At 40.5% G+C, this 72089-nt stretch overlaps 1 protein-coding gene across 2 annotated transcripts; it reads right to left on the bottom strand.

The window, feature by feature from the left end:
- Positions 1-18637: 18637 nt before the first annotated feature.
- Positions 18638-49897, bottom strand: CDH5 (cadherin 5). 2 transcript variants are annotated; one of them, XM_030471390.1, is made up of 12 exons: positions 49693-49897; positions 32625-32826; positions 29198-29486; positions 28992-29108; positions 28058-28222; positions 27450-27637; positions 25446-25699; positions 24726-24868; positions 23955-24079; positions 22575-22683; positions 22038-22283; positions 18638-21224 (listed from the first exon to the last, which is right to left on the bottom strand). In XM_030471390.1, exons 2-12 carry the CDS (start codon positions 32811-32813, stop codon positions 20731-20733), a joined length of 2319 nt encoding a protein of 772 aa, XP_030327250.1. In that variant the 5' UTR covers positions 32814-32826; positions 49693-49897; the 3' UTR covers positions 18638-20730. The 2 variants fall into 2 exon arrangements, with proteins under 2 accessions (XP_030327250.1, XP_030327251.1); XM_030471391.1 differs by lacking the exon at positions 49693-49897 and adding an exon at positions 38351-38443.
- Between the last annotated feature and the right edge of the window lie 22192 nt (positions 49898-72089).

The raw sequence follows: 72089 nt of genomic DNA, 5'->3' as shown, positions 1-72089 counted from the left end.
TTTGGAATGTGACCAGATATAATGTCTTATTTATTCACCTGCTTGCAGACTTTTGAGGAAAATGGTGAATATGTATGTACATGCTAGGAAATAGTTGGGTCCAAGGTTGTTATTGAAAAGCCAATAATATTTCCCCTAGCTGTCAGTCTGTGATTTCAATCTTCCTGATGCCAACTGAGTTACTGTTTAAGGATGTCAAATGGAAAATTTGATCTCAGTGTTCTTTTCCCTCTCACTCTGTGACTCCTTAATTAAATTTATAGTTAATTATGCAATTTATTTTGTGTTGACCTTTCAAGGACCTTCGAGCATCTGACAGCGAATGCAGTGTCTCCATGTTGATTTCCATGAGTCCTCGTATCAACTTATTAAAAATTCTAAAGGTACTTTTGGAATTAAAAATGGCCAATGTATTATCAAGAAATAATAACATTTGTGTTCCTGGAGATACATAATTCTAAACGTACATAAATACATAAAAAGAAATACTGAATTATGTCATACACAGCATTTAAAATTGGGTAACAACGCTACCACCAGCCATAACAGTAATTCTGCATGTCAGAATATTACAAAACATTTTAGATGCTATAGGTCCACTCTTTGATATAGATGTTGCAGTCGGTGCTTAAAGTCCCACATTTGGATGATTGGATCCACTTGTTATCCCATAAAACTGATACCTGCTTCTAAGGTGAGCGGTATCCATGGTCTTGGGGGCAACTATGCCTGAAAGCTGCATCCTTGATGCAGAGGCCACATCCTGTACAGGCAGAACTCGGTGGAGGTGCAGAGCCTGGCTCGTGTGTGTCATGTCATGGGGAAGGAGAAAAGGGAAATTAAAGGAAACTTCATGCTGCAGACTAGTCAAGACTTTCTTGACTATTTAGAAGATTGTTCATCAGTGTAACCCCTGTGGAGGTTAGGAGGTTTATGATTTATTTTTTATAGACAGACACTAAAGTGTTTGTCATTTACTATCAATCAGTAATCTTTTAAAAGAGGCTTTTGATAGACAGCTGTCAGGCGAAAAAGGCATAGCCTACACTATTGTTAGTGTAGACAAGCATATGAATCTAGCAATGAATTTGTTAGTCTAAAACAGAAGTACAAATGAGAAAAAGCCAGTATAGCAGCAAAAGAAAATATACATGTGAGCCAAAATTGATTTTATCTGTCTGAAATATTGTGTACTACCAAGAAATACATGGTGCACCTCAGTGAAGTACAAACCCTGTAATTCACTGTCCTTTGTGTTTTGCCAATGAATACACAAACCAGTATCTTTCCATTTTATTACTGTTCTATTTATGAAGTGTTTGTGAATCTGTAGGACCCCTGGAAAACGGTAAAGAATTTATAAATACCCAAAAGCACCAAGTTCCTCATTGAAACTGGGAACATTTTTTATAATAGTAAGGGGGAGATGCAGACTGGAGGTCAAAAAGCTTGGGTATGTACCCTCAGGCTCATGAAACCCTTGTGCAACTCACACCTCATTTCACTGGCACTGTGCATGCAAAAGTGAGGGTAAGATAAGACCCTGGAAGTAATGCTCAGTTTTAGATAATGATGAAGCTCCTATCTGAGAGGAGTTGCTGTGGGAAGCAGAACTTGCACAGAGGATGATTCAAATGCAGCTGGATTTTAGATGAAACTGATTAAAAAAAAATACATCAGCAACCTCCAAGTTGTGTTTCTCCTTCTATCCTGACTGGCTGGCACTACCTATGAAGTGAGACATACTGTTTTATAAACTATTAATGGTTAAAGTAAGGATGTAACATACTTTCTTTTTAATAATTCTGACCTATGGAAAATAATGTGTGGTAAGAGAATCAAACTGGGAATTAATTTAAAACTTCAACAGCAGAGAAGTTCACTTGCTAGGAAAGAGAAGCACTGTGGTAAGTGATTTGGAGAGGTAGGAAACCAGGGCAGTTAAGTGGCTTACGCAATTATTTTGCAGAGAAATGTAAGGCAGGTTTTGGGACAAAGGGAGCAGAGCAAAGAAAAACAAAAGGAATGGACCCTGAAGGGTTTACAATATTAGAATGTTGTATTGGGGTTTAGGGTACAACTTTTTTCTCTGACAGGTTGGGCAGAGTGTTTAATGCAGTGGAAAGAGCAAACAGCAGTGTGGCACAAATTGTTACTGCTAAAAAGATCTCAAAAAGAAGTCAGATGAACTGAAAGCACTTGAAAGGTTGGTGGGCGAGGCGGTGTTTAGGAGATCAGCCGCATCGGTTTCTAGTCAGCCTTTGTGTATTCTTTTGGCAAAACAAGATATTCCCAGAATTGTGGATAAAATTATAAAGGAGCAGTTGTGAATGACCACTCTAGGGTATAGGGGAACAAAAGGCAGTAGAAGTGGCTTCTCTCTGAAGAGCGTTTTATGATTAAGTATCAGTGGAGAAAGCAGAAAGGAATGAGGGGCAAAGAAGCCATTGGCTGCCTGAGTTGGTGACTTGTAATTACAAAGGACACTTGTGTGTTCTTAGTACCTGAAAAGGATAATTGACTTTTATCAAAAGCCCAGTAGAAAAAAATGAAATGGTACAAACACACACACACCTGAATTGTGTCTCTGCCACTCTTGGTCTTGTTACTTTACATTACAAACTGGACAGGTGAGATGATGGATGTTATTAACCCAAATTTGCTACAAGCTTAGCTGCAAATGTACTGACTGTGAAGCAGAGGCCAAAGAAAGGAAAGCGCAATTAGGCTTTATTGTCGGGATTTTCTTTCTCGTTTTTTTCGTTGTTAGCTTGAAAATTGACTTCTCTTGGGGGGGGAAAAAAAAAAAAGAATCCAGTATATGCATCATACCTTATTATTCGTAATGGCTTAGTATTTTAGGGACTCCATTATTGAGACTATTGAAATTTCTTATCAATGACTAGCTGTCATTAAAGGTTAAATTATACACTTGAACATGGAGTGCAGATTCCGACCTTACTGTCAAGTAGCTCTGATCTTTTGTTGCTTCAGGTTTTAACTAGAAAACAGGTCCCAAGGTAGAACAGGTCAACCAAGTGTCCCTAGATGAGCATCCGCTAAGTACTGTAAATGAAGCATTCAATTTATCCTGGTAGGCTGCAGAATTGTGATTCGTTAAAAGTTTAATTTCTGGAATATTCAGCTACATAAATCTCTTTCCTGTATGGTCCAGCAGTTAGCTTTTCAGATGTGCTACACAACAGTGTAAGCAAAACTAGGGAAAAAAAACCCCAAAAGCTGTTGTCCCAAATGCCTGTAGTTTTCCTTTCACATCATCTGGTCTCAGAAACAAGCATGTGATCCAGTGTTGACAGGGCTAGGAATGTAAGGCACCAGTAATACAGCACTTAGGTCGTGCATTTCTGTTCTGTAGCACGAATTTGATTCCGATGTCTTTCCTGGATCTCTTCCTGACTGATGAAGCTTTGCTGTAAGGAAAAGTGATGAGGGCAAATCCTGTATCGTAGGATCACAGACTGGTTTGGATTGGAAGGAACCGTAAAGATCATCCAGTTCCAACCCCCCTGCCATGGGCAGGGACACTTTCCGCTAGAGCAGGTTGCTCCAAGCCCCTGTGTCCAACCTGGCCTTGAACACTGCCAGGGATGGGGCAGCCACAGCTTCTCTGGGCACCCTGTGCCTGTGCCTCACCACCCTCACAGGGAAGAATTTTCATGCAGGATTGTTTGCATATCCAAGACTGACGAGCGTTATCCATGCCCCTGGATATTCTTCATGCTGCATTTAGAGCTCTATTAAGAACCCCCAAAACTCTATTCTAAACCCCTAAGTTTTAAAAATTTAGTAGTAGGGAAAATGAGATGAAAATATGATAAAGACAACCTAGGAAAGGTTGTACCCCAGTAGATCTAACATGAAGGCTAATGTCCAGCTTATGGCAGCAGTCAAGGTTCAACACCTATAGAACTGCATCAGCCACACTAGCCAGCAGTGACACTCTATCAGCTCCAGCCTCAGGGCTTTCTAATTAACAGTTCTTAGTGGAGTGACTTCTGTGAATTTGTCCAGACATTTTTCCTCTTTCATTTCAGGTTTTTTGCTGCCACTAATAATATTTTAGCTGTTGTATATCTAAAATGCCTTTGGTCTTGGGAGCATGAGGATGGTTTTCTCTGTAGCACAGAAACCTGAGGATGTGAGGGACATGGACCGAAACTGTGTCCCTTATTTTTTCCCTCCTAGCTGCCTCCCCTGGTGTTTCCCCAGGCGCTGTGTGTTCTGGTGGTGGCTGCAGCTGCACAGCTGAGTACAGGCTCGTGAGTGATGCCTTCAGTCAGCATCCCCAGTCAGCATTGTTGTCTTTTCCACTGGTGCTTGCCTGTGTTTAAGAATATGAGCATACAGGGGGAACAAAACTAAATAAAATCATAATATGAACTTCTGATTTCCAAGCTAATCTAAAACTACCTCACAGTGTTCCCTACCTGTGCCGAAAAACACTCAAAAGCCCATTTTAATGTTTCTGAGAGTAAGTTACCTTCACTCAGCCCATCATTACAGAGGAAAAGTACTCAACCTGTGCTGACTTTGGCTTCTCCATACTGTGTGAGACACTGTACATGAGTTTTAAACCCTGACACAGTTATTCAGGCTTTGGAATATATCGAGACGGTTGAGTCTTGCTTATTCTGGGACACTTGATACTACCCAAGTAACTGTAAGGGTTTTTACACGATACACCAAGAACTACTGCGTTTTACCAAATCAGGTTCCAAAAGTTAAGCTTGTGTGTTCATCTACGTATTGTCTGTTGGTTATTTCTTTGCATCCATGCTCACTGTGGATAATGTAAAACTCGAGGTTCAACTCCTGTTGAAAGCTGGGCTTGTAACATTCTGTGCCAGTATTTAGGGGAAATAGACAACGGTGATGTCATTTAAACTGATTTCGGTGCCATCTGCTGTATTTTAGCTGCAACTGCCACTGTCTGGTGAACGAACAAAAGTCGAGTTCAGCTGGTGCACAAGGAAATGTAAATCCTGTTGTGTTCGGAAGAAGTTATTTACACAATGGTAGACTGGTATTTTCTGTGTAATAGATTAATTGCCTGTCAATCTTCTTAAGAGTATCCATGGCCAAAATGAAGATAACACATTTATTTTAGTACTAAAGTAAGAGTAAAGACCAAAACCAAACAGCTTAAATCTATTCATTGAAAAGATTTATATATATGTATATTTATATATATATAAAATAATGGTTCTGTATGATATCTACTAGCATATTTTGAGATAATAGCTGTGGAGGAATTGTAGCAGATTGTACAACCAGAAAGATTGGTTGTGAATTTCCAAGGTTTAAGAAGGAAAGAGAACATGTGGATTTTGAAGTTCCAGATGCATTTGCTGTCCTGAGGAGGAAAATACATTTCTTCTCTTGTAAATATAACAAACATAAATAACAGAGTAAGGATAAATACACAGAGTGCAATGTGACTTTATCTAGCCAGTTTCCACAGACGACATTTTAAAATGGAAGAACGTGTCTCTAGTCTGCTCTAAAATGTCATGAAATGTCATGTTAAATTGACAAAGATATTCCCATGAAAGCTGTCCAGAAAATAGCTGGGATCCTCACTGTTACCTACTGCCTTTTGTTGTTTTACTCTTATTTTGGCAACATGACAGCCAACACCAGCTGGCACACGTGCATCTGGCATGGAAAATACCGATAGAAAATTTAGCAATGGGGCTTGATTCAAATCAAAATGAAAAAAAATATCTCTGAGTATATAGACTGTTGGTGAGAAGGAAGAAAGGTAGGAAGAGAGTTGGTGCATGCTATAAGAAGATAGGAAGCCGTTGTTTGTAGAGTCATAGAATCCCAGACTGGTTTGGGTTGGAAGGAACCGTAAAGATCATCCAGTTCCATCCCCCTGCCATGGACAAGGGACACCTTCCACTAGACCAGGTTGCTCCAAGCCCCATCCAACCTGGCCTTGAACACTGCCAGGGATGGGGCAGCCACAGCTTCTCTGGGCACCCTGTGCCAATGTCTCACCACCCAAATTTTTTCCCAATGTCTGATATAAATCTCTAATCTAAAATTTATGTTTTATGTATGTTAAGATAACATTCCTTGCAGTGACAATAGTAGCAGACTCTCCACAGTTGTTGCTTGCTCACTCTTCTTGTGTACCCACCAGAGAAGTAAGCACATGTTGCCCAGAGTCCAGTGGGGAAATCTGAAATCGTGGGGTTGGTGAGACACTGGTGGAGCATCAAGCCCGTGTTTCCCTGAATACTTCTGGTTCTTTGGGGTTTAGTTTGTCCAGGTGAAGCAGGGAGAGTACCTCTGACACACAGTGAAATTTGTGTGTATTGGTGATCAGTTCTCAGGGTGCAGATACTTCCTGTGTCACTGAAATCCTCAAAAAGTGTTTGCACATCGGCTGTGAAGCTACTAGACTGTATTATCAAAACAATAAATTTAATGTATCAAATAATAAAAGCACTAGGGAAATGCATTATTTAACACACTGCCTCATGATGGCATTTAGTCTGGAGCTAAATACAGCTTCAGTTGTAATTATATATGTGTTTTACCGGTGGGACTCCCATAAATGTGTTTCAAAGCCATGCTGAGGACAGTGTTATTACACTGATTTTCTATTACTTTCAAAATCATTTTGTTTGTGACAATGTGAACTGACAACAAAATGAAAATGTGTCCCACCTACTTAGGGTCTTTGGTACATGCTCTTTCTATTTTTTTACCTTTAGTTGCCCCATGTGAGGGATTTGATGTAGATCTTATGCTTAATAGAAACCACTATCCAGCTGCATTTAAATTACTGCAGATGTAAGCCTGTGGGGCAGGAGCTCCAAGATAAAGGAGAGTAAAGAAGAGCACTCCTTTTATTGCTGGAAAATGATTAGGGTTGCTGTGAAGCGATTTATTTACAGAGTCCATCTACCCCGAAGTGGCTCTTTAGGCAGACTGTGCATGAACTTGGATTTGGGAACTGCATGGCGCTTCCCTAGAAGGTCTTGTAATCTGCATGGATGAAATGGTTATGAGAGATCGGGAAACCCAGGGAAACTGGGCACGTCACTGCCATTAATTTGGTGGGCTTGCATGTGACTTTAGAAACTTACACAAGTAGAAGTGTACCTTTATGTTGGATATTTAATATTTCAAGTTTTATTATGTAAAACCAGTTAATTCAGACACACACACACAAAAAAGATGTAATAACAAGACCAGGTTGGATGGAGTCTTGGGTGATATGGTTTAGTGCGAGGTGTCCCTGCCCATGGCGGGGGGGTTGGAACAAGATGATCTTAAGGTCCTTTCCAACCCTAACTATTCTATGATTCTGTGATTCTATGAACAAGACACAAACCAATACAAAATTGTCATATGAATAATGTATTTTTACTAAGTTAAGAAAAAATCAAGTGATCTGACCTTACCTATTCCTTAGAGAAATCTAAGCCTACAATCATTACCTATGTTTTAGAATGCTTTATTAAAAACCATACAATTATTTGAGCAAATAATCTACCATTTTTTGACAGATCATTAAGCTGTTACATGAAAAACAGGATGAGTCATAATAAAAATCAGAATCCTCGGGAAGCTAGAGATGGGATTAAACAAAATGTCTTAATATTTAAACATGGTTTTAGAGGCTGAGGATAAATGGCAGACAATTAATAATAACTTCTGTGCAGCAATTGGCTTAGATCATGTCTTGCCATTGAAGATGAGTCAATCTGAACCTTAAAGCTGATCAACACTGAGTAGATCTGCTCTTTGTAGGTCCAATCTGTGATGTGATACTCTGGTCTTTTACAGCAGGTACTGCTGTCACTGGCATTTGTGAATTGCATGTAGACAAAGTGGGCTTGAGCTGCATCAAAAGGAGCATGACCAGCAGGTCAAAGGAGGTGATCCTGCCCCTCTACTCTGCTCTTGTGACACCCCACTTGGAGTACTGTGTGCAGTTCTGGTGTCCGCAACATAAGAAGGACATGGATCTGTTGGAGCAACTCCAGAGGAGGCCACGGGGATGATCAGAGGCTGGAGCACCTCCCGTATGAAAATAGGCTGAGAAAGTTGGGGCTGTTCAGCCCGGAGAAGAGAAGCTGCGTAGAGACCTCAGAGCAGCCTTCCAGTATCTGAAGAGGGCCTACAAGGATGCTGGAGAGGGGCTCTTCACTGGGGACGGTAGCAGTAGGAGAAGGGGTGATGGGTTTAAACTTAAAGAGGGAAAGTTCAGGTTAGATATAAGGAAGAAGTTCTTTACTGTGAGAGTGGTGAGGCACTGGAACGAGTTGCCCAAGGAAGTTGTGAATGCTCCATCCCTGGCAGTGTTCAAGGCCAGGTTGGGCAGTCTTGGGTGACATGGTCTAGTGTGAGATGTCCCTGCCCATGGCCAGGGGGGTTGGAACTAGATGATCTTAAGATCCTTTCCAACCCTAACCATTCTATGATTCTATGATTCTATGATCTTCAGCTGCAAGGCAGATAGGAGTTTATGAATTTAGATAGGAACCTCATGGTATTGTTTGTAAAGATGTGGGGAGGTGTGGTGAGAGAATAGTTTGGGTGGATAAAGGTGTGACAAGAAGGTGGGTTTGGGATCCTGTTTGGAAAATGTGGGGTTGTAAAGGAGAAGAGATGTGTGGGAGCATGGATGAAGGGAACAGTTCCTAGTTTGGGAAAGTAGGATGAAAGGAAAACAAACTTGAAGCTGAACAAGTCCAAACTGTGTTCTAAGAGGAGCTACCTCTCATTCTTTTTTTGGCATCCCACTATCTGATGTCAGGGCTGGGAAAACTGCTTCTCTATATGACCCCCCCCTCATACTGTCTTATTCCTTCGTTTGGCTACTTCTGTAGAAATATCTAGTGGATATTGCACTTCTCAGGCTTCTCAGGTGGGTAAGCGTTGCAGCTCTTCATTACCTAGCAGAAAGGAGTTAGTTGGGTGCAGTGCAATCACATGCTCAGCATTCAAACAATTCAAAACTTTGGTATCCTCAAATAAATGAGATGGGTGAAAAAGATACGCATATTTTAGATTGAGTGAAGCTCCTCTAAGCTGAATCTGAAAATCATAACTAACTGGAAATGGCAGAAAAAAGGCAATTGTGCTCTCTAGAGAAAAGGGCAACAGATAGGTGGAGCAGCAGAAAGAACCCTATTAAAATGAGTGCATTGGAAAGTATAAGATCAACTGCTATAATGTTTTCTGTGTTGCAAACCTGATATTGCAGCTTGAACCATTCCCATTACAGCAAAACATTATTGAAAGGACCTAAATAGCTTGCCTAGCAGAGCAGCATATAGTAATATCACTGTAATAAAGCTTCCAACAGCATTTCTATGATAAACGTATCTTAAGGGTCCTATAATCCAGCTTTCAAATCTTTATTTGGTGCTTGCAATATTCCATACTGTGGTCTAACATTTGTCCAAAGATTATAATGTGAAGCTGTGCTCTTATAGTGGTGGAGCCTAGTTCAGATCAGAGGTGCTTAGAGCAATGTGTATGTTCCAGAGTCCTACGGACAATGTTGACTCTTTGCAGACTGTCCTGCCTGTAGGGAAATGGGTAGCTGAACATGTGAAATCACAGCATTTGTGTTCAGCAAGAGCCTCATGCCTGCGTGCTTAAGTAGTTGTGCAGTACTTAGAAGAGGACAGGAAAATCACAGTGTATTGACAGTCACAGTCTGATTCCTGTTTCGTCTCCTCTGCTTAGGGAGGAATGTAATCAGCGCCGGTCCCTTTCTCTCGCCATGCAGTATTGGAAAGTCTCTCAGGATTAAGAATCTCTAACAGCCACTGCACGTGTGTTAGCACATGTGGGTGGGCAGAAGTTTGGATATGCATTCAAAATACCTCATGTGATAAGGGAGCTAGAGAAGATTGCTAGTTCACTGCAGTGAGGACAAGAAAGAGACTCGGTAAACTTCAGTTTCTGCACACTCTAGGTGCTTAACAATGATTCAGGCAGGCATCGTCTCTATGAATGTCCTGTCTTTTTTCTGAAAGCAAGTAAGCCTCAGGAAGACTTCAGCTTCTAAAGGCAGCACTTAACAATACTTTTCTACCCAGTGTGTGAATGCAAGGATGTTTTCCGGGGCCATTGAAGGTGCTTAGCATTGTGTGCTGTTTCTGAGAATCAGCGGATACACACTTCAGTTTTTCTTTAGGAAGTTGGTGCTGTCATCTTAGCTACCCACTTCAGTCTCTCCCATCTCCTTTGGGATTAATATAAGTATTTCAAAGTCCTAACTATAAATTAAAAAGGTATGACGTTCATTCAGGGTTTTTGCTAGTCGTAAGTCCAGAGACTTTAGTTTAAGTCTGTAGTGGTTCTGGACTAAAATTTGCTCATTACTGGGCTTCATATAATGAAGGTCTCTCCTTTCCTAGCAAAAAAGGAAAAGTTTTGAGACATTGAACTTTCAATACTGACTGCTGTAAGCAAGTCTCTGAGATGACTACCCTGTAACAGTGTTGTGTTACTGTGCATTAGGGACATGTTAAAGTGATTCTTTGTTGTAGCTTATGCAGCCACAGCTCCTGCTGCTTCAGCGATGACTAGAAGTAAGTCCTGTTTATAGTGATGCAATTCTAGGCACCTTTGACAAGCATCAAAATAAAATGCACTGCATAAACATACACAGTGTAGAACCTTGGTTGTGCGTGTTACTTTTTGTTCTCTACTTAATTGGAGTCCGGTTTAACCCCATATCATAGAATCATAAAATCCTTTCTGTTGAAAGGTACCTTAAAGCTCATCTAGTTCCAACCCCGTGCCATGGGCAGGGACACCTTCCACTAGACCAGGTTGCTCCAAGCCCTGTCCAACCTGGCCTGGAAGTGTGTCAGCTCTGAAGTTTAAATTCTACGTGCGAATGCTTCCAAGACTGATCCCTTGAATGTTAGCCCAAACAGCTGCTCTCAGGGAAAGGAAGGCTTGTCCAACTGTTCAGCTGCTCTTTGAGGTCTTCAGAACTGTCCTGGGATAAGCTTTCCATGATCAAAGGAAATATTAACTATTAACTAGAGGTGAGTGTATTTCATGAGTCCTTTCCTGTGCTGTAAAGGATTTGGTCTAGATGGCTTCTGAACCTGGTGACTAAAATTGCTACAGGTGGGTAGAAATTAAAAAAGTTAATTTTAGAGCTATGCAGGAGAAACAACTGAGTGTTGATTATTTGTGGTGGTCTAAAATAGGATTATTTGGGCAGCTGCAATAGAATTCTAATGTAAGTAGTATGAATGGCTAAAATAAACATGTTTCTTAGAGGCTGGAAAGGTGCTGAAACTTGAGTCCCTTGGCTAACTGTGGGTCTTTTTCCATCTCATGTGGAGCCACAGGAGGTATGTTGGTCATACATTTAGCATCTCTTAAAAGTAAAATCTGTGCTTGATTTCTCACCAGTGTTTTCTGCATGCAACAAATACTCTTTGTGCCTATGGCATGGAATTTAAATGCCTAACACAAGTAATTTCAACTTGCAGATATGTACCTGAGTACCTTGCTCTAACTCTCCCTCATTAACTGAGCTACCTATCACTCTTGCTCACAGTGACTTATGAAATGCACGTTCTGCTCATACAATGCTACAGGTTCTCTCTTAATTGCAATGGTAGTAATACTATGTACATCATGCGGAGCTGCAAGTATGTGGAGGGATGTGTGTTTTAATTAAAAGTCTATGTAGATTTTTTGCAAAAATCTCTTGTGCCATGAAGTGTGCATAAAATAATGAATAGTACTAAAGCTTTCATCCTTAAAATGTGTAAGCATTAGAGAATGTTACTTATTCAGAACGCTTTTATGTATATTAAGTAACCCTTGCAATGATGTGGGGAAGCGTGTATGTATGGTTGCTGTGGCGCATGAAGGGGAAGACAGTGGCCAGATAACCTTTCAGAAGGGAGTCCCATTTTGAACACTTAGTGTGTAAAAGCAAATACCTGGGCGTACGTGATGTACCTCAGATGAAAAGGGAGCTCTGTGTCACAGCTAGGATACAAGCCCAGAGTTCTGAGTTCTGCTCTTGCAGGTAGGTTTTTTTAATGCATATTGTTTCTAAGTCTCAGATTTCCTCCTGAAATATATCTCCATAGAACACAGGCAACTTTGCATAGGTCTGGTGACCATTTGATGTTCTGCCAGCTACCTTTCTCTTAGAGGGCCGAATGGTGCTTCCAGTTCACTCAGAAGTGATGTACTAGACAACAGATTAATTATGCACAGCTATGACCACAGAATGCCTTGTCAGCTTGCCAAGTACTTGCACCAACATCCAGGACAATCCAGGTGTTGTGACAAAATCCAAGAAGCCCAGTTCTGATTAGGGTTGATGCTTAATCATCCATTTATAGGAAGGAATTAACTGTGGAGATTGTTTTCCTAGAATTGAAGAGAGTCACTTAATTTTTCTAGGTAACTCAGAGCTCTTTTAGTAAAGGCAGACAAGAATGCTGGTTGTATTCTAACAGTTTTAAATGGCTCTCCAGTAAGGATATAATGCTTTTCACTTACTCAAAGCAATCGCCCTGCCTGGCTTTATGAGAAGTTTTGCCAGATCCATGCAGGTACTGAGAGACAGATCTGAGCCTGTTCAAGATGTGATTGCTCAGTCAGGTGACAAGTGGTCACTGCCAAATCAGCAGAATGAGATAATGATTTTTGTGCCAGCATGACATATAGCTCTGCTGCCTGGTACTCCTGACTGCCCTGTGTTTAGTCCTCTGCTAGCTTTCTAGGTGTATTCCTTGAAGCCAGCTCTTTTGCATGGTTGACTTCCTTGGTGGATCCCTGCTAGTCTTACCTTGTGCTTCTGCTGTTGGTTGCTGTTGAGTACTAGAAGGCAGTATGACTGGGCATGGCCATCGTGTATTTCTGACCCTAGTGCAGTCTACATTGGTCCCACAGTTGTGGTTTTGCTGCTTTGGGTCCTTACCTGGCTGCAATTGCAGAGCTTATGTCATTCTCAAGCTGTTAGGAGGGCAGTGCACTGCCTGTGTCTGTTTGTTACCCACGTGTGCAATGGCAAAATACTCCAGGTTTGGCAAACCATCGTGTACCCAAAGCTAGAGTGGTTAGCAATGACATTTGGGAAGTTTCAGTATCCATGTAGATGGCTCTTACCCAACTGAGTGATACAGAGGAGAGCTTTGTACTCTCCCCAGCTATGTTACGTACTCGTATAACCTCTGTGCAAACTATAATGTTGAAATACTGTTCAAACAGTAATTCCTCAAGCAGGAAGCCACCTACTCGACTGTACTCCCCGGCACGGTACAACTTCACAGCCATTCGTGCTGGTGGTCTGGGAAGGGCACAGAACTTCCCGTTTCTGCCTGCTGGGGAGGCCGAGGCTGCCTGCAAATGCTGCAGGACCCTCTGACCTGGGGTGGGGATCCCGGTTGTCACTTCTGCTTGCCAATCTGCCAGGACTGCAGCTTTAGGAGGAAACCTCGGCTGTTGTCAGCTGCACATGTTGGTGAAATGGGCCCTGGTTCTCTGAAGGAGGAGGCCTGGCGGATGGGACCTGTGGTCAGCGTGGGGCTTGCTCGCAGCACCCTGGTTGCTGTCTGTGTCATATAGCATGTCTGTGGGAGTGAAGAGGAGCAGGTGGCAGCAGGATGGGACCCACATGTGTCAGGGGAGCAGATGTGGGAGCTGAGCATGCCAAGGTGGCTCAGCTGCAAATGAGGAATAAGGTACCCAAGTCCCTCAGGCTAGACCCACTTACAGAGACTCTGCTACAATCTGGTACTTGTATATAACATAACTTTTTGGATCAGAGGGAGAAATAACTTATTTTTTTTTTCCCCTGAGAGAAAAAAGGCTGAGAGAGCTGGGGCTGTGCAGCCTGGAGAAGAGAAGGCTCCTGGAGACCTTATTGCAGCCTTTCAGTTCTTAAAAGGGGCCTTTAAGAAAGATGCGGAGAGACTCTTTAGCAGGGCCTGTAGCGATAGGATGAGATGTGATGGTTTTAAACTAGAAGAGGGGAGATTCAGGCTGGACATGAGGAAGAATTATTTAGAATGAGGGTGGTAGAATCCTGGCACAGCCTGCGCAGGGAGGTGATGGATGCATCATCCCTGGACACATTCAAGGCCAGGCTCGTTGTGGTTCTGGGCAACCTGAGCTACTTGAAGATGTCCCTGCTCATTGCAGGGGGGTGGAAGTGGATGACTTTTGAAGGTGCCTTCTGACCAAACTATTCTGTGATTTTATGATTAATCTCTAATTGTGCAACAGGTGATTTCTGTGAATATTTTCAACTTTTAGATGGTCACTGTGAAAGTTCCTGGTACTTCCTTTTTTACTGGTTTGTTTGTATGGGTACTTGGGAAGCTTTGCTGTGTGGTTATAACATGAAAATAATAATGACTATTGGATAATGCATGCCTTCGTACACATGCCTTTCAAGGCAAACCCCAACAGTTTTACAAGAGTCACTAAAAATAAAAATGACTTGGTATTGTTTGAGAAAATCCTGGTTTGTAGTTGAAGGTTTGTTTGGAAGGAAAAATATTCTTAAGAAGTAGGGTTGGACAAAACCGTTTTCATTAAAACCAGATTTCAGTGTTGCCACCGAAAGTCAAGATAATTAAATTCCGTAATACCAATGTAGCATTAAGAAGCAGGCGTTATTTATTACGGCACCAGGTGCACAGGGGATAGCTCTGCCTAACATGCATGCTGATTCTTACAGGTTTCTTGCCTATAAGCATTTATCTCATACATATACATTGTAATTCCCAGAAGTCTTATACGTGTTATAATTTCTTCCCAGAACTAACTAACATAGGTTACCACCCTTTGGAGCATGCAGAGTGGTCGGGTACCTGGTGGTCGTATCTTTGTTGACCTTCAGCTGAACTTCTTTTGTTGTCTTCCTTTTATGGTCCTAGGTTGGCTTCTCTTCTGCCTTTGTGAGGAATGGTTCCCAGCTCAGTGAGCTGGAGAGGCACTTTGTGAACAATGGTTCCTAGTTCAGTGGGCTGAATAGGCAAAGAACGTTCTTTACCTTTTGTCTTGTTCCTTCTTGACATATATATGCTTTTGTTTAGTTAAAGTTCAACTTGGTGGTTCGCTTCAGCTAACAATCAGTAAAACGAGTCCTCTCCTGTCAATGTCTTCTGAGAAACTTAGCATTTGACTCCTAGCAAACAGGCAAGCATGCCCCAAGTAGCACGATCTGGGCTGATGTTTGAAAAAAGGAGACATCTGGAGCTTGCATCCTTTCCCCACAGCTATTTCCATGCTCTTCATGCCCTTCAAAACTCCCGCCTGAACATCATCACTACTTTTTCCTGTATAAATTGACGCTTTGTAGCCCTCCTGACTTGTGGAAATTTCGTGAAGTTGGCATTAAAGCATGAAACCGGCTGAATTAGCTTTCTGGAGCCACTGCTTTCACCGAACACGAGTAAGATGTTTGTGTGAGCGAACCCAACAGCCAGGGGAAGCGGGAGCGCTGGGCTCGGGTGCCCCCCGGCGGCCGCTCCCGCCGCAGCGCCTCTGCCTGTGCCTCTGCCTCTGCCTCTGCCTCAGCGCAGTGTATGAGTTGGCACCCTGCCGGCAGCAGGAACTCACGATAAATTCTCTCGTGATTTCCGCTGTTGTACTAGAGTGTGTGTTGTACATCTACGCTGTGGGACATGCAGCTGCAATAAAATCTGGCGCTTCAGCTTTTTGTCATTTTTTTAAGCTCTTCAGATTTGCTCTTAAGATGGGGAGAGGGAAGCATGGACATTTGTTCAGAAAAGACATTTTAAAATTATGGCATTTGAACTCACATTTTAGTATGTTTTCTCTGTACTGCCCCACTTGCATAAAAGCAGTTTGCAGGAGCCAGACCTTGTCCCAGGAAATATCAGCAGTGCAGGAGGTTTTCTGCGGGTCAGAGCAACAGGCGGCTACAAGATGCCTCCTTCTGAACCTTTCCAGTTGAGAATGTGCTGGATTATAAAGGGCGCTGCAGGTCAGGCCTTGCGCTCCAGTGAGGCTGCCAGAAGAGCTCCTTGGACCATTTGCAGTCCAGCTGTTATCGACTCTCTGAAAAACCTTATTTTGGCTTATTTTTGAAATGTGTTTGCCTGGTGAACTCTTGCTTTGTTCTGCTTGTTTTGGTAACTTCATTCAGAGCACTAGCTTTCAAGTAGAAGTCCCTTTTAAATGAGGAATGAAAGAACTGCAGAGATTTATAATTATGTGTCATTGATGAAATGGTTAACTAGGATGAATTTAGAGAGTCTTGTGGGAAAGCAGGTGGGACAGTCCCTCACTAGGGGTAAGTGGAAGGAAACGCTGGTTTTCCCTTTGCTTTCAGGTCAGGCAGGAACAAAGTCAGGAAGCTGAGAGAGGTCAGCAAAGATCCGTGGGTTTTTATTGCTCATAAAAGAGTTTTGCTGGTGGTGTTTCCCTTTTTCTGATGCAGACTAAAAGGGTGTCTTTGCTGTTTTGTTTTCTGTCATGCTTTTTCTAGGCTAAATCATCCACTTTGATCTGATCAGTCTCTTACTCAGTTCCTGGTGAGACTTGATGACTTGTGCTACAGTAAAATTGTGATAGCTTCATAAATGGGAGAGATATCACCTTGGTGATTTCTTTCATTCCAGGAAGCATGTGAATGTAAACCCGCAAGAGTTTTATTTCTTCTCCCTCAAACTTGAAACATTTATTAAAAGGTAGGAAGGGAAAATAGGCCAGGAAAGATGGTGATTATTCTTTTTTTCTGTTCTAGCCCCACCTGAAATATAATGGAAAGAATTATCACTATTATAGCCAAATAGAATAATGTATCTGCCTACTACTTTACGTAGTTTAAACCATTTTAAACTAATTTACTACCACCATGAGCATTTCCCCTGCTTGTGACATACGCATAGGAGTGAAAACGTAAAATAAATATGTGTAGGTGGATATGTATTCTGAACTCCAAGCTCCAAGAAAGCAGTGCAGCTTTACATGACTTGCTCACTCCCGTTAGCCCTGGCTATGCTTGAGCAGGTCTGGTGGCCGGGTTGGCTGGTCCCTTCTGGTGCTATTCAAAACCCTTGTTGCTAGAAGGAGAAAAGGGAAGGACCCACTAACTGAAGAACAAGAACTCAGAACAGATTATAAGTTTTTCCTCTTATATCTAATCCTTCTGTTTTCACTGGATTTGCTGTTATGTTGTTCCAGACCGTGTATCAGTAGTGCTAGACTGTAATCAGATAATTCTTTCTTTCTCTGAACAGTGGAAACTGGTTCTGATAACGGGACCTTGGCTCACTTGACCTGTCTTCTGGGACATACATCAGTGGGCCAGGTGGTAATATTCAAACAGCTTCTCATTGCTGCTTTGATACGTATCAAGCATTCTGCTCACAAGTCATTATTTCATAAACATTTCTAACAGGGTGGGAGGAAAAAGCCTTTATTAAATGGCGTGAACTTCTGCCTCTGAATGTAATAAAATAATAATTTATGATATGTTTTTAGGGATAAGAGATTAAAATGCATATTAATTAAATGAATAATGAAAACCTTTATGAGACTTTGTGCTACAAGTTGTGAGTAGCTGTTTAATCAAATTCTTTCTATGGAAAAATGCATTTCATTCTAACATAATTAGCACATCTATTGTGTTTTTAATACAACTTGTGCTAAAGAGTGTTTGATCTGCAGTTTGCTTATGACAATTAGCAGTCAAGGAATTGAACTTTTTTTCTTTTTTCCAGGCTTTGTAAATTATATGGGTCATATCTGGGGAAAATGGATGTGATTTTTTTAAAGTGTTAGAGTAGTCTTGGGAATATACTGGTGTAGTTATTACTAGCAGTGGAAAGATATGGTAAGAAACTGTAGTATCTAAAGCTGCAAATTTAGGGGTTGTTTTTTCCTGCCACAGGTGTGTACTGTTGTTTCGTGTCCTGTCTAAATCCTGGACTGTGAGAAAGCTGAAGCTTTTTGTGTACTATAGAGTGATCCTACTTGTATATGTCTGTAGCAGCAGATGAGAGAAGATGATAGCAGGCCAGAGGCTGAGGTGTCATCCTCTTTTTCCCATTGAGGTAGATGGACCACTCAGGTGGTGGGCATATGTGTAGTTTCCCTACAGGTGGGTGCATGTACTGACCCAGTGTGTTAGTACCTCTGCTCTGCAGCTTGTCCTTTACCATTTGAGGAGTACTTTTCCAGTTGGAAAAAAGGGTGGGATCTCACTAAACATGGTGGTTCAAAATCAACCTGATGCCTTGCTGCTACATACCAAACACCTGCTTAGAAACTGAATGTGTTGTGCAGCACTGGCAGACACGAGTCCTCCAAAGTAAGAGGGTTCAACTTCACCAGCTGCTGAAACCAGGCTGCGCTGTTGGGCTGTTCTCCTCCTTGCCCTGGGAGCTTTACAGACAGATATCCTAAGAGTGGAGAATACTTCTACAGCAAGTCCTTTGATGACTGGATGTCTAGTCTGAGTTCACTTAGAGCATAGATACCAGTGGGTTCACTGTGGTACAAAGCCTGGTGTTATATTTGGTGTGAAACTCATTAATGCAGACAAAATCCAAACTTGAGATTGGCTTTTATGTAGTAAAAAAAAAAAAAAAAAAAAATACAGTACAGGAATATAAAAAGAAACTATCCAGTGCAAACATCTTTATACAAAGGAAATTGATACAGTGTTTTAAAAAAAGCTTTATAAAACAGGCTTAAAAATAGCAATTACAGGTAATACTATCTGGATGATGCATACCAAAGTACTTAATGCACTAAATAATTTCATAACTAACTTTATCTGTTGATAGCCAATACCTTAGTTACTGATGAAAACCTTAATTTGTGTAAGTATTATTAGTTAGCACTCTTTATAATAAATTACCATGTGGAACCTCAGTAGCATACACTGTTGGCTGAATTAAGCAAAACAGAAGAGAATGAACACATTAAAAATAAAACCAAGGCTGCCACCCTCAAATATACTTCTTTTATGAAGGATGTGATCCAAAGCTGATTTGTCTGATGGACAGAATTCTAGTTAGTTTTTCTTTAATTCATATTTGAAAATTTGAGTGATTACATTATTGATGATAGTAGGCATTAGTGTCCAGCTGAGTACTGTATTGGACAGCTTCTTAGAGTAGTGAGGACTGATGTGAAGCCATATTATCGTGCACTGTGATTTCCTGCCAAGAAAGCATCTTGCAGGAACGGAGTGGAAATTAAAGGTGACACGAATAAGTGAAAAGCAAAACTGTGAGGTTCCACTATACTGGTTTAGGGAAAAAAAAAAAAAGATTAGTGTTATTTGGTTAGCTACCAAATTTAAATAATCAAATCAACTAAACGAATACATATAGCTCCAGCACACATTCTGCAAAATTGAGAGTCTGTGTGGTAGGGCTCTGCTCTGTTGAAGGCAACAGGAATCTGCATTGCTGGAAGCCAGAGATAGGCCATTGTCCTAAGAGACCCGCTTTGTACAAACTGTGTTTGACTGGGTAACTTCCTGCATGGGAAGTTTTATTCTGTTCGTTCTGTGGCTCTTCATCAGGTGAGAAACTAAACACACACTTACCAGGGACATAGTAGCTGCAGCTCCAAAACCTTACATGCATTTGTGGTTCTTATGCAGACAAATGTGTGTGTGTAGCATTCTGGTTTGGAAGTCTACAATATATTCCTAGGTGGAAAATCCCCATTTTACAGTACCTGCTTAGAAAAAACCCCAAACAGTTTCACAGTAATGAGGCCCTTCATTTGTTTGTCCCTGAAAAAATACAATTGCTTTAATAATGTTGAATAAAAACTTATTCAACCTGTTTAGAGATCTAGAGAGACCTATGTTTCCATCTAGGGAGATTTACAGTATTGGACTCTGAGCATTCCCCTGATCTCCACATTTCCTGCCCTGCAGGGTATGTTTCATTGAGTAACACTGAGATCCTATTTACAGTAAGAAAAAACAATTTTGCTGCTAGCTAGAGCAAATTCTAGCATGCCAGAAAGGTGCCTGAAATCATCATCAGGCTGTTTAAAAATGACAGATGAAACCAGATTGTGCATCTAAAAACCCTGTCTAATTTAGAAACTCATGTATGTAGTAGAAGACTACAAAAGCAAGAATAATTAATATATTGGAAAGAATGAAAATCATGCCTCTCTTTGAAAGTGATGGAATAATTTCTAATATTAAGTGATGGGCCATATGTTCCTCCTCTCCTCTGCTGGGTAAGCATAAGCATGAAACATCAATAAAGATGTTACAGGAGGCTCAGGCAAACCAGCCGGATGGAGGTGCAGGAGGACATTCAAAACGTTCCTTCCCAATGCCACTGGACCTCTCTGTCACAGCGGATGGTGACCTTGAATGTTGGTTGATGAAAACTGTACAGGAGGAGAGGAATGAAGGAGAAACTGGGGATAAAACCATCTTTTAAGGAGTGGTCTCTCTGGTTAGGGAGAGGAGTTGTGTCCTAGAAGACTCGAGCAGGTCCTCGAGCAGCAATTTTTGGGAAAGAACTGCATGTTAGCAAGGATGGCAGTGCTGGGGGAAGTCAATATACATGATCTGTGTGTTTCTTTTTAACCCTAGAGCTGTCAGTTTTTGTTTCTTCATGTCTTTTGAAATTCTAGTACAGCTTGGATGAACAGCTGTGAGTTCTTCTTTGTCCATTGGCAGCCTCTTGATGTCTATCTGCAGTGGGAGGGAGAAAATTCATGGCTAATTTGAACTTAATACACAAAATCTTCATTTGGTTCTGATCCATAGAGCTCAGCTAACATTTTAAACCTGGGTCCCCAGTCATTTAGAAAGTCGTAATCAATATCTGAGTCTGAGGAGCTGGATTCCAAAGAACTGAGAGATTCTGCAATGGACTCAGCACCTTCGTAGCCATAAATGTGAAGGGTGTCGTATGGCAGCAAATCCCTGTCGTTGTCAGCTTCGTCCTTCTTAACCTCAATCATCATTTCCATTTCTCCGGCACCAGAAGTTACATTTCCAGGAGGCTTTTGGACTTGTGCATATGGAGAGGGAACTGCTTCTGGCTTTGCACCATTCTTGCGGACAGAGTTGAGTACAGACACATCATAGCTGGTGGTATCCATTTCACCGCCACCTTCTTCATCATAAGTGACGAGCTGCTCGTGAATCTCTGCCACATTCCTCCCAAGACCACTCAAATCCTTCTTGTGTCTCTTTCTTAGAAGAATTAGCAACGCGATTACTGCAAAGAAAACTTAGATGAGCATGTGTAAATAGGGAAGTAAGGAAATCAATTACATTTAAGATTCGTAATACAGTCTGAAGTGTTGGGTTTTTTTCCAGTATGATTTTGTTTTAATACATAATATTAAAAAAATAGCTTAAAATACTGTTTAATTGTAGGACTTGTATCATCTCAAAGCAGTTCAGTCTGTACAGGAACTGTACAAATGACTCTTGAGCTGGAATTACAAGTACAGATGCATAGTGTCACGAATTCATTGAATCAGCTACTGCCTCGAACTGGTAATCTTTCAGTGCCAGGTGTCAAATGCTACTTATGTGGTAATTACAGAGGAGGCCTCTTCTCAAGCAAGAAAAAATGTTGCTCCTTCTCTGACAGGTTCCAAATACAGCAAATAGGTACTGATCAGCTGATTTATTACAGATTAATTTATATATATATATGTGCTCACTGTACCATTTAAAGGGTTTCCACACTAGTTTAGCCTTTGGAAACAGGAATCCTGTTGTTATTGCCCCAGCACAAATTTCCTGTTTTATAGCTGCATGCGAGCATGGTGACAATAAATCAAGTATACTATGCATATGTGCAACAACCTTTCCAGTACTCAGCCTTTCCAATAGAATGAGCAGCTTTGTAACTGAAACTAATCTAACAGGCCAAGAGCAAGTGAGATGAATCAAATAGTTACAGTATTTCTGCCTTCATGACCATTTCATAGCCATGAAGCTTTTGTAGATCTCAGCTAAGAAAGAACAAAACAATCCCCACATTTTAAGTCAGAGAACACTACAAAAGCCAAATACTTACCAATGATTGTGAAGATACAGATAAAAATTGCCACCAGTGCTTGTATACTAACTCCAACTTGTTTAGCTCTTTCCTCACAAAATGTGAAGTTGCCTTTTTCATTACACTTGCAGACACTGATCACGAGTGTATTTGTGCTGCTCATCTCAGGATCACCGTTGTCTGAGATGATGATAGGCAGGTAGTGGATTTTGGCAAGCTCCCGATTAAACTGTCCATATTTGACAGTGATATTAGCTGTGTTATCTGGAAGAAGGAAGGACATTTAATTAAGTGATAATCTCCACCAGATTTTCCTTATAGATTATCAGTCAGTTGGTGCATCTTCCCCTTAGACAGAGACAGCCTTTGGGGAACCCAGTAAAACTTGGGTGGCAACAAGCAGCAGGATTTTCTTCCCAATAAGTTAAGCCTTTAAAAATAAATAGTTACTTAGCTCAGCTAGACCAGCCATAGGTCGTTACTACAGCTTTTCTTTCCTGTGTCCTAGTGTCTCACTTTGACTAGCTGAGAAAATACTTTGCAGGGATACGCTACCGTAGTTCTCAACCAAGGAGAAGTTGCTATCTTCTGTGGCCAGGGAGTATTTGAAGAACCCTCTAGGTGGTATTTCATCCTTGTCAGTAGCTGAAATCCTGATGACTACCTGCAAAGATGGAAGAGAGAATAATTTTCAGTATACATTGTTCCCAGTGATTTAAGTTAGAGCTGGGCTATGTATCCTGTATAATCCTTCAGTAAAGGGCAGCACAAAGGTATCTATCTTGTGATGGTACCCTTCAAACTTTTTTAAGGCAAGTAATTTCCTTGTAGGTCTTCAAAAAGAGCAGTCTCACCCCTTCTTTCACAGGTGGGAAACAAATTAAAGCATAAAAATGTCTTACGCTCTAAGACATACGGTGTCTTAGAGCAACCCAACATGGATGTCTTCTAGTGTTCAAGTACAACTCCTTCATAGAATGTCATAGAGGCTGTCACTCTGCAATGTCATGTTTGTTTTTTAAAACCTCTGGGGTAGATTAGTTGTATAAAATATAAAAAAATTGTATTATTATGTCCCAAAGAGATTTAAAAAAAGATTAAAGGTGAAATACTACCTCATGTGCTCTAACGCACTGCATCAGAAAGTCCAGCCTGTGACAAAGTCTCTTAATTAAACAAACCTCAAATAGAATAGAATCATAGAATAGTTACGGTTGGAAAGAACCTTAAGATCATCTAGTTCCAACCCCCTGCCATGGGCAGGGATGCCTCACCCTAGACCATATTGCCCAAGGCTCTGTCCAACCTAGCCTTGAACACTGCCAGGGATGGAGCATTTACCACTTTTTGGGCAACCCATGCCAGTGCCTCACCACCCTCACAGTAAAAAACTTCCTCCTTATATCTAACCTGAACTTCCCCTGTTTAAGTTTGAACCCAAAATGTATGAGCTAAATACTTGTGTCTGAGGCCAAACATCTGAACCCACAAATAGTAACAGTCTGTGCCTGCAGGTACTTGCACTTTGATGAATACTACGAATATGATCTATTCAGCAATGTTCCTTTTAGTATTTTGAAATGTTTTCATTCTCTGACTCACGTATGAGCATTTGTGTGATAAAACTGAATTGCTACTTTTTGATTTGCAAGGCTTGGCTGTGCTTCGTAGTTCAGTTGCTGATGCACGTACATACTTAAGTGCCTGGAGGGAGAGGAACTGTGCAGCCCATGTCTGTAAGCAGACAAAAGTCAGTATTCCAACAGTGTAAAGTCCTGAAGAGACATTTCTGGCCATCGATGTTTTGGAAATCAGTGAAATGATCAGGTGCTTGGGTATGAAAACTGAGACTAGCTTTTATTAAAAGATGTCGTTTGCTTGAGCTTGCAAATAGGTTATTCAGGTTTAAGAGAAAAACTCTCCCTCCTGTCTCACCTTTCCTGGTGCAGCATTTTCACACACTCTGGGTTCCTCAGGATAAACAAGTTCTGGAGCATTATCATTTTCATCAGTAACTATCACGTGAACTTGGGCATGTGATTCTCTGTCAGAAAGACGGCCTGAAATGACAACAACAGTAGTACAGGTCTCTGAGATGTCTGGAATCTCAGTGCTGTCTAGGTCTCCCTCCTCCTTTCCGCTGTTTGTGTCCACCTCTTTGCCTCATGCATGACAAATATGGATTGTTTCTAGCTCTATCATTCACTTGAACTTTTCCTTTGACAGATTAAGATATTTTCCTAAAAAATCTCCTATCAGACTAAATTGTCAAACATCTGTGAGGAAGAAAATGACAATTTCTTGTGACTTTCTGATTCTTCACAGTGTGTGGCTATGGGATCCAGCATCGTTCTCTGACACTAATGCAATGGGCACAGAACAGGCTGTGTCTATATTATTAAATACCTTTCACCCTCTAGAAAAGGCTGGTCTCCCCTAAATGCAATGCATTCCTGGCCCCTGGCCTGACCAGCTTCCTGAACCCGAGGAAGCTACATGGGGATACCTGTGCAGAGATGCTCCTGGGCATTTGTAGGTACTCATCTGATTTGGCAGATTATTGTACAAACCCTGCAAGCATCCCTTTCATTTGCAGCTTAGTGGAAACAGGCTGTCAGGTTGCGGCTCTCCTTTTTTGATAAGTTGCAGTCCTGCTGTAAAGCTGTACACTGATTTCTGCCCAATAGAGAAGTGGGTAGCACTTACCATCTTCAAGGATTTCTTGAGCTGCAACAGTGATGTTGTATGAGGAACTGAATTCTCTGTCCAGGGGCTTGGGAAGTTGAATAATTCCAGTATCAGATACCCTGATATAGTCCCCATTAGGACTAGCTCTTCGTCGGATAAATCTGTTTTTTGTGTAAAAAGGGATAATGTCAATGTAAGGGTGATAATACTGTGTTTCACTTAAGCTATTCGTCATGGAAGGTCAGAGAATTCTTGTGTGACAAATTATGTTAATATCTTGACCAGGCAGTTTGAGAATATTTCCCTAGAATTACACAAGCTATGAGAGCAAAACACATCTGTTGGAAAAGCTTCCCGATTATTGTCTTTTGCTGTTTCAGAAGTCTGTTTTCTTTTCAGAGCATGCGCTTGAGAGAGTTACAAGACAAAATGTAACCATAAATTATAACCATGTAAAGATATCCAGGATTATGCATTTTACCATAAGTGGTTTTTTTTGGGCAAATGTTTTATCAGTAAGTTTGTGTGGTAATTATGTGGGTGAATGTAATTTATGTTTGTGTTTGTTGGTTACCATGTATATCCATGGGTGCAGTGCTGGAATAATCAAATTGGCATGCAAGTTCTGAAAAATAGGGCCAATGTCTCAGTTCTGTGTCAAATTCTTGGAATCATTAATTAATCATTAATTAATTCTCCACTTTAAAATAGAATTGCTAAAGCTTGGGGTCATGTTACCTGATTTTCCGTTTAGCTGCGTCGGGGTCGTGTGCCCACACTGAACCAAGTGTTCTTACTTCTGCATCATTTTCCCTTACTTTAAATTCATATGGCAGTTTAGTGAAGACAGGAGGCTCATCAACATCAGTGACTTCAATGGTGACTGTTGAAATGCTCCTAGAACCGCCGGCTTTAAAATAGCGAAGATCAACTGTGGGATCAGTTGCTTCAATGTCAAACCTGTATTCTGCTACTTTTTCGAAGTCCAGGGGCTAGAAAAAAAACCCAACACAGATGTTTTGCCTTTGGAGATGTCGAAATAAACTTTGCATTAGTAAATTTAAGCTGTGTGCCCTAATTCATGTTTAGAAATATTACCAAATTGCATCTTAGCTAGTCTCTTGGGAGTGCCAGAGTATTCCCAAACTGAACTTCTTTTTCATAGTGCAGCTTGAGCAACTTCTCATTTTGAAGAGATTCATTCAGTATTCTAAGTTCAACAAGTATTTCTTGGTTTAAATAATTTTCTTTTTATAATTCTGTATCTACCAAAACTTTAGGTTCTTTTTCTCAAAGGTTGGGGACCAGGTTCACCTCTTCTTGGCTGCTATTCAAGGCAGACTTCATAGCTGCTCTGACTGATAACTGGGACATTTGGTGATAAATGACATCCACTTCCCTGGTTTTCCCGTTGACTGAGATTAGGAAGGGGATCACACAATAGAAGGAAGGCCAGGAGCTAGGGCAGTGAGAAATGCCCAAACCATCACCCATTTCAAAGTTTGGGTCCTTTTGCGCTATCGCCTGAGATTACAGAAGCATCGTGAAATACACAGGAATTAATTGTGGTGACTCTTGTTTTTCTGTTCAAGTAGACGTTGCCAATGGAAGTCTGCTGCAACTGTTTATTGAACAGTTGAAATCTTATCTCACATGGCTGCATATTTAAAATGTTCATGTCCAAAAACATGTTACAAAACAGCGGGGTGAACTTTGCCCACTGCTCGTTGAAAGATGAGCCAATTCCAAATTACCCAGTGTGTGTATGTGTGGGGTCTTCTGTCCCTCCTCCTCTGGGCAGATGTTGCCAGCAATGCATTCCTCAGGTCTTGGGCAGACCAGGAAAAGGGCTGCATTTGGGGAAGGAAAGGTGTTTGCACCCAGTGTGGCCACAGCTGTAGAGACCTCACTGCTGGTCTTGGAATACTTGGTACTTTTCTCCTTAAAGCTTTATCCTCTTAATGACATTTCTAGTCTTAACAGCGACATTTGGAAGTGAAAACCACATTCCCGTCAATCTGAGGATTACACCCTCCCACCCTCCTTTTTTTTTTTTTTTTTTTACTGTAAGTCACTGAAATCAATGAACTGTTGCTAGCCAATGCTCTGCATAATGCAGGAATGTCCATCCCTTGGTACAAATGAAGTGGGTCTGAGAAGTAAAAAACAAAGAACAAATCATAATAAAGGCTTTGGAGAGTCTGGGCTGTCTCAAACAGTTATAAGGAATTAGTGAGGAAGCTCTGAAATCACCCTGAGGAAGGTAAGGCAGCTGTGGCTTAGGCTGGAGCAAGTGCCGACCTGTAAAGAGCACATTTAGAAGTGGTTGGGTGGACTTGTTCACATTTTCTACTTTGGTTTCACTTGGGCTGCAGAAGGGAAAGATTCTTTGAGTTGATCAGTTGATTCAGCTCTTAAAATCACTGAGTCAGATCTGAAGAGTCAGTTAGATAGAACAGAGTATCTGAAGTTTGGGAGGAGCCTGAAGTGCATAACCTGAATATCTGACATAGTCCCCATTGCACTCTGCAGTAATTCTAGATTTTCCGGGGACTGGCAGTGGAAATCAAGAGGTCTCCTTCTCACAGAGCCTGCAGAACAGGGTTTTCAGGATAAATGTATTTCATGCTGGCTTCCACGCATTTCCATTTTTTTCCTGCTAATAGTCCCAAACCGTATCAAACTCTTGTCACACATGGAAAAAAAAAAAAATAAAAAAAATCTTTGTTATAGGAAAAGTACCTTCTTTGGCCTAATGATTCCTTCATTTGTGAATGGATTTGCTACGATTTCAAAGGTGTCCCTGTAGTCTCCTCTGACAAAACTGTATTTCGTATTTCTGTGTTGTGGTTCATCAACATCTTCTACTTTGACTCTGCCAACTTCTCCTCCTATTGAAATGTTCTCAGGAACTTTAAAGTGAAATGATGCTGTTAAAAAGCACAACAAAAAAGACATAAAGTGTGTACATAGGAGTTAGAACTTAGTTAAAAATTGTTCTTAGTTTATAAACATACATAAAAATGTTTCCTTGGGAAATCAGCATAGTGTATCTCTGGAGAAAGCACTTTGATGTATTTTTTTAAAGAAAGTATAATTGATTCTCAAAGTTGTCAAAATTGTCATCTTGTACAAAGTGATGAAGTTAATACTAATTTTTATTCCCTCCTCTAGGTGCGCGTCACCCAGGAAATGTATAGCTAGGGCTGAAATACAGAAGACCTTCTGAACATGTAAGATTCTTTTGTCCACTCTTAAGAAAAGTGGAATTGTGGTGAATTAAACATAAATTTGTTATAGTTATGTCAACCCTTGGTTTCCAAATGATGCAGCACTTGGGTTATACTTACGGTGTTTGAATACAGGGAAGTTGTCATTAATGTCAGTTAAAGTGATAATGACTGTGGCTGTGCTGGAATCCCCAGAAGACCCTGGACCATCTTTTGCTTTAACAATAATTTCATATGTTGATTGAGTCTCTCTGTCTAAATCAGCCCTCGTTGTAGAAATCACACCTTTGAAAAAATAACATCGAATATGATTAGATTTTGCAGCATGTCCAATATGTCTTAATCCTGACAACAAATTTTTGCCTTATGCCACACGTTCAACTCTAAGTAGCATTTTTACAGTAGTAATTTTCCAAGGCTAGAAATGTTAGAAATCTTTCTACATGATGGAATATTTGGGGATTTTGCACAATACCTTCCTTTAAACTGATTTTTGCTGCTTAGAAGCAGTCTAACAGTGTCTAAACTTGGTCACTACAGCATCTAGAGAGATCATCTCAGCACCACTTTGTCCAAGTTACTTGCTCCACAGGATTAGTATGGTTACAAGTGATACTGGCAATATTTTTAAAACTGGATGAAATTTAAGAAGAAAGTGTAGGAAGGCAGAGGATTGAGTTACTGATCACTGAATACTGCCTCAGAATTTATGTATTCCCTTTTCCTGTTTGGTAAAAAAAATGATATCTATGCTGAACTGTGAAAACAGGAACTTCAATTAGCTCCTAGTCAATCTTTTCATCAGTTAGAAAAAAATAACATTTTATCTTCTCATTTAGGTCACAACACCCGATATCCCGACTTTACTAGTTCATTTCCAGAGGCAGGCAGTGGTATTGTATGAATGTGAATGAAAAATCTTTCTAAATTATGGTTAAAATTATATTTTTGAGTTATTATTCCCCTTGTCCAGAATCAAAAAGGCTTAAAACTGCACTTTATTCTAAGTGTAAGGTAAGGATAAAGCATGAGGACATTTATGTATCTGACCTACCAGAGTCATCAACTGTGAAGTATTCATCTCCTTTAATGACTTGGTAGGTAACTGTGGCATGACCTGTAACTGTTGGGTCATCAGCATCTACAGCTGTCACTTTGGTGACCGAGGTTCCTAGAAAAGGGTTTTCAAAGAGCATATTTAGTATAAATTCTGCTTTTTAGCCAGAGACATGAATGGAAATGAGTGATGGGAGAACATACCTACTGGTGACATTTCTGGCACAGATCCATTGAATACTTTTTGTACAAACACAGGGACATTGTCATTAATATCATAAACCTTGATAATGAATTTGGATGGGGTTTCCAGTGACTGGTTGGTTCTTCTGTCAATAATGAGAGCTGTCAGCTCATACTCTGCTTTCTTTTCTCTGTCTAGCCTCTCAAATGCATATACATCACCACTGGTTTCTTCCACTTTAAAAATGGTGTTGGCGTATTCACCTTCAATGATATACTTGGCGTTGTTGTGCCTTACACTTGACGTGATCTAGAAGGAAAGTATGATTCAAAGAGGTAAAAGTGGACTTTGGCATCCAGATGCAACACAGTTTCTATCAGAAGATACACATGATCATGACTTCTTCAGACTCACTTTGGAAACGGAATAGCCATTGAGACTGATGTCAGCTGGAGTTATTACTGAACAAACAGCACCAGAGCAGCTATAGCCATACAATAATAGAATCATAGAATGGTTTGGGGTGGAAAAGACCTTAAGATCATTCAGTTCTAGCCCCCTGCCACCGGCAGGGACACCTCTGTTTAGACCAGGTTGCTCAAGGCCCTGTCCAGCCTGGCCTTGAACACAGCCAGGGATGGGGCAGCCACAGCTTCACTGGGCAGCCTGTAGGGTTGTAAGATGAAACTTGCATCCAGACTGAAACTTGCTTGCTTATATATCAAGCAGCATTTTTTTTTTTTCCAGATCATATCTCATATTTCCTAAAGATATAAATTGTTCATGCAGCTAACACATACAAGTCATTAACCTCATGTCTGAAATAACGTGTGCCTCCACATTCAGCTTGAGCTACTCTTGTTGGCAAGTAACTTTTCGAATTTAGAAGAGATTTTTCTTAGATTTCACAGAATTACAGAAGCTAATCTATATTCAGAGCTATTGATATTATTCAGCATTATCTCTATTACTTAGCATTTAGCAGAACTCCTGCCGTAGCTGACAGCTTTCTTATGTTTAGTCACATGCAATTTTTTTCTAGTTAGTCTTTAGGCTCATGCTGTGGCTGTAGGATTAAATTTCCACCTGAAGGATTTTAAAATTTAAGATTATATGTAATGAAAGAGGGATGGGGTAAAAGGAACAAACATTAATCAGGTTAAAAGTGTAATTTAATCCAATGGTTTTGCACATTATTTAATCTACAGGTAATCTGATGATTCTTCCTTTTCTATGTATTTTCAGCCAGCTAAGGACACTGATGGAAGGTTTAAACCACAATTTTCCATGCAGTACATTAGCATTCTTTTTTTAGCAAGCTATTCATCAATAATTGCTGGGTTTGACCAAGAATTTCTAGTCTTTTGTTACTGATGTTCTCATCATTTGCAGCTGCTTCGTATTCAGGATTTCATGTATCCTGCAGTTGTCATTTACTGTTGAACATTCTTTCGTTTGTGTTTTCTATTTTGAAGTGCATCATTAAAATTTCTTCCCTCGTTCCACATACTTACTCATGTTTGTGGCTGCTGGGGCTGCTGAAGAACAATTTAAACTCTGGAGATGTAACATAAGAAAACCTCACCCTTGTCTCAAAGATGGTATAGAATCATAGAATCATAGAATAGTTAGGTTTGGAAAGCACCTTAAGATCATCTAGTTCCAACCCCCCTGGCCATGGGCAGGGACGCCTCACACTAGACCTCACACAGTTGCCCAAGGCTCTGTCCAGCCTGGCCTTGAACACTGCCAGGGATGGACCATTTACCACTTCTTTGGGCAAGCTGTGCCAGTGCCTCACCACCCTCACAGTAAAGAACTTCTTCCTTATATCAAACCTGAACTTTCCCTCTTTAAGTTTAAACCCATCACCCCTTGTCCTATCATTACAGTCCCCGATGAACAGTCCTTCTCCAGCATCCTTGTAGGCCCTCTTCAGATACTGGAAGGCTGCTCTGAGGTCTCTACGCAGCTTCTCTTCTCCGGGCTGAACAGCCCCAACTTTCTCAGCCTATTTTCATACGGGAGGTGCTCCAGCCTCTGATCATCCCCGTGGCCTCCTCTGGAGTTGCTCCAACAGATCCATGTCCTTCTTATGTTGCGGACACCAGAACTGCACACAGTACTCCAAGTGGGGTGTCACAAGAGCAGAGTAGAGGGGCAGGATCACCTCCTTTGACCTGCTGGTCATGCTCCTTTTGATGCAGTGCAGTATATGGTTGACTTTCTGGGCTGCGAGCACACACTGCCCGCTTTGTCAATTTTTATTTACTTATTCTGTGTAACAGGTATAGACTTCCAAGATTGCCTTTTCTAAAGCTAAGGATGCACATACAAAGGAAAGCATCTAAGGTCATAAAAGACAGAATCAAAACGTATCAGCATATTCCTGCTGCTGTCACTCAGTTCTGCCATGCTGCTGCTGTGGCCTTTTTTAAAGGATTTATCAGGTGTTCAATCCTGCAAATGCAATGCACTGAACACAGCCATTGCAGAAGTAATCAGAAGCATTTCACTGTTGAAAGACCACACAGCACAGTACAAAGTGAATTACTCTTATTTAGGACAGCTCCAGGAACAGAAATGTTCTCCTCAATCTGCTACTGAATTGGTCTGAAATGAAACAGAGATACCTTGTGTTAGCTGAGGGTACCCTATGGCCTCTCTCCATTCTCTGTCGTGCTGTCTGCCAGTGAGCAGTGCTGATCCAGAAAGGTCTGTTTCATTTTGCTGAGACTGCCTTGACAGATGCTGATTGTTGTACATGGGAGGAAAACCTACAACTGCATTTATCTGAAAAGTGTCAAAGTAGTTCAAGTTTGAAAGACTAGATTGGAAGAACTTTGTCTGGGTGGTATGCAGTTAATCACAGGATTTTATGAGTGCTGCCCTGAAGGAAATGAGTTTGCAGGCAGGTCAGAGCTTGTTATTATTCTTAAAAATTATTTTATTTCACTTTGTGCAACAAATTTTTGATTGTGCAGCAGCAATCTTAAACATGGCACTGTTGTTTTGTGTCTAAGCTGGGAGACATAAACTGTATGGGTTTCAATGTGTATATTTTTATTAGCTGATCTCCTACGTTTTTGAAAGAATCTTGAGCTGCCAGAAAAATATCGACATACATCAGCTGCCAGACTTCCTTCCTAAGGGTGCACGTGCATGCAGTGCAGTTGTTCCTGCACTGTGGATGCTCCACACTTCCACTCTCTAAAATTTGTGTTCTTCAAAAGAATTAGATTCCCTTTGACATTATTCTTGATTTACTCTGTATCCACATTCTTAAGATTAACATGTTAGTATGTTGCTAGTAAGTCCCATTTTTATTTCCTTTTTTTGTTTTTCCCCTCTTCTATACTGCCTAGACTGTGAACAAGTTATACTTTTCTGGATACTCATTTGCTGTCTGCATTTCTAATCCTTCATTGCTTGCAGACTGCTATTTACCTTGCCAACGTGGTGCGGTAAAGGTGTATCAATCTCTTCTTTGATATGCATTTGGTTCCATATCCAGTCTCTCTTCAGTCGTTTATGACTGGCACTGTTTGAAGAAAAGTTTTGGGTTGTTTTCTGGCTTTCTTCATCAGCAAACGCTGAAGCCATGAGCAATGAGAAATGTAGGATAATGTGGTTCATCTTTTTCTGTTGCCTAGAAAGGTATATAAAATATGAAAACTACATAAATAACAACATATAATTGGATCAATTAGAGCACATTTAGAAGTGCAAATGGACTGTTCTTCTATAGGAATATTCAATTACTTTCTGTATTACTTTTCATCTGCCTTAACATCAAAATTTGAAATATCGGGCTTCTTCCTTCCATGAAACATTTTTAACTAGACAACAACTGTAAAACCCAACAAAGATATTTTAATGAGATAAAAAATGTGCAAGCTTTGAAAGCCAGCATCCAGCTGAGCTACCATTGTTCATCTGAAGAGGAGATTCAGCAGTGAAGATCAGCTGTTGTATTGCAGAAAGCAGAGCTTGGCTGCAGAGTACAGCTCATGCAGAGAGCAGGCCTTGGAAGCAGCACTAATGGAAGCTGACCCAGGTCAAAGTTTCTGTTAACAGAACTTGAAATTAAATGTTCCAGCTTGACAAACCCAAATATGATGTTTTGACTTGCCCTGATACAAAATGTGTTGTAGTCAATACCTTCATATGGAAAATATTGATTTAGAATAAAATATAGGGTTTTTTAGGTGGAAAAAATGATTCCTGTGAAATTTTCAATCACTTCCAAATACAATGTAGGAAATTATCTTTCTCAAGAAACTCATTTATTGATTCAATTCCTTGTCTTTTGAAACATTTGAAGACATGTATGACGTTCCTTTATCCCCTATTCTCAGGTTTTACCATCTACAAAATGATAATTTGTGAAATTATTCTCAGGCGAAACCATATTTTTGCATCATCTGTTAATATTAGCAAAATTCAGGCCTGACTTTCATGTCAGATTGAGAAGTTACAACATTTACAAACAATGTTTGCGATATTATTTTAATGTAGAGAAGCTGGTTAATTTTCTTACTAAATTTCCCCTTCCCATATAAAGGACTGTAAGGGAACTTCAACACTCAATCAGACTTTAAATTACACATAAATGACTTTCCATTACCTTTTAGGAGCTGTCAGCATGCACATCAAAAATAAAACTGTTAATTGTGATAGGGATGTTGACATCACACAGGTTGCTAGATGCAAGATTAAATTAATATTTTCAGGAGGAAGATGCTGAGATTTCCAAAATTACTCTTTGGTAACCAGGCAATGAACTTTATCCCATGTCGCAGCTTCATTGTCAGTAAAATGATCTTATCCACCATGAAATTTTGCTTTCCTGTTTTTGTTTCTCTTCTGCGTTGTTGTACATAAACTGAGGAACATTCCTTGTTCTTTGTGGTTATGTAGGAAGTGACCAAATAAGGTGGCTTTGAAGTTGCTTTTTAATAGCTGAGCTGTGTTTTATACAGTTTTATGGACTCATATGAAACTTTTTGATTTAGCTAGCTTTTTGTATTCTATGCACTTACTTTGGCTCTAAATATTTTTAGAAAAATGAGTAAAGTTTAGTTGTTTTGCTATGTTATATTTGTATACATGAACACTTTACACCTGGACACTGGAAGGTATTGATGTGATTCTGTTGTGAAGGCAGGAGTCTGCCTTTTAATCTTAAGATTACAAAACATGATAACCAAAGGAAACCAGTTGGTTAATGACAACTAGTACAGGCTGTAGTTTTGGAAAAAAACAGACTGTAGTGTTTGCAAAGTAATTTTCTCTAGCTGCTCTGGTGCAGTGGAGATGTCCTCTACTGCTGTAGTGAAGAGACTAATTGGGAAAACTTGAGGACAAGACTGCCCACTTCAGTTTCATTTCACATTTACAAACATCCTTGCAGAAAGCATTTTTAACTTAAATAGTCAAGTCTTCTTTAAAGCATAGTGGTCTTGGTAGAAATCTACTTCAGAAAGAGAAATTTTAGTCTTCCTAGTAATATTTTCCTGGTATTTGCCTCTCTGTTGACTAATGCTCTATTCAGAGCCTGACATGCCCTGCCAAATGCCTTAGGGTACTTCTCTCCCTGTTGCTGATAGTGATTACTAGTAACTGCAACTCTGTGACCTTCGGTGTTCTCATACAGAGCACTGCTTGTAGGAAATGGAAGTCTCAAATTCATAGTAGGTATACAATTATCTGTATAGGAGCTCAGGGACTGTGATAATATCCTGATTATTCCTGAGGATTCATGCAGCAAGCACAAACTCTCCCTTGAAGTAGGTGGTCTGTATGTGTTTCACAGTTCAGGCCTTGTTTGACAGCCTGGCCACTAATACAGAAAGTGCTAGACTGAATCTTTCTAAATATGTAGAATCACAGCCTGTCTTGGGTTGGAAGGGACCTAAAGCTTATCTAGTTCCAATCCTCTGCTACGGGCACGGTCACCTTCCGCTAGAGCAAGTTGCTCCAAGCCGCTGTGTCCAACCTGGCCTTGAACACTGCCAGCGATGGGGCAGCCACAGCTTCTCTGGGCACCCTGTGCCAGCGCCTCAGCACCCTCACAGGTAAGAGCTTCTGCCGAATGTCTAATCTAAATCTATGCACATCTCATTTGAAACTTAAGCTACCCTGTCCACTCAGCAGTTCCATCTTTGCGTTCTTAGATTTTTAAGGTGGCTTCACTTCCTTTAACTCCTCATTAATGGATTCCTTGTTAAAACTTTTCTAACCTCCAATGGTTCCTTTGTGAGCAATTTGGTGGAGTATGGTCTGCCCTCTGGTATGCACTGTAGGTCAAACACAGACTGAGGTAGAGGAGCCTCTTGCAAAAAAATGACTTCTGCTTCTCTTTGGCATCTTTCAAAATTTCTCATTTTGGTACAAGCAACACTGCACCCTGGAGCACTTGGCATGCTGCCTTTTCTAGGGACATGTGATATGCATTGCTCCATAGGACAGTCTGACTCCAAGAAGACTTTCTCTATGACACCATGCAAGTTTTCCATTTAGCAGCTGGAAGTCCATTGCTGTTGAATCTGTAGCTGAATTCATCACAATATTTAAGAATACCCTTCTTTGGCAGTACATGCTAGCACTTCAGAAGCAGGACCCTGCTGAGCAGTAGCTGGGTAAGAGCACTGTCCTGGTGTGAAGGCCACGTTCCATGGATGTTAGCTTTTGACAAGCTGTACTAAACACTCTCTCATTTTTTCACCACAATAGTTTTCCTTTCAAGGAGATTTCATTGAAATGCCAGAGGTAGCAGCAGAAGAGAGATATTCCTAAGCCTGAGCAGGGCAGTGCATTCCCATGGAGTCAGAAGCCAGAGAGTTTCTGAGGCAGCCAGGACCGAGAAAAGGACATAAGAAACACCCTTTCAAGTACTGACCTTCCCGCCACCCTTCCAGAGAAGGGGACAGCACAGCATGTGCTTTGACTGATGTGTCCCACCAGTGGCTGTCCCTGGCACACTGCCATGAAGCCCCATCACTGGTCTACCTTAGCATACAACCTCCAGTTACCCCTCTGATTAGACCAATCATTCAAACTTCTTTCAATCTAAGCAGTGAATGGTTTATTTTGGTAGCGAAGCTTCTGGCTTTGCTCTTAAATATTCTTTCAGCAAATGATGGGTTTTTCCACCAACATTATTCATTTAATGCATTCAATTATTTTAGCAAATAACTCTTGGTCTGTAGGGTACTACAGACAGTTAATTGAGAAATTCTGGTATTCAAGCTGATTTATGGGACACATGACTCATTCGGTGTAGTTTATTCTTGCAGATTGGAAGTAATTATTAAAAAAATGTCAGGTGGAGGTACAGACAATGGTGTACTAATTAGAGGTTAGCGTTTTACAAGTGGTTTTGGTAAGTAATCAACTGTAAGGCTGATGAGCAGCTAATAATGTAATGAAAACACTTAATGATGAAATATTCTTACGAACATTTGTGGGCTTTCTTTTTTTTTTTTTTTTTCTGGTATTTGCTACATCTGATTTACTTCTTACTCTAAAAATTTATCTTAATGCTTAGGTGAGGTTAGTTTAGTTGGCAAATAAATTTGTTCTATGCTTGCATGTTAAATAGCAGTTAAAACAGGCTTCTGTGTGGAGACTTTGGTGAATGAGGAGACAGTTGTGGCTGAAATGATGTGTTTTTCTGGTTGATGGGACTGAAATATTATGCTAGTCTTTCAATATTTTTCAGCATCTAGAAACCAGAAATGGTGCTAGAAATAGTGAAAAGGAACATCTTAAGAGAGAAATTGGCTTGAAGTGGCTGTCATACCAGAACACAAATAAATTCTAAAAGGTTTGTGTCCATATTGTTTAAATAATTTGCAACCTCATTGTCAGAGAAGCTGGAAATGAAATTATTATTGATGATTGAGCTGGGAACTTAATGATTATTTTTGCGTACAGTATCTTGGTTGGAATCTGAACAAAGTAAATGAAAATGAAAAATCCCTTGCAAAACCAAGAGTTCCACTAAAGCAGAAAATACTAACAAAATTACTAATAATCAATACTATAGGGCATAATCTGTTCCACAGAACTGGAAATTTTGATGTTTCTGCTTTTTAATGAAACCTGAGGAGCCAATGCCTGCAGCCATGTAAATGTAGGTGATACTAAATATCTGAAATACTGTACTCAATCAAGTGGGAGAAGTATGGAGCTGGAAGGAAGGTGTTTGCTCAGCTTAATGTGCCCTTGCTGTGAGTGTGGGCCCTGACCCTGCAGGGTGCCGGAGTGAGTGCATTGCCCATGGGGATGCCCTGGCTGGGCTAAGAGAGAAAGAAAACTAAGAAACATTCTTCACAAAAGGTTTTTGCAGGAAAGTTAACTGTGGATAGCTTTAGCCGAGTTTAATAAGTATTTTCTGACTATCTTTCCCCACTCCTGCCTGCTGCACTCTCTCCAGTATTCCTATATAGCTTTCTGCAAACAATTCTGTTGCATTTGCAATGGATAAAACCCTACCACACAGAGTAGACAACATTTCAAAATTATTTTTTTTTTTAGATGGAAATTTTTTTCTTTTATATACCATCTAAACACCTCCAGAATTACTATGCTCAATGAAGCCATGCTAGATAGAAAGAGAGTAGAATGTGACCCAGTGTCAGCTAACAGAACAGCCCTGAAGAACCATGCCATACAGAATCCATTTTAACATTAATTTCTCATCTATATAATGTTTAAGACCAAAGGTAAATGTGTGAATGCAGTGAGCATTAAGAAATAGATAACATACCACACACAGGAGGGGGATAAAGTATCTTTTTCCTTGCAATGTCTGTAGTAAGCAGGCAAAACATTATTAAAAGAAAACAGTCCTAGCAATACTTAACACTTCCTTTCAGGGACTGTAAAGGGCTGTGCAAACATCAGCTGATAAAGCCTCCTGATTTCTGTGTGAGAGGTGCTGCAGCTAGATAAAAAGAAATATCCACTTCAGGAGGTACATTTGAAGTGCAGAGGACATAAATGTGTTTTGCCATCTCCTGACAGTGGACCAGGGTCAGGAGTAACAACAGTCTCAGGTTTTGTTCGCCCAGTTTCCTCATCTCATAATTAGACCACGTTGCTCTAACCAGCTTCTGAAAACCCAGAGAGCCACACCAGCCAAGTAATCATGTCGGTATAATTGTTACCTTCACTCCAGTTTCTGCTTGGCATAGAAGTTGCAAACCTGTGATCCTCCTTCACTCCCTTGAGCTTGCAGTGTGAGAAGAGTTGAGGGATATAGTGAGTGCAGTGAAAACGGGAACTTGGGTAGGTATTCAAACTTTAGTAACATCACTTAAAAAACTAAGTAAATTGTGCAACGTTTGACCTGGAGCAATCGTTTTTGTTGCATTTTCAGCTATGATTTTTTTCGGGTGGTTTCTTAGTGTTTATCTTAGTTCTTAGTAAAGCTGTCTTGTAACACGTCCTCAACGATGTATAATGATTCATTTTAAAATAGGCCTTTCCTGAGAACACTGTGCCGCTTTTTCTTTTCCAGATTATTGAGCTGATTTAAATGTGCCAAGTGCCTGACTACCTGGTATTATATTTTTGATTGTCCTTATGTCGATTTTATGCATCTGTGAAGTGGTTTTCACTGATGACTGGAGTCTGGAGTGCAAATGCCTACCTGAAAACTGATTATAAAATGACTTTCTATATTCATGATAGTACCTTTGAGTAAATAGCCACTTTGATGACTAAACAATCTGGAGAGCAAATGCCTGTCTGAAAACTGATTATAAAATGACATTTTACACTTGTCATAGTACCTTTGAATGAATAGGCACTTCAGCAGTATCTTAACTGAACTTCCTACTTTGAAAAGAAACTCACCTGTCACTCACTGTTGTGAGAGCACTCTTGGATGCATTTGGTGCTGTTCAGTTCTTGGTGTTGATAATGCAACACCATATATCAATATAGTTGAGGAGATTAATCAGCACTTGAGTTTTTGGCTCCTCATATTTTTTTTCAGAGAAAAAGAATAGTTCTGATCTGAAAGTTCTTTGTGGTTTCAGCTCCAAGTTTCTGGTAGGTCTGGGGAAAATGTATTATAGAATGGTTTGGGTTGGAAGGGACCTTAAAGTTCCAAACCCCTGCCATGGGCAGAGACACCTTCCACTAGACCAGGTTGCTACAAGCCCCATCCAACCTGGCCTTGAATACTGCCAGGGATGGGGCAGCCACAGCTTCTCTGGGCAACCTGTGCCAGCGCCTCAGCACCCTCACAGGGAAGAACTTCTTCCTAATGTCTAATCTACATCTCTGTCACTTTAAAGCCGTTCCCCCTTCTCCTGTCGCTACATGCCCTTGTAAAAAGTCCCTCTCCTGATTTCTTACAGGACCCTTTAGGTATTGGAAGACTGTTAGAAGGTCTCCCAAGTCTTTCAGCCTGTCTTCATTGGAGAGGTGCTGCAGCCCCAAGATTAATGATTTTTTTCCTCTGTCTGTTCAACTCACCAGAAAATTCTCTCCTGCATGATATAAAACACGTCTTTGTCTCATGGGTAGATGGAGGAATGAGCCAGGAGATGCCTCTTTCAAAAATGAAGAAATTTAGTTATAAAAGATCTATAAATACTTACTATGTATACATTAAAGATTCATTGTCTGGTGGACAGCAGGCAGCCAAATTGATCTCCCAGTCTTTCTGTTATCTCAGATACAGAAATGGCTAAAAATGGGGGAGGGAAGCACTGGTTTGGCTTTTTTTTTTTGGTTGTCGTCTTTTTTTTTGTCTTTTTTAAGGAAACAAAGCCCTCCTCCAAGCTAATGTGTGGGAGCTTGTGCTCTGAAGGCAGGTGAGCAGCAATAATGAAATCTACCTGAATGTCCTCCCAGAGCTTCCTGACACCCGTGCTTGCATTTAGCAAGTGACTGGCTGACTCTAGGATTAAAGTGCTGCAGTAAATACTGAGAGAAGGGCATATGAAAAGGCTGAGTGTGAACGGAAAATAAGAAATGTGTCTAAGCAGATGTTTGCTGTAAGCAGAATGATTTTGGAGAAATGGGTGACGAAGAAAGTTGTAAAAGGTCACAAAGATCTTCTTTGTTCCTTGCCAGGAAGCCTCTATGGCAAAGGGATTTATAGATTTGCAGTTTGCTTGCCTAGAAGTCACCTTATCACGGATCTGAAAGAGCAGCAGGATGAATCAGATGCAGGATCTGAGCTTGCATCAGTAAATTCTCCTGACCTGCTGTTGTTTGTTTTACATCAGTGATGTGCCTGGTAATATTTTAGCTGGGTAGATACACAAAAATAAACATATTGGTGTGAGTGGGGAAAGACTGGCCTGTAGCAGGCCTTGCATATTTCAACCTATGACCAGTGCAGTACTAGAGATGCAGTCAGCCATCATAGTGGGCCAGAACTGGAAGCCTTTCGTGGATGGTGTTAGTTTAAGTGCATTTGGGGATCTGAAACATTTCTGTTTGTGGAATTGAATCCCATACGTGATCTAATAAAATGTGACTGTATTTCTGTGTACCTGTATAGTATGTACAACAGTGAGCAACTTCCAGATAGGTCAGAGAGAAGCTATGGGTGGTTTTTTATGTGGCATGTCAAAAATCTTACAGAGTGAAGTTATCCAACCAAGAAGGAGCGCTTCTGTGTTTCATGTGCACATGCTATGATTCCTGTTCCAATCTCTAAGTAAATAATTTTTGTATTGATCTGGTGTTCTATCTGAGTTTCTTACTTACAAATCTGATAACTGAGAAGCAAATTAAATACATGTTTTAGTTACCGGGCTTCTTAAGGAAGCATTACTGTTGGACTAGATTAATAATTCTTGAATCATTTCTGTTGTTGAAATGACAGTGCACTGTTTGAGTAAGGGTTGTTTGCTGTGGTGAGGATGACTCATGCGGCAAAGGTAAAAGAATACTTTGAAATCATTAAAATGGGTGATGAGAGCGCTGGCCTTCTCTTCTTATCAGATCAGTTATGCAATCTAATTGTTTGTTTTTTCTAATGGATGACTGTTTTCCTTCCATATGAGCATCCTGGTATGTCTGGCACATAATCTACCAGTTTTAGTAATACTACTGGTCTTTTGCTGACCCAGGAGAGAAATACATGTGAAGGTTTATTAGAGCCACACTGAATTATTAGGTGAGTTTTAAGAATCTTCCACATTTCACACTCTCAGCATGCAGATCATGTATCATGCCAGGTGCAGAATCAATATCTTCACTCATTTTTCATGATAATGCTATTTGTCATCACAGAGGTTGTAGAGATACTTGAGAGCTGATGATAACCAATTTGTAAATGAACAGATACAGTAGGTGAAGCACTGAAATATGTATGTTCTGGTGCTGCTTAAAAGTTCTTACTTGGGCCTTGCTACTATGCTCATATAATGCTTTACTACAGAACCTTTTCCTGAAGTGACCCCAAAATGGATTAGAGTACTTTAAAGAAGCAAGTGGTATTGTCCAGTCTTTCCTTGCATAAAGCCTTTTACTTCACGTACAAATATGTTAGTACAAAATACAAGAAGGGATAAAATGTGCTTAAGCATAGTGCCCGGTATAAACCCAGCCACTAAAATATTCTGAAGCTCATTTGTGATTAAATTATTAAGCCAGTTTATGACACTGTTTCATAAAAAACAAATATATTAACATAAACAGAAGATTTGGCTTACTCTTAATTGTTTGACAGCTTGGACACCACTGAGTTTAAGGTCATGAGCTACTCTCTTACAGCTCTTCACAGCTTCTGAGCTTTGGGAGCACGTATATGAGGGCTGAATGACTCCTGAGGAGCAGGAGTATTCTGATGTTCAGTGACAATGCTCAAACCCACAAGCAGAGTTTGGGAGCTGGTACAGAGAATATTATCACCTCATCATCATCGTGTCATACAGATTCTGAGTTCTGTTGATTTAGAGTGTTCATTTTTTAGAATGAGGAAACTCATAGTACCTATATCTACTGTGATTCATTTGCTTTGCAGATGTTGCAGTGGTGAAACTAACAATTAGGTGACAGAAAATTTGTTCTTGGCCGCACGTCTTTTGATGACAGTTGCCAAATGCTGTTGAAATCTGAGCTATTTTGGGGGATTAACTTTGCATTAAATACTGCCCTTGTGTTCTGAAGTGAGCTAATAAAGTGGGTGGGATTAACCCTGCATATGCATACTTTGGAACTGCAAAACTTTCCCCTATGAATTCTTCGTCCAAAATATAAAAGCTAAGAGGAAGATATGTCCCATCCAGATTAATTATTGATAAGGACAGATGCTGAAAATAGTGATGAAGTGCCAGTGTTACAGGCAGCCAAAGAACTTGTTTTCTTCCTTTTATGCAAAAAGTAGTTTCAGGGGTGATCTTGCAGTCAGGTGTACTTATTCCTGTGAATGATTGAGGCTGTGTCGGTTTCAGTGGCATATTTACATGGCTGTAGATCCAGCTTCTTTTTTGCTTGCTTTGAGCCAGTTTCCTTTTGCTTAGCCCAGACTATGGTGGCTCTGGTAGGGGAGACAGAGGTGCAGGTGTTTCAGCACTGAGCCTCCCTCATCCCCAGCACTTCTCACACTCAGATGATGATGTTTAATTTTTTGGGAGCAACGGAGGTTTGGGTGAGAAGGGGACATGGGATCCTCCAAAAATTATTTGGCGCATCCCAGTGCAGAATTGGAACAGTTTGGTTATATTGAAGGTGTTAGTGATCTCTAAAAAGATTTCTCAAGCATCTCTAACCATAAGCTTTGTTTCCTACAATAAACAGTGTGCCCATTTCAGAATTGAGCTGTTTTGATATGGCCCCCTGGTTGGTTCTGCTGTACACAGAGATTAGTCAAATCTGCCACTGAATGTTTAAGAATTTGACCAAGCTGAAGCAAAATAAGGTACACTATAAGAATAACATGTTATAGAGCTTTTTCCAGTTTCCATTTGTTTCCAGATAAAGCCTTAGTATCAGTGAGGCTTCCTAGCACAGAGCTCCAACTGAGAGGCTTTGATTAAGGAAAAGTCCGCATCTTTTGAGAAACTGTGTGCAATAAATACAACTTTTTTTTTAAAAAAGTGCATTGTAGCTGTGTTTACAGCAGATAAGATTTTCTTGACATTTTCCTTCAACAAAAGCTCAAGAGCAAAAGTATCTGTCTCGAACACAAGCATCGTGCACAGGTCACAGTAATTGGTGTTTATGCGCTAACAGTAATCTGAAGCAGAGAAGCCCTGTTTAGTTGGCTATGCGTTTTGATTCCTTTGTCCAGGTTATTCTACTGGGTAACTGAATCCATTAGTATTTCCTCTAAAAATTAATTTTGTGGCACATAAAGAAAGCATATACAGAAACATAAATCTCTTGTTTTCTGTCTGGGCAAGAGGCTAAAAGCCCAGGGTGTGTCTGTGAATGTTTTGTTTGGTAATTAGCATTCAGTATTTTTCTCCCTTTTAAAAATGTCTAATTCAAATGTCAGTTCATTCTTATCTATTTCCTGCTCCTATTCAACTAGACTTCCAGACCAGGCTTAATTAACTTTAAGACCTTTTCTGCTTACCCCTATAGTTCAGTCTTTTCCTGGAACATTTCCATTGTTATAATATCCATGTGTTGTGAGATGATACAAATGATATTATTACTGCTCTTATGAATTTACAATGAGCCTTTCAATATTTTTATTTACAGCTTAGCTCTTGTCTGGAAAATCTCATCTTCAAATCAAAATAAAACTAGAGAAGCAAATTTCCAGCTTACAGTGCTCATAAAGTGAATCTGGAGGGCCTGAAAATTCAGGCCTCAGACACAGGGAAGCTTAAAAAGATGAGGAAAGCTGTTGTAAGTTTTTTGATTTTTTTTTAGAGCTAGACTTTTTTTTGCATATGGATTTGTTTCCATGTGGGAGCGATTGTGATTTAACACAGTTTTGTGTTGTCCTCCATCATCTATGCACTGGCTTAAGCAGGTCATCAGTCTGATGAATTTTGCTACCCCAGTCCTGAGGCAACGAGAGAACCTGCACGCAAGGAGAGCTTGCTTCATGAAGCAGATTGCCACCATGGTGGGTGGTAGTTCAACATGTAAACCATGACTGCAGGAGTGTGCGGGGCATGCCATGCTTCTGTTCATGTGTGGTAAGAAGGCCTTGTGAAAGTGCTAGAGGTGAGAGCTGGGCACATTCCAGCTGGCTGACCCAGGGACATTTCTGCTCACAGGTCTTCTCAAGCCAGCACCAGAATCTGGGCTGGTGGCTGCTGCCGCCGCCCTGCTGGGGTGCAGTGCGGTGAGCACCGGGCAGCAGCCTGTGTAACCCCGGGAGCCGATGGCTTTAAAGGAACCTGTCTGTCTGGGGAGTTCTTATTCGCAGAAGTGCTGCACTTGTGGGTTTGCTGCCTGAATCTGCAACACAGCTGGAGGTATTTCTTAAGCTGAGGCTGGAACTCTCCTTAGTGCCTGTGTAAATGGAACGTTTATTCGTCCCCAGCTCATATTTTGTTCACGGCCACTGAAAACCCTTTTCTTGTGTGATTGAACCCTTTCTCTTAATTTAAAGAAGCCAAAGATCAAGCCATATAAGGCAGGTAATCCAGCTCACCATTTCACAGCAGGAAAATGACGCTATATATTCCAGAGAGAAATGTGCAGCTTTCTTCCTGTTTGAAACTTAAATCATCTCCAAGTGCAATTACTGGAGGATTCAGTATCTATTCTAATCCTAAACTTTTACCAGGGCTGCTGCTGACAAATCTAGTGTACAAAGCAAATGTGTTCATTAAGTGGTGCTACAGACGATAGAGTTCTGCAGTAGCTTTGTTACTGTCAAACTCACACTATTGTCTTTGTAAGATGAACCCATTACAAAAACCATTCCTGCTTTTGTGCTCTCTGCTTTCTGCCCTTGCTTCTTAATTTCTGTGCTGGATATGTGTTTTAGGTGGAATACATTGATAACCTAGATGGAGGTTACATTGATAACCTAGATGATACTAAAATGTGCGTAGTATGACAATATTGATTTTTTTTTTAATAACAGCCTGAAAACCTAAATCAACAGTGCTGAGCAAATAGATAATATATACTACTTCATTGTAGTTCTGGTCTCATAGATTAGGTGGTGAAAAGTCTGATGCTATATTAGTTGTATTAATTGGTTGGCCTAACCCTAACATGAGTAAACTGGCTCTCTGGCAGACAGATCATATATATCTGAAAGATAATGGCAATAAAAGCCAGTAAGATCATGTAAATCTTCTCTGAATTCAGGTCTAGGACTGGAGGTGGTAGGGGGAGTATCCCACAAAAAGAATGGAGAAGCTAATCTAAACCTCTGTGCCAGTGGAGATTCTGAACCTGTGACAGGAACAGTTTCCATCAATGGCAGGATTTCCTATCATTTGCAGAGAGCAACATTAGGCCCTTAGTCTCCTCAAGCAGTATGTTGTAAGGTAGAATTTGCACTCCTAGAGGATTTCCAGGACACAAATTCATAGCAGATAGCATCATAAAAGGAAGGGGAAAAGGAAGACTGATACTACCAACGCATCGCTTAGAAATGTGGACAAAGGCAGGAGAAGAAATTCAAGGGTATCCTTCAGACATACTGTGGAAGTGGAATTTCCCTTTATATTGTCATACACAATAAGAACAAGGTCCTGTGTGTGCTGTAGATAACCTACCTTGTGTGCTGTGAACTTTGCCAGGTGTCAGCAGGACCATTCCAGATGTTGCTGATGGGTTTGGGGCGAGAGAAGGATGCAGGGAAATATATGACTTCAGTGGGCTACTGGAGCCAGGTGGGCTACTGTTAATTTGTGGAGACTAATAGCAGACTTTTTGAGAGAATGTGTTACAAAAACAGGAGGCTCTTTCTCCTAGAGTTTTGGCAGAGACAGTGCTGAGATCCCACAGGAACACGAGGGTTCTTATGACACCTAGGCTAGGACAATAAAACTGACTTCTTTGGATATTGAAAAATGAAGAATTTAAAACATTTCTGCGTTTGGTCTACCTCTGTCTATGGTAGTGCTCTGTAACTCCTTACATTTCAGATAGCAGAAGAATACTCCTTCCCCTCCACTGGTCTTTTGGAAAGGCCCCATCCAGTTGTGTGACTCTGGTTTATTGATTGTAAATCTTTACTTGAATATACTCAGAATACCGTAACTGAAGTGTAGGCAGTGTGAACACCTGCAATGGATGGGTAAGTTTCCTCTCTGTGGTTGCCCTGTCTTTGCCTACTTTGGAAGACACATCCCTTGAACTGTTCCACTTCTGTGAATGTCCGTGGGCTTTAACAAGCACCTAGGAGGGTTGGGGCCCAAATCTTCTGCCTGCCTTACAGATGTGTATAGCAGCATATGTACAAAAGAGATTCATGACACAGATAGCGTCTCAGAAGTATGTTACAGAGACAACTTACTTAAAATATTCAGCAAGATCTTAGATTCAAAATAATTCCATGCTTATTAACAAATTTGAAATTTATATCAAGATGAGTGAAGCTCAGGTTGTCATCGAGTGAAAAGACTAATTTGTATTGTTGCACTGAAGAACTATAAACAGGTTCTTCACAATTTTTAATTATTTTTTTTTCTATTTCAAGATCAGACTGATTGCAGAGTTGAGGAGATAGGTGGCACATGCATTGGTGAGTCCTGTTGGTGGGATTCCTGGGTTTGCAGTGGGCTCTGTACCTGGGCCCTGGAGCAGGATGGCTGCAAGCTCCTTGGCAGCAGAAATGGTGGCTCCTGGTCATGGCACCAGAGTGTTGTCGGCTTTCTGTGTTTGCAGTGGATGTACACCTGTGTAGGCCCTTCAAATGGAGCAGGGCGCTGAACTGAATTCCCCAGATGGATCAAGCAAACTCGTCATGGATCAAACTAGTACCAAGCTCTGGATGTCCTAAGGTCTGTTCTCCTAGTCCAAATTCTCATCAGCTTTTGTCCACATGTGGGGAATTATGTTAGCGATTGTGAGCTGGGCATCTCTCTATCTTAGCAAGTTTCCAGTTTACACAAAAAGTCACTGTCTGCTTTGTTCTAGGGTAGAAGTGAAACCAGTCCTGTCAGGGCTAAACTTTGAGGGATTTTTGATTTGTAAACCCACAAGGATAACAAAGGGGAAGCCATTTGTTTTTTAAAAAATACACCAGAATATTTTCATGGCCCACAAATTTCTCCCAAAGACAGAGAACCTCTTGTTTTCTTCTCAGCACTAACACCTGAACCTCTGAATGAAACTTCTAGAACCTGAACAAAACCTGCAATTACAAATGCATGACAAAAATAATGACGAAGATTCCTTACAGAAAGCTCAGCTGCTCAAAATAATCAGTTATGTCTCTTCAGTGACGTAACTTCTTTTTTTTAGAAAATAGAAAACATTATCTGGCCTGATTGAAGCCTGTAGTTCTGTAGAGATGTACCCTAACAAGAAAAAAGAGTTTTTAAAAAGTTTTCCTATTTTTCATTTGTAATATTAATGGTATTAATGGATTTACGGGTGCTCAGTGAAGTCCTTTGTTCCATAAATGCTACAAATCAGAGGAGCTTCTAAACCTTGCCCAGTGATTTTTACCTATATCCTGTTTTCAGTTCTGCTTCCCTCAACAGAGGCAGGATGTGAAGCAATCCTGGCAACAAACCTGTTGTGCACTGTTGGGGTGGAACTTTCTCTGTCTAAGCTGCCGCTTCAGCACTGAGCCCTGCACCTAGCGCTCTGCAAGCTGCAGGTTGCTGAGGGACGTGTAGCTATGTCATGGCGTAATTTTGGTGTTAGCATTTGTTTTAAAACGTTTAAGGAACAGTTTTATGATCTTATGTTAAAGAGCAAAGCTTTGGGAAATTCTTCTTGTTGCAATGCAGCCGTAGCACTCGGAAAAACAAAGCCCAGGTTTGTGGGCAAAGCAGGAATGATTTGTTAGTTGAGTTTATCTTTTGCTTTCAAATTAATCTGTTTTATTGTTTGTAACTTCACATTCTTCTCTCTAGTATACTGCACTATTCCAGTGCTTTCATATGCTAAATTAATTTCTTGTCCTTTTCTCCTGTTGGTCACCCTTTATTTAGGGTAAAAAATAACTCCTGGAGATAACTGCAGATAAATTGCAAGTCAGCATTTCTGTGATTTGTTTCTGGTATATTGGTTGTTGTTACAAGGCACAAATTAACCTAAGATGAGAAGCTTTTGTAAATCACTGGAGTATCCTTGCTTTTGTCTAGTATTTTTTCCTACGTGAACATCTATAATACTGTATGCTTTTACAAATGCTGATATAATGATTTATAATCAGTGGAGGCAGGGACACATTGATTAATTAAGCCTTTGTTAACTGCAGTAGCAACCAACTTCTAATGTTTTCGATAGCTAAGAATGGAACAGATTTTCTCACAGAAATTCATCTTCTTCCATATCTTTTTTCCTTGCATTTCTTTCCTTCCTTTATCTTTATTACAGCCTGACAAGCAGCACAGTAAGGTGCTGTGCACACTGACAGTCCTGGTATTGCAGAATAGAGTTCTTACAGAAAAAGCAGTATCAATTCATCTTTTATGCATAAATGCTTTGTCTCTGCAAGCTGTACAGCAAACTTGTTAGCTCAGGGACTTGCTACACTATCTTTAGGTTAAGATAAAAGCCTTTCCAACCAACTTTTTGTAGCAAGCCACTGCTCATAAAATAAGTCATCAGAAAAAATGATTCTTTTTGGACCACTGAAGTCAAGAAACTTCTAAAATAAGAATTGCTGGTGCTTTAGAACAGAGGCTATAAAACCTGGTCGTCCAGGGCTAGGGTGCTAAAGTAACTGGGCCTCTTAAACTTGAGATTTAGGAGACCAGGTCACTGATGTGTTTATGTAACCTTTCCTCTAAGCCTTTAACGAATCTCTTAGCAGGAGAGATATGCCCGAGTTAGCTAGTGTACATGGCCTTCACCTCCTCTGAGCATTGGTCACAGTAAAGCCATAGCACCTTAAACACAGATACGAAGTCGACCCCCACTTTTTTAAAGCATTTTGCATCGGATCATAGCACAGCATACACCTTCTCACCCAAAGCAATACTAAGCCTGTAACTGTCTACACTGCAAGTGAAATCCTCTCCTAAAGGGTTACAGGTGCAATTCACAGTATCATTTCTGTCCATTTTCCCTTATGAATGAGCATCGGCAGCATCGTCTAAATATTACAAAACAGAATAAAAAAAGGAAAAAAAAAAGAAAAGGGCACATAAAATGTCTCTTCTTTTAAACAAGCTAGGAATATTGTGGTATAGCCCAAGAAAGCCAGAAATTTTCCTCTTCCAGTGTCATTTGTAAACAGATCTGCTGTTATCTGCACTTTATTTGGTTTAAGTGCCATCCTTGTTAGGCCCAAAGGGTTCTGTGGATATATATATAAACTTTGTAACCTGTCTGGTGATATTTCTTAAATTATTTAATACATTAGAAGACATTTTTGGAGTTAAAAACCTTTAAAATGAACTTCATAGCCAAAGAACAGCAAATACCATTTGTCCCTTACCTGAGTCAGAGTTGGTGGAGCTTCGGCTTGTTCCCAAATCAGGCAAACTAAAATCAGCAGTATCCCAAAATGTTAAGCAGTGTGCAGAAAATGAAGATCAAACAGAAAAATACGCTTCTCTTTTTGTTAAGCAATACTGGGAGTGTTCAGCTCTCCAGTCTCTAAGGTTTTCCAGCTGGGAGTCAGCCTTTTCCCGTCCTGCATCCCGGCATCCTGTTATTGTTCCAAGTAATACAGTGAGAAGAGGGAGTGGAGGAAATAGATAAACTTAGCCTTATTATTGCTATACCTACTTATTTGTTGCTGACTCTAATGAGGGAGCTGAATAAAAGGAAATAGGCTCTGAGCGTAACACAAAAGTTGGTATGTTATTTAGTATTGTTTTATGAAGAGTTTTAGGAGTTAGGTGGTACTTTGAATAGCATCTGATACTTGATCAGCACAGGCTATGCCTGTTTTGCACAAATGGGATTTTTAAAGCAGTTTGGAGATGTCCTATCTGTAAATATTTTTATACCTGCAAGCAAAAAGCTAGAGCCCTCATGTGAATGAGACTGTGTTCCTTTAAAGTGCTGTTAGTGCTGAGTATAAAAATGAAATTTTACAATATTTTTCACAAGTAAAATTGTGACCTTAGAGTACCCAGACCCTTCTGTGGGACTGCGATGCATTCCTCAGTGCCACCTGCCATTTTCTGGCCCCTATCTAAAACAATGCAAAGGTCTACCTCTGGCATTGGGCAGATTTTGGAAGGGGATTTTTTTTTTTAGCTAAATAATGCAGAAGAAAATCTAAGAAGTGTGGGATCTAACTTAAAACTTACTTATAGCCGGTTATAATAAGTGTAGGCAGATGTTCAATGTATGTTACTTAGGACTTTAAACAATAATGTTCCACAGTTAAATACTCTCTTGCCCCTATTTGTCATCACAGTCCAGCACAGGTGAGGGTATTGATTTCCTGGCTTGCTAGAAGGCTGAGGTTGGTCAGATTGTTTCACATTTTTATGACGTATAGCAGCAAAGATAGGCTTTTTAAAAAATCAGTACATTAATTATTCAGAAAAGTTAAGGAACTAATGAGGAGATGTTTCTCAGAGTCTTACATGAGGAGACCAACCAGAGCTGAGTTTTCTTACAAGAAAATTAGTCATTCCTGTGTCATTGCTGAGAGGAGAGCAGGGAGGATGTTGATAGGAGTTTTCCAGGGAAGTGCAGCTAATCTGGTCAGGATGCAGCTCAGAGATAATCTGGTACCCACAGCAGACAATGGTCCCAGATATGATTTACTTTTGCAAGTGACTTCAACTGTATTTACAACCATTGCAGAGCCTTTGATGTTCAGATCTTGGGAGCAGGCATGCTGTTTAGCTAACCTAAACAAAGGAGAAGGTTAAGGGAGCCCTTCACGTCCACTGCTCAGAAAAGGAAAAGAGAAAACCCTTGTGTTCTCTATATATGCCTTGACACAACAGGTCTAGATTACCAAGGACTGTTTTGATGCCTGCTAAATAAGATTAGATGCAGGATTTGCATCTAAAATGTTCCTCAGGGAATGATCCCAAATGATCTTGTTTGGAAATGACAGGAAAAAACAGATGGTGGAAAATGCAACCATGTTGTGCTAAACTCTTCGTAGCACTCTGAGCAGGAGCTGTAAAAAGAAACTGCCTCACCATTGGACTGAAAGAAGGGAATCATGAACCCTTTTGAAAACACGATCCACAGGGACTGTAATGAGCAAGCCTGCAGGCTGGCACAGGCACATTAACCTTGGTACAGGATTTGAGTTTGAAGAGCAAGTCTAAGGCAGAGGTATGAAGGTGATAAAAAATTTTCCAGAAAGGTTTTTGGTAAACAATCTTGATTTCAGTGAAACTTGTTCACCCACAGAATATCTGCTTTAATTGAAATGTTCCTTGAAATAGAAACCCCAAACAATACGATCTCTTCTTCTCTCACTAAAACAAAAATGATGAAAATCATCACCTTTCATTCATTAACACTGCTGATTGTAAAAGCAGCCCAGCTTTCAATTCTGACTGAATTAGTTAGTGGGAAGCTCATGTTTTGGTGTTGAAGAGTTTCTCTGTTATGCCAGGTTTGAAATGAGAGTGATAGCATCCATCATAATTTTTGGTAAAGTTGGCAGTGCAAACACTCTTCATGCCTGTGCATTAATTTAAAGAATAGACAGAACCAGATTCTGCAGTAGGTGATGGACAGGTAGTGTTGTGGGGCTGCTGAGGCAGGAGGGATGGGAGAGGTCTCCCTCTTTGGGCCCTGGCCTGCACTCTGCCCTGACTGTGAGCTGTGATTCCTCACTCTGTAAGGGATGCAGTGTATCAGAGGTAGGGAGCTAGAGAGAAGCAGGGTTATGGACGCCTCTCTTTCCTTCCTACAGTGTATATATATGTAAGTGACATGATGCCCATCCTGATACTGCCTTTCCTGGGCATTCTCCCCATTAATGGGTCAGATGTTGCCAGCTGAAACACTTGGCTGCAAGCTCCTGACGTTAGTGCTGGGGTGACCAAGGGTAGCGTATCTGTGTCCCTGCACTCAGCAACTGTTTGACCTGTTCTGAAGTTCCTGAATGTCTACTAGGAAATTCTAAACCAGAAGAAGATTATAGATAAACTTTAAAAAAGGTTGAAATAATGTTGATTTTTCTTTCAAACAAGACTGAAACCTATTTTTTCCGCCTTTTATTGTTCTGCGAGTGCCTCAGGGGAGATAAAAAGTGAGATTGTTGCTTGAACTGCAAGCTATACACCGTATAACCATTCCAGACATCGGAGAGATGTCATCCCAAAAGCTGCAGCACAGAAATAGCTCTGTGATGCTGGGATTTGTGTGACTAATCAAGTGCGGAAAGCGTTTTATCTTGAGAGTAAGATTTTACAGTATTCAGGTAAAAAGAGCAGAATGCAACAGAGTGGGTCACAGACTTGGTGTTGCTTTCCGGGTGATGTTGGGCTGCCATTCACCTTAGTGTGTTTCCTGATGCTGATGTACCCCATCCACTTGTAAACTTGCTGGAGAAGGGATGTGTCTGACTAGTGCTTTGTTCTGTGCCAGATGAGTCCAAGAATAAACAAGTTCCTGGAACGGAAACTACATTGGGTGTTTACAGGACATGAGATGACCCATATCTTACATGCTTTCCTTGATGCCCCTCGATTTTCCTTTTATCTTGTGAAATTGAACTGCTGGTGCTGTAGTGAAGTCATGCCACTGACGTTGGTGTCTCCTGCGCCAGGTCACAGATCTTCCCTTCCTCCCCACCGAGTTCCATCATGCAAGGGTGGGCAGAAGAGCTCTGCTGCTGTGCTTGGAGCATCTTCCAGCAATGCTCTGCTGGGCCCCACTAAGGCAGACACAGACACACACATGCACATGCTGTCTTGCTGCTGCACAGCCATGGCCCCACTTGGCCACAGTGTGCCAGCCCCAGCTGGTGGGCAGATCGCAGTTGGGGCTCGCCAGATCTCTCTGCCATATGGTTTCATGGAGTGGGAGAGAGGCTGTGACACCCTGCTATCGGTGCTCGACGTGCCAGTGCCAGGATGGAGATGTGTGAGGCATGGGGTCCAGGCTCTGCTGCACCACACAGACTGTGCATGAGATGCCACAGGCTTCCGTGACAGTGATCAGATGGACCCGAGTCTCAGATTGCTGCCACCCTTTTCCCAAGGGCATGGGATTTCAGACTCGGGTTTTGTTTTGTTAAAGTAGCGCAAGGGAGAAGGGAAGGAGGTACATGTGCTTTCTATAAAAGCTGTTTGTGGATCTGTCTGCTGGGCTGAGCATGTCTGAGCGTTTGCCAAAAGGAGGGTGGAGAGAGCTGCTCTGAAAGAATTCTTGCTGGGGGGTTGAAGCCTGGGAGCCAATGCACTAATGCCTTGTAAATTGGTTCAGTGACTTTTACTCATTTATGTCCACTCCCTTTATTATACCCCCAGACCTAGGTTGCCAAACACTGTGCAAATGCAGATGGTTTAAGTGTATCATTGACAGTCCCCCATGTATTATTCCTGTTCTGCAGTCTGCATTGTGCCTCTTCTAGCCAGTGAGTGTATGTGTAAGAACTCCTAACGGCTTGGAAATCAGTCAGTATGGATTTTTTCCCCTAGGCTGTTGAAACGGAGCCATATGTGTGGAGGCAGCAGCAGCTAGTATTTTCCCTTATTTAAACACTGGAGGCCATTCTCTGCTGTGATGTTGTCTCCTCTGCAGTAAAGCAGCTCTGATTTGCACGAGTTTGAATTTAGCTACTGCAGTGGAATGTGGAATATAAAGTATCAGTCTTTCCCTAGAACTGATAAAATAGCATTTAATTTCTAATGGAATAATGGCACAAATAGCTTCCTAGCTTCCAACACAACAGGGACAGCACAAATCTGATGGAAATCCAAATATTTGGGGTTGGGTTTTCTTGTTTGTAATTTTGGCATAAAGAAACACACAGCAATTAGTCAGGGAAACTAGTCACAGAGGCTGAAGGGCTTGGTCTATAAAATGCCATATTTCAGTGACTGTGGTCTTTGCAATGCAGTGGAAAAGCCATTTTTAATCTTGTGGTTACCTGTGAATTGCTCAGTTTGATAGTGCTGAGGCATGGGCCTCGTGTCCTCAGCTACATGTTAACACTTCTGAACTGTAAGTATCTCATTGCAAATCTGCTAACTGAGGGAATAATGCAGGATGAAAAATGTGTAATGAATAATGAAGGGACTCAAGCTTTAGGAATTAATGATTCATGCTGAAATATATCTGCCTTGGACAATTTTCTTTTGCTGATATTTCATCTTGATCCTACAAATGATTATGCTGTGCCCATCCCTGTGCACTTTAACAGACATTAGAAAGAGTAAGAGTTGGTTGCTAACATCCAAACAGAATCTCAAAGGAGAGAAAATGTATATTTAAAAGCACAATGGAAAATTTAAGACAGTTAAATCCTTGCTTTGACTTTTCAGGATTTACATTAATATTGGAAATTCAGAGAAATATAAAAATGATTGATCTTGCTGTTTTGCAAAGGTTATGCATGAACACTTCTATTAGGAATTAACTTCCTGAGCATGCTCCTGGAAAGGTATGCTGCTAAATTAACTTATTGTGAAAAGATATATTTACATTAAACAGGAGGAAAGATAAATGTTTATGAATTACTGCAGGTAGATTTACAGCTATTTTGTCTTGTCACCAGTTTAATGCAGCAGAAAATTATGCTGATTTAACTTTAAAAATTGTTATGAAGAGAAGGCATACTTTTAAAACACTTGATTTTCAAAAAACCCCACCTTTTATGTATTTGCACACTAACGGAATATTTTTAAATGTGCTTCAAGTATCTGTGAAATAACATGGCTGGTAATTAATATTATTTGTGTTATCATAGCCTTCTCTGAAGGCTGCCAAGTTTAACCCAGAGCAATAGATCCCCAACCCAGGCCCTTTTTTGGCAAATGGGGCAGTTAAGCCAGAGGAGCTCCAACCCAGACCCTGCCCTCCCCTCAAACCAGAGCTCTGTGCCTGTTGCTGTGCTGTGTAGCACAGAAACCTCTGTGAACGTGGGGATCTGGCCTGGTTGACTATTGGACTGCGACGGCCAGATGTTAGTGCACTTAGTCCTCAGAGCTGTATAGAATAGAATAGATGGTTGGAAGGGACTGACAACAATCATCTGTATTTGGCTTCTACAAGGCTGGGCTAGGATCTCATTAGGGAAACTTTCTTATGACACTTCCAGTGTTTCCTGCCTGTGTTCAGATGACAAAGGAACTGGCTTTCTTGAAGAATTTTGTTGTTTCCTCTCCTGACCTTGGTCGGTCTCTGCAGGTGTACAGCAGCACAATGAGAAATGCCTTCTACGTGTTTCCTTTACATGATCAGAAAGGTTCGTTTTGGGAAGGCTGGGATGAAATGTGAGCCCTTTCTAATCATCCCTGTGGAGCATTATCACTGCGTCGGCTGCACGTAGGAAATGAGTGCAGAAGTCTTGTGAAATGGAAGCAGTAAATCTGAGCAGATTTAAAAAATCTGGTGTGTTGGAAACAAAAAGGCACCTAACCCAACGGCAGTGAAATGCAGTGAGTCAACAAGCTGGAATGTGCTGTTGGCTGGGGGTGATGCTCTTTGGTGGCTTCCATCTGGATGGGGGAGAAAATGTGTGTGGTGTGGCTGTGGAGAGAGTGTTTCAGTTCAAGTGGGATGAGTCCTGACTCTTTGGATTTCACTGGGGGAAAGGATGCCTTCTCCAGTGCGACATGGGACAGCTTGTTTAGCACTAAAATAGAGAAGCACATCTGTGTGTCAAGGAGGCTTTGTTTCACATCACCACTCTCTGACTGTCACTGCAAAGTTTTTCTGTCCTGTCTTACCTGGAGGGGAAAAAAACCCCACGATGTTACTGCTATCATTAAAAAAAGTAGATTGTTTTAAGAGAGGTCAAATTAAGACTCCAAACAATGGGTACCTGAGTATGACTTGACAGTGGTGCTGCATCTATTGGCAGGCTGAAATATTTAATGTGCTACATGAAAGCCTGGAACAAAGTAAAGGTTATTTTATAATGAGTCAGTTTACAGTTATTGGAGCAGACTTGGTATTTGACAATTGTACAAATGTAAATATAAAAAGCTTCGACCGAGGCTGTAAACAACAGTTGTTTAAATGCTTTTTACAATAACTTGAATAATAGTTGAAAATCTGGATTGTTTAGTGTGAGGTGTCCTTACCCATGGCAGGGCAGTTGGAACTAGATGATCTTAAGGTCCTTTCCAACCCTAACTATTGTATGATTCTACGATTTTCTTCCTTAGCAGTGATTGACCAGTTCAGCTGTCATGGGTTATATTTGAAAAAATGCTGTGCTTTATTTTGCCTTGACAGTCTGGAGGTGGAAAGGGAAATAAAGAGCAATTGTAGTCACAGAGTTACATTATCCAGTAAGAGCTTAATGCATCACAAATGAGAAGAATGAGAAATTCTGGATTTTGATTTGGCTTTACAAAGCAAGAGACCAAGTGGCATATGAGAAATGAGAGTGCTGTGCTACGTGCCCTTGTTAATAAATACGAACAAACATAGTTTGCAGCAGGAATCCATAGTTTGTGTAACCGAAAGAATTTAGTGATGGAACAATCTTTGCTTATTGCTGGAATGTCAGAGACTTTCTTGCTGCTGTAGAAGTTGTGCCTATTAGGCAGAGCAGCGTGTTTGCATGCATCTTTATTGATGAGATGTAGCCAAGAGCCTGGGGTGCTGGAGAGATTCCTTGGCTTGTAGTGGTGCAGTGGAATTGCTGTGGCTGAACAGGTGGAGATGGTTGGGGGATTGCAGATGTTCCTGTCACAAAGCTGAGGATTTAGTTTTTCTTTTGCTGTTTAAGGGTTTGCTTCCCACCCTTTCTTTTCCAGCCAGCACACTGCATTTTCTCCTCCTTTTTGCCTGCCAGTCCACAGGCACTCAATACCCTTCTCCTGCTCCCTCATGCAGCTCCTCTAGTTTTCCTCTTTCCCTGCTTTCTCTGCAGCACCTCCAGATTGTTCTGTACTGCAAATGAGACCGTGCACCTCAAACCTCCGAAGAGCAGAAGGGAACAGTCCCTTCAGGACTACTGGAAATTGATACAACTTGGAAGTGTGTCTTTCTAAAGTAGTAAGAAGTACAATAGTGATTTTAAAGGCTTTTATTGCTAGTTAAAATCAAATGCTGCCCTCATTTTCTGGAAAGCAGAGGCTGACCTTTTAGTTGGATTGGTAACGTTTTGTTGTAGGCATCACATAACTCTGTAGTGGTAGCTACTTTCAGTTATATAAATGATGCAAATCCTCACAAAACACTTCATCAGCAATAAAAGCCTGAGCTGAAGATGCTGCAAAGCTGCATGCTGTACACGTGTTGGACTCTTACTGTTACTTCAGGGGAGGCCTGCTTGCCATCTAGGGTTTCTTCATTCTCTGGTTTAAGAATCATTGTAGGGACATGTAAGGCCAAGGGATCTCTGAAGCTTATGAAAGCAGAATGTGGAATATACCAGATGATGTCACATGTGAGATATTCTTCTCCTTGATGACCTCTCTGTCGCTATCTCAGTCCATCCGTTACGGAGTAGAACTGGATTGGAATTGCCAGGTGGTGCTGTGATGTTCAAGTACCTCTGGGTAGTATTTCCCATTACATTTGTTTCATGTGCTTACTTACTGGATGACTTCTGAAGTGCCCCCTTCCTTGGTCAAGATTTTTATTTAAGAGAAAATAAGCAACTAATTTCTCAGCTTTTTTAAGGCATTCAGTTAAAGCCATGTACTATGGTGCAAGGGGAAGATGCAATGTGGATGCCATTAAATGCTATCAGATACACTTTGAATAGAATAATATGTGGGAATGGGAGCTTTTTTTCTCTCCAAATACAGTAGTTGTGGCTTGTTTTCACCCATCTATGCTTCTATTGAAAGGATTTCCGTTGCATAACAAAGCCTTGGACAGGAAGCACATTGTGTCAGGACTTCTGCTGAAATAAGGTATAGACTGTTGTAAAATGTTAGACATGTACCTCTAAAGTGCACTTTTCTCTATTGGAATTGTTGTTTTCACACTTTAGAAACTGGCTATTGGGGAAAAAAAGGGCAAAATTTAAGGAAAAGGAGAAATATGTTTTTCTCTGTTAGTATTTTAATGCTAATAAGTTTTAGAAATAGGAGATCTTGGAAGAGGGAAAAAGGAGAGTCATATTTAAAAAATAAAACATACTCCCTTTGCTGTATGTATCAGCTTTCTACAATAGATAAGGGTTGTGTCTCGCCTTGCCTGTATCTGATATCCCCTCCTGAAGAGCTGTTGTGATCCCAGATATGGTAATAACCTTACATGCTGATAGGACTTCAGCAGGGAGATGACTCTGCCCTGTTAGTGTCTCTTCTGTGGCTATGACATCTGTCTGTCCTTCTTCTGTATTGAAGGACAGCTTTAGAAAAAAGTAAAATCAGTAGCATTGGTCCATTGAAATCAATGGTAGCACGGGGAGGTTAAATAACAGATCGGGTAGATTAGTGATACTTGAAAATCAACAGCAGTAGAAAGATTTTATCTTTAATTTATTTTCTATACCAATAGTGCAATGGTGCTTTTAGTTCTGAATTCAAAATGTGTTATGGCATTTTGTTGCATTAAGCAACCTGAGCTTTAAAACAATTGGTTTGCTTCTGTATATACAGCACAATAGTAACTACCCCTGTAGATGAAAGCCACATTCTTTGAGCTTTGTGACCTGTCCCAAAGTCATAGCTGTTCCTACAAGTTAAATCTTCCGTGACTGAAGAGTTTTTAGTAAGTATGAATATCTATACCGTGCAAAGGCAAACTCTGGTATTAATTCCCTCTGATTTTAAAAGGAAATTTTCTTAGTAATCTTATGAGTAGTTTTGTTATTTGACGTGTGTTGATTGCATCCTAGTTCCTTTTGATTGTAAGGTGAAAACTAAATGGTGAGACATTCAATGATATGTACGACTTTGAAAGCTGGTCTCTGTTTTTCAGGATATCCTTAGCAGTTATATGGGAGAGTTAAAAGGATGAGTGTAGATACCATGAAGCAGAAAATATATATGGAAAAAAGTCACTATTAAAAACTTATGTGGAAAATACTTCGAATAATTTCTGTTGATGAAGTTGGGTTCATTATGTAGAAAATACTAATCCAGGCTGTGTGTTGAGCAGTTTTCTTTCTGAGTGCCTTCCCTGAACAGGCCTCAAAGATGAGAGAAAATTGATTTTTTTGGGGTGATATTCTAGGTTAATGGTAATAAACCATAATGCATCATAATAATTAGAACTTCGGTTGAGATTTATGGAGTTTTGAGAGGCAGATGCAGTGAGCTGCTTGATACAAGGTGTTGTGTCTGGTAGGAGAGGTTTTTGTGCACTTCTCTGACTTTTCCTCAATCCTAACCTAGGTCTGTTTTCCTCACAGTTTTATCTTTCATGCATGCTGTTTTGTGCTGACCAGCTCTCATTCCAGTGCTTAAAAAATGTTCCCCACCTAGTGTGATGAATGAATCAACTTCTAAGTACAAGAGGAAAAACAGATTGTATCCATCACCAGGCAGAATCTCCTGGGAAGCAGGAGTTCAGGAAGGATGCAAGAATGTGACCTGAAAGCCAGAGTAATCTTAAACACTGTTTTTAACCTTGAGAGGATAACATTTAGGGTTACTTAGTGGATGCTTGTCTATGGCCAGAGGCAACTGAATTTCTGAGCAGATCACAGTGCCCATGAAACTTCCTGTTGGGGGTCGGTACTAAATATAGAAACAAGGGCTTCAGCTTCCATTGAGAAAGCTTTTCACAGGGTGCTCCAAGCACAGGTTTATGCAGCATACAGCCTAAAGCACGTAATTGTAAACCAATGTGGTTTTGTGTATGATCTCCTGTACAGTTCTGGTGTCCTCAACACAAAAAGGACATGGAGCTGTTGGAGCGAGTCCAGAGGAGGGCCACGAGGATGATAAGAGGGCTGGAGCACCTCCCATATGAAGACAGGCTGAGAGAGTTGGGGCTGTTCAGCCTGGAGAAGAGAAGGCTGCGTGGAGACCTCATAGCAGCCTTCCAGTATCTGAAGGGGGTCTACAAGGATGCTGGGGAGGGACTCTTCGTTAGGGACTGTAGTGGTAGGACAAGGGGTAATGGGTTCAAACTTAAACAGGGGAAGTTTAGACTAGATATAAGGAAGAAGTTCTTTACAGTGAGGGTGGTGAAGCACTGGAATGGGTTGCCCAGGGAGGTTGTGGATGCTCCATCCCTGGCGGTGTTCAAGGCCAGGTTGGACAGAGCCTTGAACCACGTGGTTTAGGGCAAGGTGTCCCTGCCCATGGCAGGGGGGCTGGAACTAGATGATCTTAAGGTCCTTTCCAACCCTTACGATTCTATGATTCTATGATTCTATCTTCAGATTTCAGGCTTTCTAATCCAAATGATCAAATAGTTCAGGATATTTTTAACAGACTGTGGAGCTTTTCACTTGTTCTAGCACACGGCTGAAGAACAATGTTCAGTGCCCAAGGAAAAAGTGGTTTCAAGCACATGGGCCACGTAGCATCTGTTAAACCTGTATTGGAAGCCTGTTCAATGAATGAAGGGATGAATAGGGCATGGTGGAACTTTAGCTTTTGTCGTGCCATAAAGAGAAGGCTAGTTGGGCAATTGCAGTTTTCCTTAGTGAGTGAAGAGAGCTTGGGGCTGACGTTCTGAAATGTTCAGAAGCTCAAAGTTCAAGTGTTAGATAGTGGGAGATAAATCTGTACCTTTGCCCAACATTAAGCTCGCTTAATATGAAAAGAAGAAAACACTCTTTTCAGTATGAAGAGTTGCATTGTCAGGAAGATATTTTAAAAAATTAAATAGTCTCCTGATAGGTGGAGAAGCCCTGAAATGCATCACTGAAAACCTAACGAAGCATCATTTTATCTCCCTTCTGCCACCCGAGATGGTTCTGTGAAATGGCAAAATGTTTACAGAGCCAAACTAGTTAAACCAATGTTATTGCCTCTTCTGACATTTTCAAAGCCTTGATAAGAATCTCTTCCTCATCATTTTTGCTCGTTCCTTTTTGGAAGTTGTGTCACACTGCTGTAACAGAGAAAACATACTTCATTTTTACAGAGACGCACTCGTATAATTTACTCTGGTTTGTACTGAAACTACTCCCTTAATCACATGGAAAAAAGATGAATTACAAAGTTTGGGATTCATAGATTATCCTTCATTAGAAAAGAGATTTAAAAATTGAATGCACCCCCCATAGGCCTGTTGTTGCTGAACCGCTAAAAAGCGAATCCTTTGAAAGGGTAAGTCAAAGTCAAGATAATAATTTATTTGTTTCAAATGCCATACAACTCTACGATAGTTCAAGTCCTGGTGTAAAATGCTGACAGCTAAAGAAAACACTTGGTTATATTGCCAAAAAACACTTTTCTTTTGGTAAACACAGCACAGGTAAACTTAAGAATTATGCTGGCTTTCTGGAAAAATGAGAAATGAGTCCAGGGTTTATTTTGACCTGAGTTTTAAGATTTTTGCTCTCCTGAAGTTTTAGCCTTTTTCTTTTTTTTTTTTTTTTTTTTTTAAATTTTCAGGTTTTGGTCCTTTTTTTTCTTTACATTCAGTGAGCTAAGTGAAGGATGTACTGAATGATACTGACGTAAAATACAGTGCAGATCAGTTTAAGACCTTCAATTAAGAGGTACTAAATGACAAGACATAAAAATGAAGTAGACCAGGCACTGAATGCAGCAAGCAAACTTAAACTTTGTTTTTCTTTTTCCAACAATGAAAGATTTTTTTAAAAATAATTTTAATAAATGAATTTAAAATGTTAACTTTTTATATATTTTATAAATACATGTATTTATCACTTAATATTATGTTAAACTTAGACTATAACCTATATAAAATAAGTTACATCATAGGAAAAATAAGATTCAGATAGCTTATTCCTTAAAAGTGTGGTGTGAAAGCACAGCATGGGAAGATTGTTATCTGTACTTGCACTCAGCAGCTGCTGGGGGCTGTGTGGAAACTGAAATCAGTCCTCAGCTGTTTCCTCTCTGGGTATTCAGCTTCACGGCAGGTTAAACTGACCAAAGTCTGGGCTACTCCTGTCCCACACCCTGCCCCCTTGGATCTGTGGAACCTCCACCATACTCACTGAGTTGGTTCAGGGAAGTGGCCTAGCTGAAAACAGTTCATTCTGCTGGTGTAGGTGAGTCTAACAAGGAATTCCTATCTGATGCTGAAACGGAGTTGTCTTTCTTTAGGCTCTGTAAGAGTAATAGAGCCTTGAGTCCATTCAGACATTGCATAGAAGTCACAGCGAAAGGTATCCCACTAAACCTGGAAAATGGAAAAAAGTTCTACACTTGCTAGAGCCGCATTCTGGCCTCTCAACTGACTTTGGGCACAGTCATGACTAGTCCCATTTAGTTGGGACTGTTCAGGAATTTCGAGAGGCTGATTTTCCATATGAGAAAAGATACGAATTGCTCACATAATGCTGTTCACTGGTGTTACTCATAAAGCAGTAATGGTCTGGTTTGGTAACTGCTAAGCCATTGTAGCTCTGTCATCTTTACTGATAGATTTACTATTAATGTGACAGTTAAGTGGCACATTAAATATTATAGCCATTATTTCATCTTCTTTTTAAAATACAGTCTAGCTTATTAAGTGTAATTTGACTTCAGCTATACTTATTATGCCAGTATAAATGGCTCTGCTTCAGGTGAAACTGAACTTTTAGTGAGGTCAAGATGTATAAAGTGTAGCTAGCTGTCAATTTTTATGAATCTGCTCTGATATACTTACGCCTGTGGAAAGGCAGGTTTCTCCCTTCAACAGAGAACAGAACTTACAGCTTTTGAAAAACTGTAACCAGAATATAGCAATGCTATCCTTAATGTGGGAAACTTACGAAACTGAAAATTAAAATATGGTAGGTTCGCAAAGGTGTGAACGAAATTATGTTGCTGTTAAGGCACTAAACGAATGTAATAGAGCACTTCTCCTTAGAAATAATAACAAAACCAATAATAACAACAGTGATAGAGGAACATTCATATCATGTCTCACATTCAGGAGTGGCATGCAGCTTTTGTGGAGGACATTGTATAGTTGTTATCACAAATGCTACTTGATTTCTAAGTAGAAGATAGCAGGTACGTCTCTAACCCATCAAGTCCTGTGTAGTTAGGCATTACAGCTGTCTGACATTAATTCTTTGCCTCTTTAAGAGATGGCATCACAGTAACTTTAAGTGTGTGTAAGTGCACCAAGAGCTTATGCCTCACAACACGAGTAGGAGGTAGATAAATAGTAACAGTCTTGAAATCTCCATTTTGGCTGGGAACAGCTCTGTAGTGATCACAGAATGGCTTGGGAATGACCAAACTAAAAGATTAGAGAATGGGCTATTCAAAGCTTCTGAAATAGGCTGAATTTGTTTGTTTGGTTGTGATTAAAAAAATAAAATCACACCTCTGCTACTAAAAGGAAAATCAAATGAAATGACCCAGAAAGAGATTATTTTGATGAAAATGATTTTCTAAAATGAATGCCATAACTAAAATTTAAAAAGCTTTACCTGTAGTTGCTTATTTCTGCAAGAAACCAAGTATACTTCTTGTGAAATGACATTTTTCTTGAATCAGTTATTCCATTTTGAAGTCAGGCTACTTTTACATTATCATCACCTCTAAACCATAATATGATATACAGACGATCATAAATTGCCTCTTGCAACATGAGAAATAAAATGGTGATGGATTCCCATTGGATTATAAATGGCAGTGGTAGGAAGACCTTCATAATTTTGTAGCTTTACCACATATGAATTATAGGCATGATGTCTCACTGGGAGGATACATATAAATATCTGTAATAATTGTGCATTCATTTTTGTATTCTCCATTATGCATGTAATGTGTCTAAAGCTAAAAAATACGGCCTTGTAGATGACAGCAGAGTTCAGCCAAAAAATAGTTCTGATGTTTGTGCCACAGTGATTTGTGCCAGAAGGAGAAGCCTTTCAATAGCATCTTGCTGGCCACTTTGGGCCTGCTCCTCAAAAGTAGAAATGTAGGTGTAAAAATTAATGAACAGGCAGCAGCCATAGGTTTACTGGCCCTGCCAGTTCAGTTCTTGGCTTACTGATATTTAAAGAACACAGTGAAAGTTCCCATCACTTTGGCTTTTCCATTCAGCTTTTCATGAGTCTTATGTAGAAACAAGTGATTATTGTTCAGTCTTAAAAGTGATAGATTGTAAAAATGAAAAAATCTACATAGTTGAGCCAAGTCCACAATTGCTATTAAAAGCCTGGTTTCTAGTTCATCTCATGGCTGTGTGCTGATGCCTAGTCAGCACTAAGTAGGAGTTTGTTAGGGTCACCCTGTCCTTGTGGTCAGCTCGAGACTGATGTAATGTTTCAGTGAAACTGAAGAGCAGATATTTGGTGATTACAAACTTGCCACTGTTTTGAATAATGTCACCTGGTGTAATTCAAACAAGGCAGCCTCCCTGGAGCTGGCAGCACTGACAAAGACCACCAGAGTCTTCCAAGACTGAAGTTTCTATACCCAGTAATTTTGATACAGCCCTCTGCTTCTCTTATAACCTTATCTAGGAAAATATGCTTGCCCCTCCTGTGCTTCCTCCAGATGGTACGACCAGAAGTTCCTGCCATGTATGTTATAATTGCTGATTAAAATACAGGATACTTCTCTTTTCTTTCCCCCTCTGTTGTATGGATATATCTCATTATCATCAGCTCTGTATATTTTAGCTATTTTACCTTGAGAGGATACAACACTGAGCCAATAGATATTAAAAAATTTTTAAAAGTGCCCCATCTAACAATTGGAGGCAGGAGATGATGCTCTTCCATCAATGCCAGTGGCGATAGGCTTTCCTGGGGTCTTCCTAGCTGTGCTTTCAGACCTGGTTTCCCCATGCTGGCTTATGAGTTCTGACAGTTTGTTCTGCCCCAGACGAATAAACCTTTTCCACGTGCTGCCAAGATGTGTTCCTGGATCCAACACCAGAGCTGTCCACAGGATTATGGTGTTTTCAGTTTATTTCCTGCTCTTGTTTGCTGAGCTTCCCTTTGCAATTTTGTGATGGCTTCAGAGTTTTTGGTAACATTGAGAAATCTGGGTGAGATGACAGTGCAGACTGTATTGTATTTAAAGGTTACATACGATATGAAAATATTCAATTAATCTGGTTATTAGAACAGGAAAATTTTCTTATTGTGCTCACATAGAACAAAATGGCGTGCAGTGGATGCTGCTGCTTTGAAAACATAAAAACCTGCAACCAGAAAGCACTGCCCTCTCTCCAGTGGGGGCTGCTGTTTTGTTCCAAGTTATTTGTTAAATAACTCTCCACTGTCTGAGAATTTGTTTTAATGCAGCTACCTGTGGAGTTACTTAAAAGCACTTTCTGCTGCAAATCTCCTCAGAAGGATTCTGCAAGTGCCACAATTATTTCAAAGAATGAAAATAACATTTAATATGTTCTCTGGCATTAACCTTTTTCCCTGTAGTAAATAAGATGGTACAAAGTATAATTTTCATGTTCTGGACATTGCATTAAGCAAATAGATAAATGAATATTTCTACAAGTTATACCATATACACATATTACAGCAGGTTGTCACTTTAGTAATCTGGGTAATTTATTTCCTTACTTCTGTGTATATTCCCAGCAATTGTTTGGATCATATAAGCTGTATGTCCTTTGTAGTTAAGACAGGCAAACATTTGTTGCTCCAATTTACAATGAAATTATTGTCAGGATTTGATGGGAGGGATGTGCCATGATTAGGTTGTCACTCTGATTTTCCTTCCTTTTTTTTTTTTTCTTTTAAAGAAATGCTGCTGTTAGTCCGATTCTTTGATGAAATATGTTTTCTTAGATATGAGATCAAGTATAATCTTGGTTTTAGAGAAAGACATATAAAGGGTGTTTGAAACTGAGCCTATAGGTCCCCAAGTCTGGAGAGAGACTTTTTACAAGGACATGTAGTGACAGGAGAAGGGGGAATGGCTTTAAACTCAAAGGATAGATTTAGATTAGACATTAGAAGTTCTTCCCTGTGAGGGTGGTGAGGCCCTGGCGCAGGTTGCCCAGGGAAGCTGTGGCTTCCCCATCCCTGGCAGTGTTCAAGGCCAGATTGGACGGGGCTTGGAGCAACCTGGTCTAGTGGAAGGTGTCCCTGCCCATGGCAGGGGACTGGAACTGGATGAGCTTTAAGGTCCCTTCCAATCCAAACCAGTCTGTGATTCTGTGAAGTCTTTCTTCAAAACCAACTCTATCCCAACAACTTCTCCATTCGAATTTTCAACTAATACAAATTCTGCTGTTTCCCAGACTATGACATTTCTCTGCTTCACTACAGCTGGGAGGGATGTCTGAGTACTTGCTAACAAGATCAGCCTTTTGTTTCTGTATGATGGCAAGTGTGTGCTCATCACGTAGCACAGTCATGTGAGCCTGAAGGCCAAACATTCAGGTACTATAGAGCAGTGTGGTTCCTTGGACTGACACGTTCATTCGTAAGCCTCAACTCATTTAGCAATTTTAATTCATGTCATTACACAGATCTTAAATAGCGTAGAAATGCTTTAATGGTTCATCTTTTTTTCCTTGGAATGATTGTTGTTTAAATTGCACCTAAAACAGGGTTTGGAAAGCTGTTCTCTGTGACTGGGGATTTGCAGGCAGAAGAGCCAGAGTGTGTAGTCAGGTTCTGCACCTGCTGATTGCTCACCAGCGGGACATCTTTGTCTGCTCCCTATTTACTGGAACTGCACTGGCTGACTGCGTGCGGGGATCTGGGTCATGCAAGATTGAGGGGTGAGCAGTTGAGTACAGGGATTAAGCAATTGTATGTGCAGTTTTGAGCATAAAAGCTAGAAGCTGTGGGTAAAAGCGGCTGGAAATAGGATCATTAGTAACTCATACAGTTAATAAACTATATAGATATGCAGTCACCCAGCCACCTGTCTGACTGCATGTGCAAAGTCTTCCCCAAGGTATATGATAAAATACTCTCAAAATCTGTGTTGTTAAGGATCCTGCCATATTTTTAAAGCCATTTCATTTTATATTCGATGCCTTCCTAAATAAGACTAATTAACCCTGTGGCTAATATAATGAGAAATCATTCTGTGATAGTCAAACTGATTCAAACTTACTGTTTCTTGAACTGAGCAGAAACATGTTCCCATACAGGCCACTGTCAGTATGTTCCAATGTAGCTGCTCGTGGTCTGAAATATTGCTTCAAAGATGCGGAATTGCTTCCTCCAGAAGTTTTGGTGAGGTTTTAAAGTAGGTTGAGGAAGGCAGAACTCGGAGCCCAAGTTCCCACTCTTAGGGGTCATTTATTTAAATCACTTCCTCAACCTGGGAAAACACTGGTAGCTCTTAATAAGGGTCAGTTAAACTGTAATGCATGAATGTAGGCAAATGTATGTGCATGTTAATTTTGTATGAGCACAGTTGCTGGTATTTTGTATCATGAATTTAAATGCATGCAAATCCATCTAATGCATTAAATTGATAGTTTCTGGAGTCTGAATTTCAGAAATAACTCTTTCATGGAAATGAAAGGGTATTCAGAGACAGTTTTCCTCTACTGTAGCTATAACTGAAGATTTTTTTTTTTAACTTTCTTTGTCAAATAATTACCCACAAAACAATCAAGTACTCTAAAAGTAAACTGAATGTCCATATAAAATACTTTCTGAAACCTCTGCTAAATGTTATGAAGTTAAAAGTTGAGAAATAAAGCTGTCGATGCAATAAGCCTGATTTCGCCATTATGTGCTCTCAGCTGATTCAAATGTTGAGGACGTGCTGTCTACCTTGCATTTCTGAGTTGAAAGATTCACTTCCTTTTCCCTACAACTTCCAAGAAAGTTCATAATTTCTATTCCTAACATTAAATCTTTGCTGTTTCCTTTTTTGCATCCCCTCAAAATAGGGCATAGCTTTTAGCCGATCAGAATACTTAGAGAAAATTAGACATAATTTTTATAAGAAATTGGACTTATGCTTATGACGTTTATGAATCTTGAAGAGGTTTTGGATAAATTGTCTAGAATTTCATAGCCAGATGCTAAAAGGATCTGAAAAAGAAGGTAATATTTCTGAGTGGTGATTAAATTACAAATTCAAACTACTGTTTCAGCACCTTTTGTAGTGGCCTTGCAATGTATCAGGGTGTATGTATTACAAGTAAGTTATTAAAAATATTGTTCTCTTTGGACATGGGCCGTGGAGGCCTGTTGTAGTTCAGTAGTTTGCATTTCATTTCTTAAAAGATCTTAATCTGGTTTAACTGAATTTAGTCTCTTGAGTTTGCCTTGGTCTCCTGGCACTCCAAGAATGTCAGAATGATGTTCTGCGTGAGGATAATATATCTGGAATTGATCTAGTTTTCCCACTATAAGGAGTATCTTCAGGTTGTACTGCCTAATAACCTTGAACAAAAGTACAGCAATTTAATGTGATACTACTTAGCGTTCTTATTAGAACCTCATAATCTTTCTTCTCCAGGCAACATTGAAAATGCAGTTTACCACCAACATCCTCTGTGTGCTTTTAAAAAATATTCACAACTCCATTTTCAAAGAAATAAACATGGACAATTTTCCTCAAATTTGCTTCAGGCCTCTTTCCAATTAGAAAAGTGAGGTGGGATAAGGACTTAATCTTTGTGCTAAATCAAAAGTAGTTTGCGCCTAAATGTTGTGCAATGGGAGAAATGAAGCATCTGTCAGTAACTCAGAATAACGGTGCCACTGAAAATCATCAGAGCAGGAGGAATGGCCTTGTTTTCCTAAGTTACTCACTGGGAAAGACTTAAGCTGTGATTGATGAGATGCCTTAGAAATGCTAACAGTATCAGTCAGCTGGCATTTTGCTACTGCTGCTAGCAGTTGCTAAGACAGCTCAGGACTATACCCCAGGGAGGCTGGCTCTGGTGGAAGCATGCTTTCTTCCTGCATAATTCAACCATAGGTTTGGTGGTTTCATTTTAGTAGCTTGAAAATATGTGCTTCGCCCTTCACCCAGTCAATGCTCACATTTGTAAGAGTGGCATAAGACAGCAGGAGTGAAAAAAACAGACCAGACATATGGCACTCCTTGGAAAAAGCAAACCTTAAGCTGCCCTCTTAGTTTCATTTAACAGAGAATTCCTTAAAGAACAGTCCAGAATGTGACAGAATGAAGAAAAGTAACAGCCGAGACCTGATCTGCTCATCTGCAGAGGGAATTTAATTACACTTTTGTTTTGCTTATGCAATTTCCTTCTTCCTCTCCTCCTGTCAGGCTCTGTTCTCATCAAGAGATATCTGACAAGGAAAAGATGTGAATAGGATGCAGCTGAAAGCTTTTGAGCTCTTGGGATTTAGGTAGGGAATGCAGACCCCTCGTCTCCTTACTGCTGGATTTCTCTCCACCTCTTTGAGAGATGGAAGATGACCGGGAAGGCAGCTCCAGGGCACAGAACCAGGGCAGAGACAGCTGAGTGGGACTGACCCTGGTTTCACTGGAGAAAGGTCCTCGTGCTTCCCCATGTGCTCAAAGAGCAAAGCAGTTGGCCTAGTGCGGCAAGGCTGGCGGCAGGTGAACTTCCCCTACCTCTACAGATTCTGTGTACAAAAAAACCTGAAATCCTCCTCATTCTGCCACAGCTCATGGCAGCAGTGACATCCGTTTGGGCCTCAGCTGCTGAGATCCTGCTCACACCCTGAGGAGAAAGAGACCAAAATCTGCCCTTGTCTTGGATGGCAGGGTTACCAGAGGGCTGCACAGCTAAATTAACTGCATAATGTCATAACTGTATCCTACAGTGAGATGCTAAGGCTAAAGAGAGGATGTGCTCTTTGGACACATTTTACTACTCACTTGCCCAAACCCCATTTGCTTTTCCTTCCCTTTTCAAAGAAGCCCTGTCTCTGTTATGTCCAAACATAACCTTTGCTCCTCACCTCCCTAAAGCCAAATCACTACTTGGGTAGTCCTGCTTTCCTGTTGCAGGTACTTGGCTCACCTGCAAAGCCTGATATACAGTCTCCAACTCTGTTAAGTCTTCACTCCTCACGTCATCCACACTGCTTTCCTGATTCTTCAACCAATCTGTCTTTACTGGCTTTGGCATTCCACTGACACTGCTCTTTGTCAAGTGAGTGCTTGTTTCCCTGGTATACTGCTCCTTCATCAATTCATCTGTGTTTGGTTTTGTACTACTTGTAGCCAAACTTCTTGTTTGGCATTACATTCCTTTTCTTATTGATTTCTCTTTTTTCCCTAGCCAATGCCATCTATCTCCAGCTCCTTATCTATCCTGCTGTCCCTGATTATCTGGCACTTATTTTTTCTAATTTTAAAATGTTCCCCTTCATGGCCCCTACAACCAGCTATAATAAGCAGGCAAAAAGAGCACAGACATCCTTGAAATGTCTTGGCTCTAGAATATTCTAGGGAAACATACTCAATGGGCATGAACTCTGCTTTTGAAGTTATCTCAAAATCAGGCAGGTTATCATGAAAACTAAAGCTGCTTATATTTTGTCTCCTTGCTCCACATACTCCTGCTTTTAAAGAAAAAAAAAAAAAAAGCTTGTAAAGATCTGTAGTTAACCTGGGCAAAATTATCTTGTTCTTCTTTCAGGGCCCTTCTCAGAAAGTGCTGTGATTGAAATGCTTACACAAAATGTCTCCCTTTAGAAACGCCCTAACTGGTTAAGATTGGACAAACTGGCGATGGTGTTCTGCAATCCCAAATGTCTGAAACTGCAGCGACAGCCTCTGCTCCAGCTGCGACTGAAGGACTTCCCACAGGGTTATGGTTTACATGTGCTTCCTTCCCTTCTGTGGCTTAGTGGAGCTGCTTTGCTCTGTTCATGCTTCAGGTCTGCCAGCTAGATAACATCCAGGCACTATTGTTCTTCTGCAGTGTATTTGAATTCAGTAGCACTGAGAATCATAAAGGAAATCTGTTGGTAGATTTGTTAAGTGTTGGGCCATAATGGTATCTTTAGGAGAACAACACCTGGCCAAGCTGGTATGTGCTGCCAGTTGGCACTATGGAGATACCTTAAAGTCAAGACAAAATCTCTCTCTCATGCCTGCTGTATCACAGACATTTTCACTGTGCAATGTACATAACAACAATATCCAGCAGGAAGAGGCTCTCTGCAGCATTTGAAGGGCAAACAAAGGGGAAGGAGCTTTGATTAGTAAGCCTTGATTGTATTACACAGGGATCAAAGGAGATAAAACACAGTCTATTGCACTGTTTGTAAAATAAAGATTCCAATTACAGAAGGTGGTCCTGCATCTGTGCCTCTTCGACAGCTGTGAGGAGAATGAGAACAGCAGCTCTTATTGCATTAAATTATTAATAATTAATTCTTCCTTGGAAATCTGCAAGCTTAGGCGCTGCACGTACTTGTACGGAAGACTGCTTTGGGTTAAAGCTGCAATTGTCAAAACTGCCACCTTCTCTCTTCTTTTAATTTTCAAAGTACATGAGTATTCAGGAGCCCAAGGGTCTGTCTACAGTGATGGGTGCAGAGAGCTAAAACAAGTTCAGGGATGGAGTGTAACTTAATCTACAGCTGGAGAAGAGGTATAAAATTGTCCTTATCCAGTGTGGGCATTTTGCTCTTGCAGCTCAGTGCAGCTGATGTGACAGCTAAGGCCAATCCTGTGTGGCTGGAGCTTACTCTTAACCTCTAGGCACTCCAGAGTGTGGCCGTTCCCTCATCCCATTCCCTGTAGGTTTTGCTCAACAGAGGGAAACTGAGGCAGAGTTGTT

Source organism: Strigops habroptila, chromosome Z (genome assembly GCF_004027225.2).
Source record: "Strigops habroptila isolate Jane chromosome Z, bStrHab1.2.pri, whole genome shotgun sequence".
Taxonomy (NCBI): Eukaryota; Metazoa; Chordata; class Aves; order Psittaciformes; family Psittacidae; genus Strigops; species Strigops habroptila.
This window is presented reverse-complemented; position numbering and strand designations above follow the sequence as displayed.

Excerpts from the sequence above, each read along its gene's own strand:
- CDH5 (XM_030471390.1), bottom strand. The coding sequence starts at position 32,813 with ATGAACCACATTATCCTACATTTCTCATTGCTCATGGCTTCAGCGTTT. Across the intron at positions 28,223-28,991 it reads CTTCACAGTTGATGACTCTG|GTGTGATTTCTACAACGAGG; the intron begins GTAGGTCAGATA and ends ATTTTTTCAAAG. Across the intron at positions 24,869-25,445 it reads GCAGCTAAACGGAAAATCAG|ATTTATCCGACGAAGAGCTA; the intron begins GTAACATGACCC and ends CACAAAAAACAG.